The 72,089-nt window shown below is 40.7% G+C and overlaps 1 pseudogene; it reads left to right on the top strand.

Annotated features, from left to right (window-relative positions):
* The first annotated feature begins 48,303 nt into the window (after positions 1 to 48,303).
* Positions 48,304 to 50,179, top strand: LOC147254526 (uncharacterized; annotated as a pseudogene).
* The last annotated feature ends 21,910 nt before the right edge of the window (positions 50,180 to 72,089 follow it).

Below are 72,089 nucleotides of genomic sequence, written 5' to 3'. Positions count from 1 at the left end.
ACCAGTCACATGTTCAGAGAACATTTCTAGCAGGACAAAAAACATCTGTTCTTGATAGGTCAGTGTGGTCCCGTAGTCAGTGTAGTAGCCTGTGATTATACTGGATATTGATATCTGCAATAACAGCAGTACATGCCCAGTTTATTTTAGCATACTTAAGCAAGAGTAAATTTACACACACAAACCCCCCCCCCCCAAAAAAAACCAAACAAACTACAAAACAAAAAACAACAACTCATAAAACTCCCCCCAAAGACAGACAGATATAGCAACTTGCAGTTCATTAGATCCACCCCTGGAAATTATCAATGGACATGTTTTCTTTTTCTTTTTTTTTTGAACAATGCTGTAAATGTGTATTTGATTTAGTCTGGAGATTCTATTCATCTATCCATCCATCCATGCATTCATCCGTCTATCCATTAATCCAATTTTACTCCTTACTTAAAATTACACTGAATGTGTTTCATTTGTTTGGTAAATTTTACATCTGTATGGGAACAAATGTGCTATTTATTCTCTCAAAAGTGTCACAGTTCACTGCGAAAAAAATATATGTGATTGTTTGATGTGGTTATCAAATCCTTCCCCAACTCAATCCAGGCTGCTTCTGCTGTTTGCCCAGTGTTACTGCTAAGATGAAGGTGAGTTTTAAACATGTAAATTCTATCTCATATCATGCTAAAAAAAATACACTTATATGTATAGAAAGTATATATAATACTGCTCTATAGATCTTACATTTCAATAGCATAAGCATACCTTCATCACAATAAAAGAGTACTGATATAAAAATATGCACACGTGGAGAAACAGTTTTCTGATTCTACTCCTTTTATTTCTCCCACTCACCCCCTCCCTTTCTCTCCTGGAGTTAAATGAATATCCCCCCACACAATTGAAAATACAGCATAAATTTTACATGACAGCCCCTTGGTTCATTATCGCCCATGAGTTATTAGCTAATTTGTGGCCGTGAAATTTCTAACCACTATGAGTGAACTGAGGTGTCAAGAGTTCGCTAAATGTGGTGTGCAGAATTTGATGTTTGATGGGCACCCTCTGGATGGGAGTGCTGTGTGTGTGTGTGTGTGTGTGTGTGTGTGTGTGTGTGTGTGTGTGTGTGTGTGTGTGTGTGTGTGTGTTTATAGATGGAGATTTACTTTTACCATCTTTCCTTAGTCAGGATACCCGCGTAGTGGTATGAATCTTTGATGCTCCATTCAGGTGTTACATGAATTCATTCTGATTAAAATATGCATGTGTTTATGAAAATTCCTGGCTGTTACATTGTACATTGAGTGTTTAACACCAATGACAGTCACTTGATAAATTGTGAAGTCTTCTAACAGGTATACTCGTTTAAAAGCATTTTGTATGCCGTATTTAGACTTTTCATTATACAGTGGTGGAAAAAAAAGGTTTTCCAGACACCCTTAAAATTTTAAACAATCTCAAATATTATCATGAATAAATGTTTGTGGAAAAATCTTTTTTTGGTTTCAAAAGGTGAGGCAGTATGAAACAGACACAAACAAATACAAATGATATTTTTTTCTGTTCATTGTTTAGAAGAAAAACTAGCAACACTAAAGTGACAGTTTAAATTTGTCAGTTCTCAACATTGTCAGAATCAGTCAACAAATAACAGAGAATGTGTTCAAAACTGAACAAAAAAATAGATCCATAATAAATAATAAATAAACCATCACATCATCAAATTAATATTTGGTAGTCCTGCATTATAGATCCTGAAACCCCTAATTACTCCTGATGGCTCTGCGATGGACTGGCGACCCGTCCAGGGTGTACCCCCCTCTCTTGCCCAATGTCAGCTGGTGTGGGCTCCAGCCCCCCCCCCCCCGCCTCCCCCAACCCTTAATGGATAAGCGGTACAGAAAATGGATGGATAGTACGACCATTAGCATGCAGTAGAGCTCTCATCATGGCTGGCATGTCCCACATGAGCCTTTCACACTGTTGAGGGGTATCTTGTCCCATTCTTCTTGAAATACTGCTTTTAATTCTTCTAAATTCTTTTGTTGATGCTTTGAAACAGACATTTTGATAATCCACCACTACTTTCAATGGGTTCATGTCAGGGGATTGAGATGGCCACTCTAAAACCTGGATACTGTGCTCCGGCTGCCAAGTTCTACTGGCCCTGTGGCAAGGGCATTATCACGTTGAAACATTCAGTTTTGACCTTGACGGAACAGTGCATGTGCAGAAGGGAGCATGTGGGTTTCGAGAACAGCACAACACTTGGCAGAGTTCAATGTGCCATCACAGAAAGTAAGATGACTGACATCAGCAGCATTCATACATCCCCAAACCATGATACTGCCTCCACCACGCTTGACAGTAGGTACTGTACATGCTGGAGCGAATGCTTCGCCTGGCCTTCTGCGTACCCTCACGTTAGCAGGAGGAAGATGAAGCTGGAAACTGGACTCATCTGACCACAGAATCTTCTTTCAGTTCTAGTTCAGTTTCAGGTCTAGTTATTGTGTGCTTGGACCCAACGACGCTGGGCTATCCTCTGTCTCTCATTGATCAGGGGCTTCTTGACAACCTCGTGGGACCTTAAGCCATGATTTAAAAGTCAGCCACGTACAGTGCAGGTGGAACACTGGACACCAGTTTTGTTTGACCACTGCTGCTAAAGCACCTGTGATGTCATTCGGCATTTTTCCCTGTACATGCAGATAAGAATTGTAGCCATTTCTCGCTGAAAAAAAACCTTGGATGCCCAGATCTTGGTTTGTCTTCCAATCTATTGGTTCATCTGTATTTCTGCAGTGTATCCAACTGCTGATGGACTTATTCTGCACTTCAGCATCTTCCTGGCTGAAAATCTCTATCTGCAGGCATGTTTCATGTGTTATGTTCCTTGTTTTAGCCATTTTATCTCTGCTGGATTTGTATAGACACAAAGCACAGCAACAAAAATTGTGTCTTTTAACAAAAAGAACAACCTTCATTAGAGGATCACTGGTACCAACACTAAAAATTTCTGATGTATTTTTGTAGGACCAATCAATTTAAAAAGTTTAATGGCTTTTTTTGGGATATGTTTAGTATTTTGGCTGTGACAGAACTAAAAGAAATTACACTTGAAGACCTAAGAGCATTTCTTAATGCAATATTTCACAAATGCATTGGGTGTCCAAATTTTTTTTCCCCACCACTATCTATTAACTATAGAAAGATGCAGAATATTGCAGAGAGACAATTTAGAATATTTGTGTTGATGCAGCTTTACTTTTGGTGGATTTCTTCTTTATGAGCAAATTCATGTTCCCAAAAGAATTAACTCCTTTATTTTGGTTACTGGTGTCAGGCCCAAATGTCTGTACACTTAACAACAGTGTTATACCCTTTTCACACTGAAAAATGGAGCCTATCCCAGCATCTACAGGCGAGAGGTGGGGTACACCCTGGACAGGTCGCCAGTCCATCGCAGGGCCAACATACAGAGACGAACAATCATTCACACCTATGGTCAATTTAGAGTATCAATCAGCCTAGTCCCCAATTTGCATGTCTTTGGACAGTGGGAGGAAGCCAGAGTACCCAGAGAGAACCCACGCAGGCACGGGGAGAACATGCAAACTCCACACAGAAAGATCCTGTGCCCGAGCCTGGACTCGAACCCGGAACCTTCTTGCTGTGAGGCCACGGTGCTAACCACTGCACCACCGTGCAGCCCAGTTTCCCTGTTGTGATATATGCAATAATCCTCATCATCTTAAAATTGGTAAAAGACATTCAAGTTGTGTGTTCCTCAAATCTATTCAGTCTTTCAGCCACGTGCTGTCACTGAGGTCACCTAGCATCCACGCAAAAATTGTACAAAATGTTTGACTGACGGGGGGCAATACAAAAAGACCAAGCCTGACTGACCGCATAAAATATGGATATGAATCTTTGCGGGTCATGGATTCAGTCCCAGGTTGACCCGTGAAGGCTTTTTATCCAAAAGAGGGAAGATATTTGTTGCCCTCTTAAAATAATTGCTTAAGTAATTTTTTTTTCAAGTTTTTAGGAAACACAAAAAACTGGAGACCCCTCCAAAAAAGAAAAACCATTAGGAGTGGTTTTAGGCAAAGTCAAGGACTTAGGCAATTATTTTAAGAAGGTGCCGATGTGTGAAAGTGCTGGGTTTATTATTTTTATTTTCTTGGTGTGTGTGTGTGTGTGTGTGTGTGTGTTTGTTTGTGTGTGTGTGTGTGCGTGCATGTGTGGACCTATGAGTTTAGTTGAAGTGGATATGAGTTTAGGTAGAATCCTCCCACTCTTCCAAATGAAAATCAAAAGACAGAGGGGCTTCATGCAGGCCCAGTGTCCCACTGTGGCGATAGCTTAACAGCAGCCCATGTCAGAAGGGTGAGGGCTGCTCAGCTCAGCTGCTGCTCTGGGTTGACCTTGCAACTACAGCTTCCTAAGAAATTGCAATAGGGACTGAAAGGCAAATCCCTTCTTACCCTGCCATCTGCATTAGACCTGCACCTGCATCGCCACACACATATCCTATGCACTCTCATAATTCAACAAGCATATACTACTCTGTTATGGTAAAACAAGGATATGTAAAAGTCCAGTAATCAAGAGGAAAGTAGTTAAAATCATATTTCTCTCATACAAAAGTCCATCCATCCATTTTCTACCGCTTATCCTGTTAAGTGTTGCTGGGGGGCGGGGGGTATACACCCTGAATGGGTCGCCGGGCCAACACATATAGACAGAAAACCATTCACACTCACAGTCAATTTAAAGTATCCAATTAGCCTAGTCTCCTCTTGAATGTCTTTGGACTGTGGGAGGAAGCCAGAGTCCTCAGAGAGAACCCAAGCAGGCACAGGGAGAACATGCAAACACCACACATAAAGATCCGGTGCCCGAGCCGGGACTCGAACTCAGAATCTTTTTGCTGCGAGGGGACAGTGCTAACCACTGCACCACATTGGCACCTCATACTGTAGCATTCATGTCAATTATTTTGATATAATTTATTATGCAATGTTGTTATGGCTATAGAATAATGACATCATTGTACGTAATTCTGTTTGCGATTATGTGCAAATTCATTGAATTCTCAATTTATAGCAGAGGACCTTCTCCATGGGCTGAGAACAGGCTGTTTTGCTATCAGGAAACTAAACCAGGAACTTACAGGGGACATTGGACAGAGGAACCTCAACCTGACCAGAGAAGGTAAAGAGGGTGAAGAGAGGGAGTGATAAAAGAGAAGGTAAAACAAGACTGAAGATTCCATGTGAATACACATGATTAAGGTGTGATCTTATTTCCAATTGATCAAAAACAAAACTGTTTTATCTAATAATACAATATTTACAAGTAATATGTTTTTAACATCCATCCATCCATCCATCCATCCATCCATTTTCTTCTGCTTATTCCTGTTAAGGGTCGTAGGGGAGCTGGAGCTATCCAAGCGGTTACGGGCGAGAGGCGGGTTCACCCTGGACAGGTCACCAGTCCATCACAGGGCCAACACATAGAGACAGACAACCATTCACACTCACAGTCACACCTACGGTCAATTTAGAGTATCAATTAGCCTCGTCTCCATTTGCATGTCTTTGAACTGTGGGAGGAAGCCGGAGTACCAGAGAGAACCCACACAGGCAAAGGGAGAACATGCAAACTCCACACAGAAAGATCCCGTGCACGAGCCAGGACTCAAACCCGGAATGTTCTTGCTGTTAGGTGACAATTCTTAGGACTGCACCACCGTGCCACCCTGGACAGAATCAGGGTCTTGATATTTCCTTCTCATTCACTCATACAAAGTCAGCCATGGTGGACAGCAGCAGTCACTCTGCTAGTCCTAAACAGTTTCTTTTTGTTGAGTGAACTTTCAGAGGGGTGTCTGAGGTGCAAATACCTGCACCCAGTCAGGAAAGTAGTTACTGGTACGTATCTGACTCTAAAATAACATCTGGCTACCATCCACGTGACTCATCTGTGCTGCCCAATGCTATCATTTTATGCTTATCTATACAGCTTATCTAACTAGCAGTCAGTCATCTGGTGGGTTTGTGGACTCCATATTACAAGTAGAGAGGAGAGAGAGAGGGTATCTGCTTGTCTGGCACAAAAACGAGGGCCAAAGATATGCATTTCCCAAAAAGTTGACCTGGTCCTTTAACCTATTTCTGTTTTTTGAGACATAAATTTATAACATGCCATTTTTTCAGCATATCTCCTTATTTAGTTTGTATTTTCAAATTTTCACAACATATATTACACATGTGTGATGATAAAATAAACGCCCATATCCTTCACCAGGAATCAAGTTGAATATTTTTCATATGAACACTGCAACTCTTTGTTCTTATTTTATACGTAAATGGATTTGTCCATAATGATCTCGTTGACGCTGCTTGTGCTATTGCTTATAAGAACATACATTATGAACCAGTTCATTAAGAATGAAATGTCTTATTGTCGTGATCCAATCATAACTAAATGAGTAATCACATTGTCCCAGCTCCTCACTCTTTGGGTCTGACTGGGGCTGACAGTGAGGAGGAACCTGTGGCTGAACAACATCCACTATCATCTCAGTAAACATAAAGAAGTCTCTCTGACAGAGTCAACATTTACAAAGTAATACATTTATTGAATTAGGATCATGGTAGAGCTGTTACTGGTGTGCCTTACATTGCACGATATCTAAATACGAGGTCAGTAAGTGTGTATCTCTAGGAATTATGCAGGTGGATGAACAGCATCATAAAAGTCGCTGGTAAAACACGATTTGAACTGCACCTCTCAAATATCCTCTCAACATGTGTTCACATTTTCTTTCCTCCATGACGTTATAACTTTGACCAGAAATGCTTTTTCCTCTTTTACCCCATAAGTTTGAAAAACACAGTCCGTGCGCTGTGTAACGTAAATGCAGCCCACAAAGGTTTTTGCATGGCGATGAAGCATTATCCTAATTTGCTCCGCTCTTATCTAGTCTGGTAGCATGCGGCTGCCTGAGTGACTTTTTCATTACTATTACTTTGAAGTACTGTAACGTTAGCATGACATCATTCATGGGGCCGTGACTGACACGGTTAAATAGTTTAGCAAGGTAGCAAATATTAAAGCTAGGTTATCCTAATTTTCGTTAGCTTGCCAATATATCATGTCACGCTCAACTGATAATATCAGTTAAGCATGACAGACACAACGAGGCACGTCATGGGAAATGGGAAACTTATTAAGTTATTTTTTATTTCAAAAACTAGTTATTATAAACTTTTCATTGAGGCACACTGCTCAGTTATAGTGTGCATGTGCTGTTGGCTTTTCAGTAGCGTACACTACTTTACTCTTACACCTTCGGGGTTGCCGTGGAGTCCGACATGTTTCTACTGGATACATAAAGACATTTTTTTCAGGAAAAAACACTGTTTTAACAGCATTTTATTACAGAAAATTATGTGTTAAAATTGGTGTCAATTGGCCAACTTTTGGCCGATAACCGATTATGCTCCAATGGTGATAACTGGCTGAATCAGCCGGCTGATTAATCAGTTGGGCCCTAATTTTGAACAAGAACTATTGCTCTCTAGGCGCCAGCCCCCCCGCAACCCTTAACAGGATAAGCAGGAGAAAATGGATGGATAGATGGACAATTGCTCTCTTTTTTGTTATCTTTACAAACTTTGCTAAATGTCATGCTGAAACTAACAAGAAAGAACCTGAATATAAAAAAATATTTTGTGAAAAAAAAATTCTGAATTCTCAGTTTTACAAAGTGATAAGAAAATGTTGCTCCAGACTATTAAAATTGCTTATTTCAAATGGAGCTCAAGATCAGTGATTCTGTGTCACACTCCTTAGGACAGCAGCAGGCTGTGTTCAGACACCTGTCTCACACATTGAAATAAAAGTGAAATTAAACTGTTCCTCATTTTACAGAGATCCTTGAGGGGCACTTTGAGAAGCTCTGTGTTAGAAGGCTGACATATGGTGCCCAGCTGCTAAACAGCCTGATAGCATCTCTGTATGTGCTGTCAACGATACAGTGGCACAACATCTTGTAAATGCTCCTCTCTGCATCCGTTAGTTTCTTGCTCTGACAAATTTTCTCCAGAGAAGTCACATTCTCACTCTGACTCACTTTGCTCTGCTCCGCAATCCCATTTCTTATCAGAGTCTCCCATGTTCAACAGGACCATGGCAGCTTAGCTCCAGCCTTTGAAAACACTGATATTAAATGAGAGATGCTGAGAAGAAAGACGGCAATGTAGCCCAACTCACCCCCCATTTACCCTGTCTGAACTCTCTGTCTAGCAGGTGTGCTTCCCTCAAGTACCCCCCATCCTCTGTCTGTCTCTCTCTGTATGTCTGTCTGTCTCTCTCTCACACACATACACACACAACACGCAAAATACAAACACACACATTAATCCTCCAATCTACATAGGCAGTGGTTACCTCAGGGGGCGGTGGTGGTGGGGGGAAAACTCTCCAGCATGCCTTGTGATCTCACATTGTTTTCTAAAATTGCAGCCCCTGATGATGGGAATTTCATCTCACTACAGCACAAAACGGAGGCAAAAGAAGAGAGATGAGAATGGAGGTAGGAGGTGAGTGGGGAGAATGTAGAGGAGACCAAGAATGAGGTAAGGAAGAAGTAGGAGTGAAGGAAACAAGGAGGCATTGGAGAATGCAGGAGGAGGAGGAGGTTAAGGAAAGAAAAAGCTGAAGAAAGGAAGATGAGCAGCAAGATGGTGAAGGTAGAAGATGAGGGATCCTCTTTTCTTCAGATGTATCTCCCCTTATTGCCTATCCCATCTGTCACCCTTTTTGCCTCTCTCTTTTGCTTAATTTCTCTCCACCCGTTAACCTCCCTCTTACTGCCCTCCCCGTCATTTCCTTCCCATCATACTTACCTACAGCCCTACCTCCTTACCCCCCTCCTGAACTTGTCCCTATCTTAAAATGTGGAGGCGTCGTCCAGCATGCTGACACGGCTCATCTCAGCACCACCACTGCAGAAGGAGGACAATGTTGTTGCTCCACATGTGAGCAAATATTATACTAAAGTGATTGGCTCTCAACAGGCTCTAACCCTGCAATGATGTTGGAAACAGCAGAAGAGGAAGCGTGTGCCTCATCTCCATCCTCCCCTCCCCTAATTTGCATTGCATGCTGAAATGCATGAACCGGGCCCATTAACCAAGGGGCCGTGCTGTGTTTTGGTTGTAAGCGAGGGGAGGGGGGCAGTCATATCTTTTGATTTGCTTGATATGAAAACAGTGGTGGTTTGCAATCAATGGAACCTGTGGTTTATTTGGGGTGAAATGAGATTTTTTATTGGGATGTTTGCATCTCAGTGCAATTTGCCAGCTTTATTGTGGCCGACCCGGGAGCATCCTCGCTTGATTTTACAGTAAATTTGTCATGGGGCAAATACAAGAGTGGAAAGTGAATACGGTTATTTATTTACATGCACACAAACAGGCACACTTTGTTAGCGGCCGCTGATGATTGTTGGAACGAGATACCAGCTGGCAATTGAGCTGGTGTCTGGTGTGAAGGCAGCCTATCAGAATGATTAGGCTGAGGGAGCGAAGCCCTGCAATTGCAATGGGAAATATAATTTTGGATTCAGAAAACACCCCTAAGGTTTGTCACTTCAGTTCAGTGAGTAATATCCGTTGAGGTTTTAAAAAGTAGTGTTGAGAAGTTAAATGTTTTTTTTTTCCCTTCGAAAAAGTGGAACTGAATGACTTCCATCAAATGCATTGTTTCTCGAGACCTGCCATGTTTGTTGAAGAAGCTGCTAGCCCCAAATTTTTACTTTGAGATATGATACAGGCACGATGAATATACTGGAACAATGAAGACACTAGAACAAAGCGGATACTGGGGCATTAAGAATAAGAATGAGCACCAAAAAGGGCAAGAGCTTTCTTCAAGAAAGCCTTTGACTTTGTTTGGCACAAAGGTCTCTGGCAGATTCTCAGAAACTACCACTTTGAAAAAAACATTGCAAAAGTCATCGAAGGACTATACACAGACTCAAGCAGGGCAGTTCTCTTAAACAACCACCTGGGCAAAACCTTTAACACAACCAACAGGCCTCTTCTTCTTTCTGTTCTGTTCAACATCATGCAAAAAAGATAACAAGACTTCCACCCTTCTATATCGGTTTTAAGCAGACCGAATTCCAACCTCCGATTTGCCAGTGACATTGACCATATGGGAAACACTGAAACTGAACTTCAGAACCTCACCACCAAAGTGGAAAAGGCAGCACAATCATATGTAATGGAGATTAGTGCTCAGAAAAGCAAAATCCTGGTCAATAGCTACAGCCACCAAATACCAACCAACATCAGAGTGAATGGGCAAAAACTGGTGGAAGTAAAGGATGCTACACATTTCATATCAAGATCATCATTACAACCTGAGAATACATCATGGTGAGAGAGTAAAGAATATGTTAGGGAGAGACCATGTGAAGTTCCACCTATATTGTGTTCAAGTCCCACACACAGCAATAGTGACCTGAAGTGTTATTACATATTCCAAAACATGATGTAAACAAATGTAAAGCTGGCCATGGCAACACATCTACCTAGGCATAACACCTGTTTAACACAAAATGTACCTTAAATGCTGAAGAGTAAGCTTTTGATAGCCTGTGAGATAACCATCTTGGATCAGCTGCAACAAAAACACCTATACATAGAGGTTTTACTACTGAGGACATTGTTGTTATTCCAGAGAAATTACCAAAAGGGTACCCATGGTACTGATATTGTTTAAAATTTTTATGGTACTTTGGTCCCATTAGTACATTTCCTAAATTAGTTACGTATTCTATTTCTCACCATGTTTTGACGTCATCTGTTGTCCTACTTTGCTAATACAGATGATAGTGGTCATTTGTCACTTAAATATAAATATAGGTCACTTTGGGATACTGGCTTTTATGAAATTTGTGGTAATTTTCTAGAGAAGACAGATTCATCTCGAGCAACCAGTCACCCACATGATATTCCTTAACCTGAATTACATCTTTACACATTAGTGCCAAGTTGTGTATCAAAACATTAAGTAAATATCGAGATTTTCACTAGCAGAGTAAAGACTGTGATGTGACAAGAAAAATAGACATCAGGATTGGTCATACTGAGAGCAATCAGATCTGATTCAAGTCATAGAAATTTAACTTCATGATTCTGTATATTTGCAATATTTGGGCTTTATTGTATTAAATTTGATTGTGTGTTGTGAACATGCCACTAAAAAAACAAAAAACCCCACAGAAAATAAGGTATAATAAGGACTCCCCAGAGGACTCTTATTCTCCCAGACTAGTAGTTCTGAGGAATTGCACCATTAACGACAAGTTTTATGCGACAATTCAGCTGAAACACACAACCACAATGGGAGTGAAGGGATTTAACGGTCTGTAAAGAATCCAAGCTCATTTTGAACCAAATATGTTGGACATGAAGTTGGTAACTGAGCCAAATGAGACACAATACATTGTCAGAACTTGTCTTTGTTGAAGAAATTTGGATTTGCTGCCTTCACCATCTGTTTGGCTATACCGCTTGATTTTGGCAAGATTATTGAGCAGCAGTATATTTTTTTTAATGTTTAAACAAATAGCTTCCACAATTCAAAGATCTCAAATGTAAAGAAGCATATTCACAGGAAGAGACTTACAGTAAGTTGCAAAACATGGTAGTCAAAGAAATTTGTTTGTTAAACTAATTTCAGTTGAGATAACCACTGCAGAATGTAACGGGAGCAAAAAATACTGTTGACCGACAAAGGATGGCAACATTGATATAGGGCCTGGGTTCCTTTCCTCTGCAAGAAATGTCAGAGTTCAATTAATCGTAATAATCAGAACACAGATTGCTTCAATACAGACTCCTGTTTTGGCAGGGCTGATATCACAAACACAAGGGTAGATTTGCCACTGCATAGCAAGCATGTCAAATATGTCAAATCTATGCAGATGCTTTTCTACTCTGGGGGCCAACACACTGGATGCAAGTCTCATCAGATCACATTCAGGAGGTTAGGCCTCATGTGTGACAAAGACATGAGACAGGGATCCAAGGTGCAAAGGTGCCTCGTCGGAGAGAGCTCAGTCTCTGAGTACCTGAGTATCTAGCTGTCTTTGATAAGATCAGTTGGCTACATACAAGACTCTTAAGGTCCAGCTATGACCTGCATGGTGAGGGCCATTTGGCTGCCAGTGATAGCTGACTAAGTACTAAAAACCAAAAACATCTAATCTGGAAAATGATAATCTACTAGCACTACCATTAAATGTATGGACCTTCAGAGAACACCTAGGCACTTAACCTGACTCTTCTCCTCTTTGTCCTGTGGGGTAGAATAAGTCAGAGGGTCCAAGACCCAGCACTTAGTGATTATGTAGCACTAACTGTGTTGTGTGATGTTGGATGTTTGTCAAAAAAAAAAAAAAAAAGGAAGGGGGGGGGGGGCGACAGTTCTTCTGCCACTAGATGGCAGTACCTGTGACCAAATCACATCTGAAGCACTTTTGCGCTTCCTATGGGTTTTTCCTTAAGTTTGAATTCTTGCTTGTGTTGTACGTCGCTTTGGACAAAAGCGTCTGCTAAATGAAATTGTAGAATTGTAGAATGATCATATTACCCCTCTGACTTGTTATTAAGGTATTCCATTCTTATTGTTGTTTTTAATGTCTCATCTTCTTGATGCAATAGTGGGAGAGTTTTCTAAGACACACCTTTTTCTTTGGTTGTGTGATACAATTACAAAAAAATATATATATTTAGATTAATTCTTAAATCTGATCAAATCAGATTTGCATTAATTTTACAACTTTTTTATTTGTAAATAATTAATTGAAAACCCAATTGATATCTAGAGTAAAATCTAAAAAAAAAAAGGATTTATTTTGCATCAGACAATTGAAGGCTATTGGTCACTGGCTCTGGAACCAAGATTGTTAATGGGGTTGATTTAAGTAGTGGATCCTTGACATCCTCTCCAGCTAACTAAAATGTTGAGAACTGTCTTTCTGAAATGGTAAATTCCTTTGAACAAAGCTTGCATCAACTTGTGAGCCACTGTTAGCTGCACCTGTTTAAAATGTCTTCTACCATCTACCTATTTGTTAACACATTCAAAAGCTATCTCTAAAGCTCTTGTTCTCTTACGCATTCTTCGATAAGAATATATATCTATATATAGCTATACTTTTATTTTGAGTTTGCTTTGAAAGCATTTAATTATCACTGTATCACATAGCACCACTTAAAAATAGGCTGCTGGAGGATATACAGAACTGTTATTTTGTTGTGATCACTGTAAACTCAGGCTTTAGATCAGCAGGTTGATGTATTAGCACACCAACCAGGGTTGCACTTGGCTACTTATTCCTCAGCATTGATTAATGATAAATCGACAAAATTGCACAGCCACCAGTATGTGACAAGTGTATGAATGTTTGTGTGATTATAAGCATTTCAGTGTGACCTTGAAGGAAAAGAAATCATTATACTTTCATGTGCATTAGATGACATACATGTCCAATCCATCTTTTGGTTAATTGGTATCTATTTCTGTTACCAATGCCAGCGCCTTGACTTGTTTCCAATTAGATGAGGTATATATCACACAGCCAATCTTTGCTGGTTACCTGCGGAGGAAGAAAGGAGCACAGAGGAGGGGGATAGGTAAAGGTACAGCAAGGAGTGAAACAGACAGAAATAGAGAGAAAGAGAGATGAGGAGGCACTGTAAGAGGGCTAGCTATTTTTCACAGGGTCCATGGTGAAGTTGCCAGGCAGGAGTGTATGTGAGCCCGCTCGATGATAATGTGGCATGACACTTCTGAAATGAGAGTGGGGTTGCCATGGCAAAAAGCAGAGAGGGACAGACTCTCCAGGGGCCAAAATAAAACAAGCTGTAAATGATGTTTGATTAGGACTGAGATCATGGAACTGTTTGGGACAGCCCTTTTGTCAGCTGTTCTCTCTTTGCTGTTTGTCACAGAACACCATCATTATGTATGCATGTGTGTGTCTTTCTGACTTTCTGTGAGTGCGTGCATTGCTTTGGGTTTTATCAGTACATCTGGGTCCATAGAAATACAGGGCCAGACCCGCTTCTTAATCAGATCTGATATTGACCAGTTAGCTTCATTTCTATATTTGTTGTTTATAGTATTTATAATTTAAAACTTTTTTTTAGGACACCAGGGGGCAAATTGATTCATACTTCTTTATAAGTGCTAAACAAGCACCTGTTTTCACATCTAATAGTTGAAACAATGTTGTGATTTTTCATGATGATGACATATGCATGATTTGTTCCATTCAAAGAGGCTAAAGCTATCAGCTGTTCTGTACAAAATGCAGTTTTAAGCATGGCTGTGCTGCAGTGACCAACATGTTTGATAAAACAACTCAAATCTGATTCCTGCCTGCAGCACATTAAAATAAAATATTAGCAGTTTGAAAAAGTTTTAGAATCTAACTCAAACAACAACTGGAATTTTTGCTTTTAATTTTTTCATCTCAAACAGGGTCTGGACTTTCATCTCTTTACCCTGTTGTGGTCAAATACTCAGTTATCCTGTATAATTTTTCACAAAGCCACCTTCCCCCGATGACCTGACATTTACCTTATTTCATTACTTTAGATTTCCATTTCATCTATCTCTTTCAGATGCATGGGTGTTCCTGCTGTTTTTATGATTTTTATCTTCCTTTGTTTTACTGACTCACAATATCTTAGATAGAGAAAGAGAGTGAGAGAGAGAGAGAGAGAGAGAGAGAGAGAGAGATTCTGGTAATGTAATCCTAATCATCTCCCTTCTCCTTGCCAATCACACACCTTGTTCAATAGACCATAATGGGAAGGAGGTATTGACGTCAGCCGCCATTGAGGGAACATTATGTGTTTCTCCTTTTTTACAATCTCTCCACAGCAAGGGTGAAATGTATTCTCTCCCCTATTGTCTTTTAGTGCCTTCTATTCATGCCAGGGAGAACCCTCCATTTTTCCATTTTGTTTCCCTCCTCCATTTCTTTGGGAAAGAAAAGGTAATGTGGAACTTCCTCACTGCAAATGAAAACCACGATGATCTCCACAGCACAATGACTTTCCGTTGGCTGCAGTCCGGAGATTTCAAACAACTGAGGAAAGCATCAGGACGGTCTCGAAGTAACTCCTACTGTATATAGTTGTATATATATGTATACTGTATATACATATGTATATACAGTACATATATATATATATATATATATATACATATATATACTGTATATATATATAGAGAGAGAGAGAGAGAGAGAGAGAGGTGATCTCTTATCAAGCTCTTGTCAAGTTCATTCCAAGTTTTCTCGCTCTCTCTCTCTCTCTCTCTCTCTCTCTCTCTCTCACACACACACACATACACACACACACACACTGATGGTGTAGGTATTGAAGGTGCCAACCTCTTTATCGGAAACTATCAAGGATTCAGTGTCTTACAAACCTCCGGTGTCATGTGACCAGATACAAGACTGTGGTTCATGGCACAGAAGGTGTTTAAATTATTTTTTTTCTTTCTAAAACAGTTCTACTTTCAAACCACTTGAGATTGCCAATGTGCATAATTGTCTCTTGCAGCTTTAACTATTGGTTGGTCCTTAGACACAGTGTCTTCCATGAATGTCTCTGCACATCTTGTTCTCGCCTTCATCCTCTTTTCTTTTGCTATTCCCCTTCAACCCAGGCTGCTAATGAACTGCTTACATTGGCTGAACTAATCAAGGCTGACTGCTCCTTGTCAGTGTCAATTAGACCACCCTCACATCCCATCTTCCTCTCACTCCTGCTCTTCATCTGCCTCACAAAGGAGCTGGCAGGGACCAGACTCTGCTTCTCTGCTAGAAATTGAAAAGTAACCCAAAAGAATGATAGGATAGCGGCACTTGGCAAGAAACTAGGATGGTAATGGGAGCTGCGTGCGCATATGTGTGTGTATGGAAAGGTTCTGTGTGCTCTTGTGTTTTAACTTTCAAGCTCAGACAAAGCTGGAGCTTCTTAAATCTTGCTTCTCAAATCAAAATAGAGCACAGTTTTATCATAGTGCAAATAAATGAATGTATGAGAAACATTTATTCCCTTAAAGTAATCTCACGAAACTCAAATCAAGCAAGTCCTCTAAAGTTCATGTCCAGTCTGATTCAGGTCACATCATGAGACTCAAGTCCCCACCTCTTGTTCTTCCAACTATATAATTTGTAAATTTTTGATGGACTATCTGGACATACTGAACTGAGAGCTGAAGGAAAAAAGATGGCTGCTTTAACCAGCCTGGTCACAACACAGTAATAATGTTTCTGCAGAACAGGTGGCATGGTGGTGCAGTGATTAGCACCATCGCCTCACAGCAAGAAGGTTCCGGGTTAAAGGCCCGGCCCGGGCATTGGATCTTTTTGTGTGGAGTTTGCATGTTCTCCCTGTGCCTGAGTGGGTTCTCTCCAGGTACTTCCTCCCATAGTCCAAAGACATGCAAATGGGGACTACGCTGATTGTTACTCTAAATTGACCATAAGTATGAGTGTGAATGGTTGTCTGTCTATATGTGTTGGCCCTGCCATGGACTGGCACCTGTCTGTGGTGAACCCCATCTCTCGCCCAAAAGCCACTGGGATAGGCTCCAGCCCCCCACGACCCTTCACAGGATAAGCAGAAGAAAATGGATTGATGTTTCTGCAGAACGCAAACTTCCTCTTTCCTAACTGTTTTGTGGGCTTCTTTCTGAGTGGTTGCCGGTTCTGGCTAACCATTTGTGGTGTGAGATAACTGAAAATTCAAATTTTGACAAATGTGGGATTATAAGTGATTTAGCTTGCAGGCCACTATAACTCCACCTGCTTGGGAAAGGATTAATGAGGTTGGAGGTTGCAACTCCACCATGTGATGTCACTAGATCCAACATACCTACTCTGAAGAAGCATTTTCATTGATTTGATAAAACAGAAGATTGTAGGCTGTTTTTTTTTTTTTTTTTTTGCTGAAGCAAATGAGCATAACAAACAGTCAAACAACATTAAAGTGTAATTGTTTTATTTCATAACCTTTTTTATGGCTTGATTTAACCCCCTGAACTTTTTCAAAACTGTGGGGGAAGACAAAAAAGTTTAGGAAGTGAATAATAATGGCTACGTCAATAATCTGGTTCAGTTGTTCAGAGAGTGCCTGCTTTATGTACTGAAGTATGTTGTTGGTCTAGTTGCAAGGGTGTCCTTCAGGCTGCTTAACACCCTCAACAGCCTTGAGTCCTAAGTACAATTAGAGTAACAGGGGGCATGTAAACACACTGACCGCTGACTGCAAATAACTATATTGTGACTGTTGTCAGTTTATGTAATTTGTGTGCGTGTGTGTGTGTGTGTCCTTTTGTATTTATTTGCTGTTTTACCAATCAGTGACACACATCACTGATTACAGCACTGCACTGGTGGGAGATGTAGATCGTAGATGTGAGAGATACGCACATACCGTCCAAACAGTGTCTCTCCTCTTTGTTTTGATTTTACACATCTATCTCTTGTTTATATAAACTTTGACTTGCTCAGTGCTCTTGGTACATTCACAAGGTTTAATGAGTGTGTGTATTTGGTCCTTGAGACATTTTGTCCGAGCAGTCGAACCCAGCAATGACAATCTCATATTTAGTTTCTATCTTTCTTCAGCTATAGTTATTCTGTTAATGAAAAAAATGATTTTTTTTCATTTTAATTTATGTTAATGGTTTCATTTTCATGTTTTCAAAACTATGGAATAAATTTTAGTTCTTTGTTTGATTTGATAATGGAAGTGTTATTGATTGTGTTAATGAGCCTACATAATTTTCTATCACTCATGCCCCTGAATCATACCTGAAGTAGGATGAGAACAAAAAAAGTACTATGAACAATATAAATGTAATTACTCAAACTGTTCGCTAAACTATTACTTATTGACTCAAATATAATTCCTTTTGGTGAAGAATAGAACTTCCTCTTCTCTGTAAACTGCCGTGTGTGAATATGGTAACATGCTGCTTTGATATACAGTATCATGATGGTCAAGTTTATTGCCCACCTTCCTGAAACATGTTTTAATCACTGTTATTAAGGAATACAGGTAAATAAAAAAATGCACTCCTCAGGACAACTTGGAGGCTGAGATCAGTCGTCATAGAAATGCAGTGAAAATGTATCTGAACTGCAAGAAAAGAAAAATAAAAGTTTAATGTTCATTTTAGGTTGAAAATATTGATGACACTTAGGGTTAGGGTTAGAGCATCCATCTAGTAACCATTCAATCCCCTGTTCTCCATTTTTCAGTTTTGAAGGGAACTCCTATCTGCTTCAGATGACTTTAGGTTAGCACCTTGCATGATTGTTACTGTAGGAACATAGGTTCAAAAGCAGCATACAGAGTAAGATTAATTTAGAATAAATGTCATCATTTTCACTGGTATCACTTTCTTGGTCTCACACCTGATACAAAGCTTTTCCTTTTATTTTTCATTACTGATGGCACCTCAGGGATTTAAACCTGGTATCAGCAAAGGATTTACTGCGTGCAATTTCAGAATTGGGTTACTCCACTGCAAAGGATGTTCTCCAACACAAGGAATCTGATTCAGTGTTTTGGTGCATAACAATGAACAGAGCATGAGAGGAATAATATGAAAAGAAGAGAGAAATAAGATGTGAATTAAAAATGGCATCCAGTTTATATTTTGCAAAAACACATTTTCACACTCGCTCAAATGTATAGGGTCAATTTGCTGTCTATACATGTCTTTATTATCATTTGAGCAACAGGTTTTTGGAGTTTCAAAATTTTTGCTGTTCTCCGTCAATATTATTGTTCTTTTTTTGTTTTGTTTGTCAGTCTGGAAACAGGTGTTGGAGAAAAAAGTTTTAAACTTTGAACCTTTAGTTTTGACAGGGTGAATATTTATTTGGAAACTTTTTCCTGCTATTTTCTTCTGGAGCTCAGTTTGCAACACCAGCCTTGTTGAGATTCTCTCCCAATTCTATTTCAAATACTGAAAGTTTGAAAAAAAAACACTTAGAGTGCTGGATGCAGGACTGTTTCTTTCATGTCATATTGAATGGATGTAATTGACAGACTGATCTGCCAATGACTGAAGAGTGCAGAATTCTTTAACAGTATCTACCTTAGTGCCATTGTTTGCATGTTTGCGGTTATTTTGCAGCTGTGTGATGGCCACAATTGTTTCATGTATAAATCACATATTTAAGTTTAATTACAAAATAAAATGGTGCATAAAGTGGGTCACTTTTAGTGACAGAATGAGGTGCCATCAGATTTGCTGTTAACCATGTTTTACCTCTTAGCCTTCATGAGCGAAGTACAATAATTTCCTCCTCGAAACCCTCCACCTGTCTTCTAGACTCCATCCCAACTAAGCTGCTTAAAGACTCTCTACCCCTCGTTAGCACCTCTCTCTTGGACATGATCAATGTGTTGCTGTTAACTGGTTATGTCCCACAGTTGTTTAAAGTAGCAGTAATTAGACCCCTTCCCAAAAAAGCAACCCTGGATCCCAAAGTTTTGGCCAACTACAGACCAATATCAAATCTTCCTTTTCTCTCCAAAATTCTGGAGAAAGCAGTTGCTAAACAACTCTGTGACTTCCTCTACAGCAACAGCTTATTAGAGGATTTCCAGTCAGGTTTCAGGATTCATCATAGCACAGATACAGCATGAGTCAAAGTTACCAATGACCTCCTACTAGCATCAGATGAGGGACTCGTCTCTGTGGTGGTCCTATTAAATCTTAGTGCAGCTTTTGATACCATTGACCACCATATCCTTCTACAGAGACTGGAACATGTCATTGACATTAAAGGAACTGCACTAAATTGGTTTAGGTCATATTTACTAGGTTGATCTCAGTTAGTACTGACTAATGATAACCCCTCTGAAACCACTGCAGTCAGTTATGGTGTTCCACAAGGCTCTGTGCTTGGACCAATCCTCTTCACCCTATACCTGCTTCCTCTAGGTCACATTATTAGGAAACACTCAATTAATTTTCACTGCTATACAGACTAAACTGGAGGCCTGTCTCAAGGAGTTAAAAATTTGTATGAACCATAATTTCCTTTTATTAAACTCAGATAAAACTGAAGTTATTGTGCTGGGCCCAAAACATCTTAGACACACCCTATCTAATGAGGTAGGTATCCTACTACCGTAAGGAACCTACATAGGAGTTCTCTTCAATCAGGATCTGTCCTTTAACTCCCACATTAAGCAAATTTCTAGGACTGCCTTCTTTCATTTATGTAACATTGCTAAGATCAGACACATCTTTTCTCAAAAAGATGCAGAAAAATTGGTCCATGCTTTTGTCACTTCCAGGCTGGATCACTGCAATTCCCTTCTATCAGGCTGCACCAGTAAGTCCCTAAAGACTCTCCAGCTGGTCCAAAATGCTGTTACCCATGTTTTGATAAGAACGAGTACAAGAGACCATGGGCCTCATGTAAAGCTGTTTACGCAAGAAAAACTTGCGTACGCCAGGATCGACACTCACGTTCAGATGTATCAATGCGAACAGTTCATCAATTCTTGTGCTTTTTCACGCCAACTCCGGAGGTGCCATAGAAGTTGGTGGAAAGCCGATTCTTGCGTTGACTGCACTTTGGTCTGTTGGCGACACCCTGTGGTGGTGTTTGGTGACTGACATTATTGGACAACATACATCAGGCACAATAAAGCCATCAACACAAACACCTGTTGGCATAACTGAAGCGGCTATAAAAGAACCTTCATGATTGTGCTGAATGTGCAACTTTCAACAAGGTCAGCACTTGCGTTGTTGGAGGACGTGGCAAACGGTGCAATAAGATGGGTGTGACATTTCAGGGAGTGGGAGGACTTGTTCCACAATTCTGATGAGTGGCTGATTAGCCGGTTATATGCATATGCATTTGTTTTGGAAACAAATGAAAGCGACTCTATTTATTTTTTATTATGTAGAATGCTGATCAATCAGATGTATTTGTGAGAAAGCAATGATAATGGTGAAATATGCAACTTTGCAGGTGATAAACAGCTATAAGTAATAAGGATAAGTAACAGCTGAGCTCATGTTGCTCAATAATCATCTTCATTGTATCTGCTTCCAAAGCTTTTAGAATTACTATCGTATAGAAATAGGAAAATCTGTAGGCTGATGGTGTTGTTTGCTTATATAGGCCAAAGGGGCATCAATTTTAAACTAACCCAACTACATAATTAGGTGGACACTCTATATGCTTCACTATTAATCTTAGCTAGCAAAGAGAATAGATTGCAGTCAGTGTTAGTGGGAGATTCTTTCAACTCAGGAGCTTCAGATGAGGGCCAGACCCATGGGTACAAATAAAAATTGTCTTCCACTAAAATCACATAATAAAGCAATGTAATGAACAGCAACACATTCTCTCACCCAGAGAATTTAATATGACACCCTTTTGTGTGTGTGTGTGTGTGTGTGTGTATACGTGTGTGTGCGTGCATGTGTTTGTCCTTGTGTGCATATATGTGTTTGCTATGTTTGACCAATCAATGACACACATCATCGATTACAACACTGGTGGGAGATTGGGAGATGTAGGTAGTAGGTGTGTGTGTGTGTGTGTGTGTGTGTGTGTGTGTGTGTGTGTGTGTGTGTGTGTGTGTGTGTGTGTGTGTCTAAGTGAGAGAGAGAGCAGTAGAGAGAGAGAAGAAGTGGGTTTTCAAATGATGCTCATGTCAAACTACGATATCTATATCTATATCAGACATACTCAGCTTATGGCATGCATATATAGCAAGAACATGTCTGGCAACAGCAGTTGCTATCATAATGACATTAAAGACACACTGCACACTTACATTTCAAGCCAAAGGTTGTGAAAAGAGTGGCAATTTGATCACATTTGGTTGATCTTGAAAACTGATTTATTCATGCTCTCTGAATGAACCCCTTTTGATTCGAATGACCTAATGACCTCTGCTGTAACTTCCACCCTTAGGCCAAAGTGCAACAAGATATTTTAATCTCACTTAAGACTCTTGAAGAAAAATCTTGTTAGATGCACACACTAATGCTGCTTGAGATTAGAGAGTAGATAAAAATCAAAGATAAGGATCAAGATTCTGTGCTTAAAGTAAATTTGGGAAAAAAGCTTTGGTGTAAGGTCAAGATTTTATTAAGGATTGAATTTGAATTAGGGATTTAGGGAATGAACACACTGAATGTAAAGTCTTCATAGTAAAACAGTGTGTACGTGTGTGTGTGTGTGTGTGTGTGTGTGTGTGTGTGTGTGTGTGTGTGTGTGTGTGGAGGAGTGTGCGTGCTCACAATATCTTCCAGCAGACAAGCAGGACTACCTACTCCACCTGCCCTCCAACTGTCTAGAGAATTACAACTCTGTTCACTCCCAGCCATGTTATTTCAAGTAATTAACCTTAGTTTTTCCAAAAAGAGACAAATCTCCATTAGACCACTGCCTCTTAAACAGAGGCCCAGTCGCCTGCCGCCGTCCATCTCCCTTCGCTCCTAATGGGGTCTCCGCTTAATCAAAATTCAGCCATCAGATCCTGATATTGAATCATCTTTTAATTGGGAGCTACATTCTTGTTAATAGTTTTATAATTCGCAGGCTCTAATAGTCTCACCACTGGGATCCGCTCCAGTTTAGCTTCGCATGAGGCAGCCACAGTGGTGAGGACACACACTTGCACACACACACATAAATATATAGATTTGTGTGTGTATGGAGAATATATAACTCTTTACTCAGCTCTAGCCTCTCATAAGGTAACTTGCTTCTAATTCCACCAAGACAGGGTTACATAGGATTCATAAAATGAGGTCAAATGATCAACTAAGACTCATCCATAACCCAGGAGACTGGAGCTCACCTCTATATTTAGCTGTGAAAAAAAAGGGATTTATACTGTAGCACCACTGATGAGAAAGCTTTCAAGCTACTGTATATCCACTCCTTAGGTATGGACTTTTTGTGCTTCTGTCTTATGCATGTGCTCACAGTATTGTTAGATATCATAATCACATAGAGACAAAGAATGGACTTGGTCAGAATAAAGTTGGACACATGGTAAATATGGAGGTATATGTTTTAAAAACAAATCTTTGTGAGATGATCAAAAGTTGTTGGCATTGTTCCACACTTTCATTTTCCAAAACTTTAAGAAAAAAAGTACCTATGACCTTATAAGTTCAGGGCAGTTTATGACGTTCTACTTAGCGAACCTCTTCACCTGGGGGAAAGTGGAGACCCCGAACTGCCAACTGTGTTCAGCAAGAGGCACTCTGGAACACATTCTGAACTGTTGCCCAAAAGCGCTCGGTCAGGGCCGTTACACCTGGTGCCACAACCAGGTGTTGAAGCCGATTGCAGAAGCCATCAGCGAGAGGATCAGCGGCTCTGGCCAAGCGCGCAACAACACCTGCACAATCGCTTTTGTCAAAGCAGGAGATCAGCCAAAGGCAGGTCATAAAAAGCCACCAGCCGGGATCCTGGCAACAGCCCAGGACTGGCAGCTCTCTGTAGACCTGGAGAAGCAGTTGAGGTTCCCCCAGCACATTGTCCGCTCCGCCCTGAGGCCAGATATCCTTCTGGTTTCAGAGAGCATGAAGAACATCATAATCATGGAGCTGACAGTGTCATGGGAGGACTGCTTGGGGGAGGCCCATGAAAGGAAGAGGACCAAATACGAACTGGTCATGGAACTGGTCAAAACTATACTGGTCATCGACTGTCGTGCGCAGGGCTGGAAGGAAAGGTGCATGCCTATCGAAGTTGGCAGTAGAGGATTTGTGGGGCACTCACTCCACAAAGCCCTAAGTGCCCTGGGCATCACAGGAACAGCAAGGAGCAGAGCCATCAAGAACATCACCGAAGCAGCTTAGAAAGCCTCGAGATGGCTCTGGATTCGGAGAGGAGAACCATGGAGACAAGTGAATGCCACCTGAACACAAGTCACTGTCTGATCAGCCGTGGCTGGGTCTCCTGAGTAGGATGTCTGATGTTTGAAAGACCCGAAACATCTGATGATCTCAGGTAACATCACTGATGATGTGTTCAGGTGCATCAGAAGAACCTGATGTATTCAAGAACTAAGACCTATAAGATTAATTTCTCTGCATGATCAGTGTTTTATTGATCAGTGTTTTATAGAATATCAAGGTAAAAGCAAAAACTTTCACATGTCAACTCCTCAGCTTCTTGTATTCTGAAATACTGTGTGAAAAAACACAGTTCTATTCACTGTTATTGTACACTTGCCTTTCATTCTTATTCAACAGTTATAGCCACTATGGGGGTGGGGGGTGGGGGGGTGGTGGTGGACAAAATATAAAACTGTTTAAGAAACACTGCACAAGCATTATTTGGTGGGTGAACTCTGCAGTTTCACTTCTGATATGTTTTCGGATGGATTTTTCTCCTGCTTGTTTCCTGTAATCCAGTGGGATAGGATAAAATATATTTGGCTCAGTGTTTATAATAAATCATATAAATAAGTACACCCAGTAATTATGATAAGGAATCCAAAGTTCATGCATCAAAGTTGTACAGACAGTCACAACTACTTTCGCATTTTAAATAATTAATGTTAATATATAGCATTTTAATGAAAACAAAAAAAAATCTCACAAATAGGATACAAATTGTGGTGCAGATGTTCTGTTGTGTATCCTGGGTCTGGTGCAAATGACCCATGATTTCATCAAAAAAGAACAAGAAGACATAGTACATGACAAAGACACAGCTAATCCAGAGAAGGAATGTCCACAAGGCTAATTTTATACTCAACACTAATGGGATTGCAAATTTCATGCCCCATAATTAACCCTGTTACATTGATGGTGGGATATCAGTTACATTTGCATCTTCAGGGTATCTCAAGTGCTGCGCATCGATATATGGTTCAGCCATATATTATCCTTGACTTGGTTGCATGGCATCTATAAACAAAGGATTTGATAGGTTAAATGAGTATTTATGCAGGTATAAATCCACAGAAAGAGGTCCTTCTGAAAGTGTGTTTTTTTTTTTCAAGGACATGGTTTTATCCAGTTACCAATCATTCCATTTATTAAATCACACCAAAGCACAAACAGTTATGTGGTTGCTAAGTGCTTTTGGATTCAAAAGGCATATAGTAAACTGCATACTGCATACAAACTGGTATACAATCTGGTAAACACAGATTTACCAGGTACTATGGCTTCTGTTGCAGTTTAACTGCGTTCTAATGTGAAAATCAGAGTGTGCCATGAATGCTCTCATAGTGATTGTGTTAGGGATTCAGGATGAGCTTTATTGATAAAGAATGGTTGAAGAGCAGTAGAAGGCACAAACGCATACACGGTCAAGAGACTGAGAATAGCAAGTAGTTCTGTGTTTACATGGGTATTTTCATAGAGTGTGTTCAGCCTGTGTGGGGCTAGGGGTCGATGGAGCAAGGTGAGAGATGAGAGATGCAGCTGGGTGAAATGGAGAGAGCAGGGCAGGCCTTTGTTGTCCTTTTCTATTCGTCTTCTGTCCTTTCCCCAGTGGGCTGATTTGCTATTGATTAGCACGCTAGATTCAAGCTCCAGAGGTTCACCACCAAGGCTAGGACTCAAGGCTGGGCCTCAACAAGTGAGCAAAGTATGAATGTGTGTCTGTGTGTGTCTCTGTTTATACACACAACTCTAGTCATCTTATATAAATATGTAGTAGAGGGACAACAGTGACTTACTTTATTTGTGCAGTTCGTTCAGTGCTGACTTACATCTGGACACATTTAAATCAAATCAAATCAAATCAGAATCAAATGTCACCATGCAAGCAAAAATTGATTTATTTTCTTTATTTGTTTTTTTTCTGCTTTGAGCATCTTAAAAAGCCCTACATAAGTGCCAAATATCATAAGCATTATATTTAGTGTTGATTGACACTCCAATATAGTGAACAACACAAATATATCAAATTACAAGTTTGTGAGATACATCACAAAATATCATAAACATTGAAAACATTTGGGCAGCACGGTGATACAGTGGTTAGGACTGTTGCCTCACAGCAAGAAGGTTCTGGGTTCAAGCCCCGGCTCGAGCATGGGTTCCTTTATTGTGGAGTTTGCATGTTCTATTGACTACCTGACAGGCAGACCACAGTATGTGCGCCTGCAGAGCTGTGTGTCAGACTGGTCAGTAACATTGGGGCACCTCAGGGAACGGTTCTCTCTTCACCCTTTGCACCATGGACTTTAGGTATTGGTCAGAGTCCTGCCACCTTCAGAAGTTCTCTGATGACTCAGCAATAGTTGGATGTGTCAGCAGGGGTGAGGAGACCGAGTACAGGGCTGTGGTGGAGGACTTCATCTCATGGTGTGAGCTGAACCATCTACAGGTCATTGTGGCAAAGTCTAAGGAACAAGTGGTGGACCTGAGGAGGACAAGTCTCCTGTGACCCCTGTCCATCCAGGGGGTCAACGTGGACACTGTGGAGAACTATAAATATCTTGGAGTTCACACAGACAATAAACTTGACTGGGCTTGGAACACTGAAGCCCTCTATAAGAAAGGAAAGAGCCGCCTCTACCTGAAGAGGCTCCGGTCCTTCAACATCTGCAGGACGATGCTAAGGATGTTCTATGATTCTGTGGTTTCTAGTGTGATTCTGTTTGCTGTGGTGTGCTGGGGGCAGCAGACTGAGGACTGCAGATGCAAACAGACTCAATAAACTCATCCGCAAAGCTGGTGATGTGGTGGGGGTGAAACTGGACTCCTTAGAGACAGTGATGGAGAGAAGGATGCTTCTGAAACTACGGAGCATTCTGGACAACATCACCCACCCCCTCCATCAGCTCCTGGTCCAACACAGGAGCACACGGACCAACAGACTCAGAGCCCCCACCTCAAAAACAGAGCACAATGTGCCGTTTATGTTGTTGAGTGGAGCACTGTTATGATCAGAAATTCCCGTTGGGATGAATAAAGTATTCTGATTCTGATTCTGATTCTCCCTATGCCTGCGCAGGTTCTCTCTGGGTGCTCTGGCTTCCTCCCACAGTCCAAAGGCATGCAAGAGGGGACTACGCTAATTGGATACTTTAACTTGACCGTACATGGGACAACACTCACCCACTCCACCAATACATCACCCCACTACCTTCAGGGCGTAGATACAGAAGTATCAAGTTTAGGATGGCTCGCCTTGGGAGAAGCCTGATCCCTGCAGCTATAGCGGCCCTGAACAGCAAGCCCCACTGATCAGTCTGCTGTTGTTTGTTGATGTCATTGTTGCTGTGTGCGGTTTACTGTTACTGTCTGTGTTAATGCTGTTACTGGTGCTGTCTGTCTCGCGATGTTTAATGTAATGTTTCAGTCGGTGAAGACAAATTTCCCTGCGGGGACCAATAAATCTAATCTAATCTAATCTAGTCTAATCTAATCTAATCTAATGTGACTAAGAGAGTGAATGGTTGTCTGTCTATATGTGTTGGCCCTGCAATGGACTGGCGACCCGTCCAAGGTGTACCCTGCCTCACGCCCGAAGGCAGCTGGGATAGGCTCCAGGCTTCATCCTTGAAATGTTACACTGATACCAGAAATGGTACTACTCCAGTGAAAGTGCCAGCCAGGAACCAGCATTAATTTAGCTTCAGTGAGTTGGCTTGAGTCCACCAAGATGGAAAGTGGGGAGGAAGATCATGGGACAAACAGCATATCTGACCAAGGAGATCTTGAGAGTATCACATGAGGTCAAAGATCATCTGAGAGAGGCTTCTGAAGTCTCGACCTGGCATGATGAGGCTTGGGATGTAAACAAATTTTGCGGTGCCCATATTTTGACATTAGTCACTGCAGTACAGACATCCAAGTACTTGGGTAGGTCCGAATGGGAGGCAGTTTTATCTTGTAAGGTGTTTTGTATCAATTTTGGTAATCATTTTCCGTGTATATTATGTAAACAATGTAGTTTACTTATTTAAACTTGGGTTTAGGTCAGTTCTTGACCTGACACACTGCTGTGGTTCAGGCTCAGTTCTAAATGGGCATTTTTTTGGACTCTAGTTGGATAAGGCAGATCAAAGCTATGCTAAAAAGAATAGAAATCAATATGTCGTCCTCTGGCTCAGATACTGTCTACTTCAGTATATATGTGAGAATACACAACCTAAGAGATCCTTATCAAATTCAGTTAACCTCTACCTTTGTGGCCTTCAGTTATCAATGTATTCTCAGAAACAAATATAGGCATTAGTGTTCAAGGCTGTTCACCTCATCCAGCCCCAATTCATCTGTTTATTTTGTCTTATCTGACTGTTAACTAAAGTGCATCTCTCCTCCTGGAACAACTTTTCTTTCTTGTCTGAGGGTACTGCCCATGCTCCTAAAAATACATGCTCCTACATACTCACGTAAACTTCTAGGTTGGTGTGTTGTGGAGTAATCTCTTACACAGAGGCAGAGGGAGGCAGTGGAGGGTGGAAATTAGGTTTTCAGCTCCCCTCCCACCTCTGTTTCCCCTCCTCATCCTTTGTACCCAGTGGCTCCTTGTTCATTCTGTCTTACCTTCGAAATCTAAACCTGCCACTGTAAAGCAAATTAGATCCTGCTGAAATGATTTTGGATTGTTGTTGACTTTGATGTAAATTTTCAGTGAGATATAGACTGCAAGATGCACCCTAAAGGTTTGCACGAGGCATTGCAGAAAGCAGCCATCCTGAGGTGTTTGCAGAGATGTGCACATAAGAAACAAAGGACACAATAGTCCCCACCTACCTATATCACCCTTCTCCTCCCTGCCAACTCAACCCATGTTCCATTCACTCATTAGAATAGTTCACAGGGAGCTCCCTGCTTCACAGGTAATAATAAGGCCCGTTCCAAAGGCTGCCCTCCGCATGGAGGTTCCTCTTGAATAGCCAACACAAAGTGAGAACATGTGCCGGGCATGAATGGCCTCCTGGGTGTGCCGTATCGCTCGTGGAAATCCAATCTCCCTGCTCGTACTTTAAGTGGACCAAAGGTGATTTCAGTGTATCAAGGTTTTTTTCTCCATCTTCACCATCACCTTGTATTCTCATATTGCAATGATTTCAGTGCCAGTTTCAGTCTTTGAATGTGGATGAACACAGGAACAAGGAGATAACTAAACTGTCATAAGGGACACTGAAAGAAAAACTGTCTTTTCCAGCATTTTGTTTAAAAATGGTCTCGTTCTACATAACCTACATTGAACTATTATTATTTTGCACAATAAATTAATATTATATACTCATTTATGAATTTCATTTTATATCTTCTGCAGGTGGGCAATCATGATGACAGTATATACATAATGATTAGTTCCTTCTACCTCATTAGAGACCTGATGATCTTTGCAATTAGGTGGGGGAAAAGTGGACATTTTGACAGGAGATGCAATATATCAATATATTGCTAAATAGGCTTATGTAGAGAATGTTCATTTCCGTTTCTGTAAACTTATTCACATACAATTAAATTTATTGTTGAAGGCATTTGGACTGCAACTACACTAGGTTGGCTGACAAAGCAACAGACATCCCTAAAGAGGATGACAAAGACAAACAGCTTGCCACAAAGCCAAGTAATAAACATCTGTAAGGAGAATAATTATAATGACTGCCCCATTACAAAAATATACCATATGTGCAGCACCTTCAAGTATCCACTTTTCTTCGGAACACACACACACACACACACACACACACACACACACACACACACACACACACACACACACACACACACACACACACACACAGGTGTCTGCAGGGCCTTTTTATTAGCTATGGATGACAGAGGAGATAAGCACTTTGTCTCCTCCCCTCCTCTCTTTCCATCTCCTGTCTGCTAAGTCTCTTCCAACGATTCATTTCCTTCATCAGGCAGCCATCTCTCACTCTGTCTTTAATAATAATCCTCAGCCTGCTCTGTTGTTCCTACCTCCCTCTGTCTGTGCTCCTCTCTTCTTTTTCTTTGTACTGAATGTGGAGCGCTGACAGGTCTGGCAGAGACAAAGTGCTGATGCCAGGCTTAAAAGTGACCGCCCCTGTCCTGCAGCCACACAACTGGCGAGCCAGAGATCCATCACCTCATAGCATTCCCAGAGAAGTGGGGAGAGGGGAGGAAGGGTGGAGGAGCTGGGGGGTGAGAGCAAGAGGGCAGGTGGTAGGAGAGTCATTGGAAGTGTAACAACCGCATTGCTAATCATAATTGTCCGGAGACAACAGCTGTATTTGGTGGTATCAAACTGTATACTGTAACTGTATGTTTTACCGAGACATGTTTCTAAGCTGTTTTATTTGGGTCCATGAGATAAGCAGAGTTGCTAAAGGTAGCAGTGAGAATACTTTACTCCTAGACACTTTAAGGGACAAGCTGTTGTTGGACGCTTGCACCCATGGTTTTTGTCCACCTTGCTAGCATGTCTGCCTCTTGTGAGTTGAGGTTGGAGTTAAAGTCCAGCATGGGACTGTAGTTGTTTACACAACACATATTACAGCTATAGCTTTTTTTTTGTGTGAAACTCATGCTTTCACTTTATGTTTACAACTGTCTTTCTGTGTTTCCAGCCTACAAAGTTAAAAAACACCAAAATGCATTACCAATTAAAATATTATAGAGAATGGGAAATGTAAATGGAATAGTACACAATAGCAACAATATTGTGACTCACAACATTTCATCATTATTACATAATTAGACAGTGTAAGGTTCCACAGTTCCATAGAATGCAGATGGAAGGCAACAGAATATTACCACATTAACCAGTAAACATTGAAGAAAAGCATTCATCCATCCACTTTCTATTGCTTATCCTTTTAAGGGTTGTGGGGGGGTGGGTGGAGCCTATCCCAGCAGCCTTCAGACGAGAGGTGGAGTTCACCCTGGACAGGTCGCCAGTCCATCGCAGGGCCAACACATATAGACAGACAACCATTCACACTCACAATAAACCTACACTCCTACAACAAGGCTTTATAACTATTCTCTTAAAATGCATACAAATGTGATCTCTATGAAGAAAATTATCTGCATATTAATCTGTACACAGGAAAATATTTCCTTCCTGGAAACCTTGATGTTTTGAGTTTCACAATATCACCCTTTAGCTATCTGGGTCATGGTGTGTAGAAAGGGTCACTAGTCTTGGTTACATCAACAGTTACCTAGTCATGTCCATTAGAACATTAAAAGTTCCCATGTGATTTGTTGTCTCAGCATCTGTTACGGCCTCTTGAGAAATTGATCTTCTCACATGAGATTTAGGTTATTAATTTCCCAACTTTAATAATTGACGAATGACTATGTTTTTTCTAACACAGAGCTGATCCACATCCACATTGCTCCTCCTCGATCTGAGGTACGACTATCGCCCTGACCCTCCTCTCCAGTACCCTGGCATAGACCTTTCCAGGGAGGCTGAGGAGTGAGATCCCCTGATAGTTGGAATACACCCTCTGGTCCCCTCTATTAAACATGGGGACCACCACCCAGGTCTGCCACTCCAAAGGCACCACCTCCGATGTCCACGCAATGTTGCAGAGATGTGTCAACCAAGACAATCCTACAACATCCAGAGCCTTGAGATGCCCAAGGTGTATCTCATCTACCACCAGAGCTCTGCCCTTGTGGTGTTGCTTCACTGGTGGATGGACAGTTTGCCAAAACCTTTTCGGAGCAGACCAGTAGTAATTCTCCATGGCCTCATAAACTCCTCCCACGCCTGAGTTTTTGGGTCGGGACTGCCATGGCTGCATACCGCTTGGCCTGCCGGTACCGGTCGGCTGCCTCTGGAGACCCACAGAACAGCCACACCCTGAAGGCCTCCTTCTTCAGCCTGACGGCACCCCTCACCTCTGGTGTCCACCAGTGTATTTGGGGATTATCACCGCAACCAGCCCCAGCAGGTTTACGGCCACAGCTCACAACAGCCGCCTCAACAATTGCAGAGGGGAACATGGCCCATTTCGACTCAATGACCCCTACTGCCCCTGGATGCGGTCAAAGCTCTGCCAGAAGTGAGAGTTGAAGATCATTCTGACAGGTTCTTCCGACAGGTGTTCCCAGCAAACCCTCACTACTTGTTTGGACCTTCCAGGTCTGCATGGAGTCTTCCCCTGCCATTTGATCCAACTCACCCCCAGATAGTGATCAGCTGACAGCCAAGCTCCTCTCTTCACCTGAGTGTCCAGACGATGCGGTCGCAGGTCAGATGATACGACTATAAAATAGACCATAGACCTAGGATGACCTGGTGCCACATGCATCAAGGGGCATCCTAATGTTCAAACATGGTGTTAAGTATGGACAAACTTTGACTGGTACAGAAGTCAAATAACTGCGCACCACTCAGGTTCAGGTCAGGCCTGCCGTTCCTCCCAATCACGCCCCTCCAGGTCAAACTGTCATTGCCCACGTGAGTGTTGAAGTCCAGGGAAGAAACCCTTTCATCCACCAGGGTAAACCCCAACGTACAGGCAAAGAGACTGAGGGCTATGAAAACACCCACCTTGGCCCTCTGCCTCTCACCTGGAGCAACTCCAGCAAAGGAGAGAGTCCAACCCCTCTCAAGGACTTGGGTTCCAGCCTTGGAGCTATGTGTTGAGGTGAGACCAACTATATCTAGCTGGAAATGCTCAACCTCCTCCACCAGCTCCTCCCCACCAGACAGGTGACATTCCATGTCCCAAAAGCCGGGTTCCATGTGTGCATGTGTGGGGATGAGACAGCTCCTCTGAACCAACAATTCGGCACCAATTCACGGTGCCACTGAACTGGGAGGGTTGTGGTTTGACTATTTTTCCTTCAAATCAATAATTTGTAAAATCACATACAGCTGGATCAAAAAATGTTGAGGATATCAGAAACTGAATTTAAAAACTGGCAATCGGATGCTTGACTGGTGTAAGAAGTTGGTGTACAGGGTCAGAATTAGCTTCAAGCTAAATATACGTGGCTGTCTGTCTGTAGCTTGGAGTCATAAAGAAGTAAAGTGAAGCAGACAGAGGATTTTAGTGAGTTTAAGGCACAGACATGAATCAGTATTTGAAGCGAAGTACACTTTTTGGGTAAAAATTCTCTTTGTGCCGATCCTACGCTGTATTCATTGTTGGTCTTATGTCTTATTTCTTCAAGATTCATAAGGGGGGGGGGGGGGGCTCCTTATAGATCTGTTGTCAGACCGAAGCTTTTCTCACAATGTTTTGTGCAGATATACTCTTTGTACGAGAGAAATCACTTTTATACAGATTGTATAGCACAGCTTCTTTGTAGGAAATCACACAGTTTTGTTAATTATAACTACATTACTGGAAGACCGTTTTACATGTTAAGATTTCCATACATTTTTACATTTAAATCACAGTGCTTTGAAATTCCAAGTTCAGAACCTCATCAAAATCAAAATATATAAAATATTGCATGTCTGCATTAAAATGTTTAAAGATACTTGACCTCAGTTATATATTTGGTTGAGCTGGGCTCATACATTAGTCCCAGAGATATCTTTGTATTCAGATTTTCTAATTGGTCTCCTCAATTTCATCATATGACCCCTTTATTCATCCAGTCAATGTGTATGACAACTAATTTTACGATTCTCTTCAACATGCAATAGTTATTTCTTTTATTACTTTGACCACAGTGCTGGCTACACTGTGGGAGAATTTGCCATTTAAAGTTTGTACAGTTGCTGTACTGTTAGTCAATAAAGAGAGCCTAGTGACATGTGCCCCTGAGATGGTACCAGGTTGAAAAGGGATGTGATATAATGGAAAAATAAATAATGTCTGACCTTCATGTTGTCTTTATTTACTATTTCTCTTGTTGATGATGTCCCATCCTTGGCAAGCCAACCAACACATGAAGATTATGACAAATGTGTTTAAGACTCTCAGACATGAAGGGTGTTCATGTTGGAACATTTTATTGCAATTAAAATCCCACTTCAGTGTATTGACCAAGGAAACACCTCTTTGGCAGAGAAACAGGCTGCTTGTCAACATGTTGTTAGACCTGTCTCTGTTTGCTAGCTGTCTGGAAAGCTGAAACCTGTCTGGGATCTGCTGAGACCTCTCCTTTTAACCCTGGGAACCTCTGACACTAACCTGTGATATATATATATATAAAAAAATGAATCTGTGAGGACTGATGTCTGCCTATGCAGCCTGGATTCTTTTTGTTTTTAACACATTAGATTAAATTTTTAAAATGTGAAAATATGACTTTGTTCCAGGTTTTCTTCAGCAATCAAGCGTGCATTTAAAAGTCACTGAGTTTAATTCAAAATCAGTGATATTACATTTTTACTAAAAGTGGATGAGATTCAGTCTCAATTGTGAAATGCACATATGTTGAGAGGGTTGGCACTTCAGTCCACAAAAGGACCAAAAGGTCCCGTGTCTAAGAGGAAGGAGAGGAGGAGGGGATAGAGGGGGTAGAGGAGAGAGGCAGGATAGGGTGGTGTGTGGGGGTAGACTGAGAGAGTGCTGGCTGGGTTGTCTCCGGGATGGAGGGGGGGCATTAATCATTATTGGCGCACACCTTCGTCCCCAACGCACCCTGACGGCCCTTCCACCCCTGACATAAATCATCATTCCCTCACAATAGATCCCCTCTCTTTGCCATGCCGGGGAAAAATGTGCTCGTTGTATTGATTTTTCCTTTTTCTCCCTCTGCCTTTGCTGTCTCCCCTCCACCTACCTGAACCTCTTACCTTCTCCATCCATTGGCTGACCGCATTGCTGTGTCATTATGAAACATAACTAATCTGAAATTCATAGAATACTAAATAAAGTTTACGGGTTCATTCTACTGTATACTGTACCCTCCTCTTTCTCTCCTGATGCATGTGAAGTATGCCTGGTGAGGGGGAGAGAGTGAACGAAAAAACCTAATGATCTAAAAATTACAAAGCGTGCACACTGCTATTATACTTCTATTGATTTGTTTTTGAAAGCACACCTAGGCTTAGAAGAGTCGCTTGAAGAGATTAGAAATGGCCTGAAAAGGAGGGGGGGGTTCAAAAGAAAGAAATAATATACGTTTTTTTTTTTTAGATCAGAAGAAGGATGCCATTGAAATGTCCCTGGTGTAATGTATGTATGTAAATGTACCAAGTTTTGTTTAACTATAGATATTTTGTTTGTCTATTGCCTGGAGCTATTCAAAAGCATTCCATATATCGCACTAATCGTGGGATAAAAGAACAGATGTTAGAACCATATGTCTTTTTTTTCAAATATTATTTGTAAAACAAATGAAAGTATACAAATCAATGTCACTGCCTGCTACATGTAGGCTAGTATAAGCATGTTGGTAAAATACAAAATAGAAATTGCTGTGCAATATAAGAGATATTCCGAAAATCATCAAAGCTTAAGCCTTCACTTTGTTTCATGTTCATCCAATCAAACTTAAAAATTAACAAATGAAGTTACATAAACTCACTTGGAAGAATGGAATTTCATTGTCAAACATCATGCTTCGGTCGTGAAGCAGTCTTCTTGTGCAACAGTGTTCCTTATCTCTCATGACCTTCAGGCATCAGTCACACAAACCTGTAGCTGCACTGTAAATTCATATCACAACATGGTGAAATATAATACTTTATAATGTAATGCTTACGAATCAAAGGTAAGCTATATAGAACATAATAAAATTTTGAATATATATATATTTATATATATGATATATATATGAAGAAATGATTCAAACAGATTTTTTTTTTTTACAAACAAATCACATGATAAACTCAAGATCAGTCAGTTCTTTTGTTCACAGCATTCATTCTCACACACCAGATGAGTTTTCTTTTCTGGTAATCTATGTTTTCATATAGTCATGCAGTAGAGGGCACTGTTATGCACCTTGTGAAATAGCCTGTTGGTCAAAAACATGCGAAGAAAAACCTTCGGAAGACACTGCAGATGGATTAATGTTGTGGCTCTCCAGAGGGCCTGTGGTGCAGCAGGCCAAATTTCGAGCACCAAGTCCAGCAGAGGATACTGATGGATATACTTGTTGTCCAGGGAAGATTGAGCAGCACCACCAGGTTAGTTATTATTGTTTATTTTTTAATAATATACAATCATAATGACTATGTGGAAATGGGCAACATACTTCCTGAACGGTAACAGGTGTACAACCTCATATTTTGAGTCAGTCATACTTAAAAGATCTCATCCAGCTTTCTGAGAAATGAGTAAAAAAATGATAATGATGCAGCAATGTTATACTGGAGATGACAAATGCTGTAAAGTGCAATGCATACCATGCCAGCCAACTAGTTTCAGCTAAAGTGGTGTAAGTTTGCTTTGGTGTTAGCATCTGATTGGCATCCCTAACATCTGATGACATGTCACACAAATGTTCCATTTAAACCTGGTACTAATATCAATATTAATATTAGTGGCATAGCTTTTTTTTAATTTACATCTGTTGTTGTGCTCCATGGAAAACATAAAATCCCATCGATCCATTTTCTATGCGGCTTATATGTAAAGGGTCAAGGGTGGGAGGGGGCTGGAGCCTATCCCAGCTGACGTTGGTCGAGAGGTGGGGTACACACTGGATGGGTCACCAGTCCATTGCAGGGCCATCAGGAGCAATTGGGGGTTCAGAATCTTGCTCAAGGATACTTTAACATGGTCACCAGGGGGAGCGAGGATCAAACCAGCAACCCTTTGGTTGCTAGACGGCCGCTCTACCTCCAAACCATTCTGCCCCAATCCAATATGATTTCAGATTATATGCTTAGCATGGTTACTCTTACACACACACATACACACACACACACACACACACACACACACACACACACACACACACACACACACACACACACACACACACACTTGCACACCTATCCTTTTTAGGACATTCTACTAAATTCCATTCATGTGAACAGCCTAACCCAAGCCCTGATCCTTATCCTACCTGTGAATTTAATCTAAGCTCAGTTCAGATTTTCACTCTATCTTTAACAAGCCACTAATAAATTCTGTTCTGCTGCATTAAGATTGGTCTTTGCTCCAAGTCACAAACACACACACAGACACACATACACAAAATCCTTCCTCAACCTATATTTTGCCTGCTTCAATCTCAACTAACCATTCACTTCATCTGGCCGTAGATTAGCCCAGCATGGTGATTGAGGAGAGTTGACAGGTGGGAGTGGGAGAGCAGAAAAGAGAGACTGAGTAGATATTGGTGGCAGGAGTGGGATTCTCAACCTGGCCGGGATTAGAGTCTGGAGTTGAAGGGATATTAATGTAAAATGGAGGGGACAAGTGTGCTCCTGTCCAATTACATTGCGCCCTGTCACTGCCAACTAGGGTGCAAACAACAGGAGGAAAGGATTAATTGCCTTGGACTCTGCCCCCGCTACAGACCCAATTACGGCAACATATTGGCTCCTAGTGCTGGTGCAACCACTGCTGTGCAGGGAGATTGTGTGAAATTTTCAGCATGGTTTTCAGAGGTCAGAATAAGGAGGTATGGCTGTGATAAAGAGCCAGATTGTGGGTAGAGAGAGCTGAGGGGTATGTGAGCTCTTGACTTGGTATGACAGTATAGAGTTGTGCTGGAGCCCCACAGGTGGATGTGCTGATCTATAATGCTCCATTTTAGTAACTCTTCGTATCAGAAGGAATTCATGTTTCGCCTTCATTACAGTCACAAAGATTTTTTTTTAAATTTCAAACTAGAGGATAGAAATCAGCTACTCTTCCCAGAATTCACACACAACAAAACACAATATGCACAATGAAAAATGAGCATAACATAGATCAGTGGGTGCTGACCGCAGCAAGCATGCCTTGCCACTTGTGATGCATCTGGGGCAGTGGTCGCCAGCAGCTGTGAATGGTCAGCACTCATTGCCATAACAGCTTAATGTTCAAATGTACAAATGTATGCTTTATAAAACAATCACTGATTAAACGAAGCTTGAAATGTACGTACACAGTAATTGTACAACACAATCGGCAGCATTCTTGTCCTTTTGAATTCTTTGAGCTCAACTTGAATAATCTCATTTATATTCTCAGAGATCGATGCTCAGTGCCCTGACGCTCATATGGAGGCCCCCCAGCACAACCACAGTCTAAACTGCTGCCACTGAACAGTCCCTGCAAAGGCAGGGGCAAAAAAATGAGGAATGTGCTCTCCTTCCTTGTCTATGCAGCAGTTTACACTTTAAAGTTGAATAAATATTCATTAAATATATCATTATAAATGATAAAACACCACATAATGACAGTGACCTTCAATAATGATTGTATAATACAAAAATAAATTAAATAAGTATCCTTCTCTGGGAATTGCAATCTTTTTTGGGTCCTAAATCGCACATTTTATCCCAGCACCTCTAGAAATTCCCAATTATCAGAGGCTAGAAATTTATATGTGCTTTTCAAATAAACAGCCAAATTCAGAGACCTAGTACCAATGTGACGTATACCTGCCCACAGCAACCCGATATTTATTATAAAAAGTGTTATAAATTGATATGAATTGTTTCTTATGAAATTCTCAGTTCTGTTTGAGTCACATCTACCATTTCATTGATAGCAAATAGAAAGAAACACAAAGTACAGAGGGCAGGATGGCGTTAGTGGAAATAGAGAGAATACAACAAGTTGAGTGACTACATAGTTCTGATGTTTAATCAGCGTCTGTTTTCCCCACATTCATTGCAGTCAATGTCAGTCTCCACAAAGGTTCCACATAACTAAGCATTGTAAGGATATATAGGATACACTTTTATTAGAATGATTTCCTTCATAACAGTGTTTGCTATTTATTCACTTATATTACAGTAAGAGAAATAGAAGAACATGGGGAGTTGGTCTGGAAGCAAAAACACGATGAAAATATTGGAAATGGATAAATCTTTCAAATGAAATAAGTGATTTATGGAACACTTACAAAGGCACTGGACATGGCATAGTCTAATTAGGGGCTGAGCATGTTAAATGTTAAAAAAAAAATTACCTCTTTACTGTATGAGACATTTAAAAAAAATGCTCTGTGTGTTGCACCTACTTTTTGGACTCCTACATTTCATTAAAAAATCATAAAAATCAGGTTCTTTGTGAAAATTTAGTTTAGTAAAGAGGAATTGTAAATCCCTAAAACAAAATCCTAAATGATCCTAATGTGATGGGCTGCACGGTGGTGCAGTGGTTAGCACTTTGCCTCACAGCAAGAAGGTTCTGGGTTCGAGTCTCCGCTCGGGCACGGGATCTTTCTGTGTGAAGTCTGCATGTTCTCCCTGTGCCTGCGTGGGTTCTCTCTAGTACTCCGGCTTCTTCCCACCGTCCAAAGACATGCAATTTGGGGACGAGGCTGATTGATACTCTAAATTGACCGTAGGTATGAATGTGAGTGTGAATGGTTGTTAGTCTCTGTATGTTGGCCCTGCGATGGACTGGTGACCTGTCCAGGGTGTACCCCGCCTCTCGCCCGTAGATGCTGGGATAGGCTCCAGCCCCCCCGTGACCCTTACTAGTAAGGAATAAGCGGAAGATGACGATGGATGGATGGATCCTAATGTGGATGCTGCTGATATGTTCCTCATAATCATGTCAACATATTAGAAACAACAATCAATGGTACTCAGCTTTTAACTCTTTCCTGCTATTGACAAGATTGTCTGGCAAATGAATCAGCGTTGGGGTTCACTAGGTGGTCTGTTGTTGCGCAGAGAGGCCGATGGATGCGCTGGTGGTCAAGGGGAGGCTTGCAGGCTTACCAGGCCCATTGCTTATTATTTTATAGTATATAATCAAAACAACCATATGTGAGTGAGAAAAAGTAAAATAAATAATATGTAACATCAGATAGCACTGAAGTTCAGTTTTATGCTTGAATATAAATTATTTTTAAAGATGTGTTTTTCTCACCATTGTGTTTGAAAATTTCCATTTTTCATGGAGCCAACCCTCATTCAAGAATTGACTAAAAGAAATAAAATAAAATGAATAATAAAAGAATGGATGGATTTACAAGGAAACATTTTTCAATGGAAATAGAAGATTTGCTCTCTCCTCTGAGAGAGACCTGCAACTTTGAAAAAAAAAAGGGGGCCAGCAGTAAATTTACTTTCATCCATCCATTCCTTTTCTATACCACTTATCCGTTAAGGTTCGTGGGAGGGGGGCTGGAGCCTATACCAGCTGACATTGGGCACCCTGGATAGGTTGCCAGTCTGTCACAGGGCCATCAGAAGCAATTAAGGGCTCAGTTTCATGCTTAAGGATGCTTTGACATGGTCACGGGGGGGAAGTGAGGATCGAACCAGTGAGCCCTTGGTTGGTAGACAGCCCAGTGTTAAACTTGCTTTCATGAATTGGATTGCTTCAATAGGGCCCTTAACATTACAGCCTAACAATTTGAGTCCTCGTTGATGCTGTAGCGGTAACTCAATATATTATTTTTTATTTTTTTGAGAAATGTTGTGTCTGATGCACACTTCATTCAGTCCACAATAGGTCCAGGTGGGAGGGCTTTTATCATAGGTTCAGTATACATTGTGTAATATCTTTCTGTGAAGTAGGTAGTGAATGAAGAGGCAATCATTTTAATGAACATCTTGAAGATTATTTCTTGAATATGTTTGAAATTGTAAAATATTAGCTTGCTAAATCTGGACGAGAAAGTCATAAGGGGCCTATAAAGTGGTCAAACAAGAGCAGTAGCGCAGCAGGATACAGTCTCTGATGGAAGTCTGGAGATATACACTATAAAAAGTTCTAGTAAGGGAACAGAGGACTGTACCTCAAAATCTTGACAGGTCATTAACACAATAATGGATTACTCTGTGTGGACAGAATCAGCCAAGACCTACAAATACATATCCAGGTATGTATAACCCAGGAAACAGTACTTTACCCTGTAAGAATGGGTAAAACAGTTCTACTGATGGAATGACAGAAATGTGACAGAGCAGAAAGCATCATAATTCTCAGCAAGTGACTGACTGCATTAGATAAGAGTTAGGCCATATAAGATATTGGTTGATTACACTTGAATGATGGTGTTCAGGGCTTCATTCAACAAAAAGAGGCAGGATGTCTTTTTTGTGATGAAATCCAGTATTGAGTCAAAGGAAACCACCCAAGAGTTTCTAATCAGACAGAAATGGGACTGGAAATACTGATGGTCTCCTGTGCATAAGGGAGGCACACTGAAAACACACTAAGCGCATTGGAGCCGGCACCTTGACGGATGCCCACTTCATGAATTTTGAATTAAATTGGCCCTTGATGAATTTGGAACGTGGTACTTCTGTTCTGAAGCAATAGGAATCCAATAAACTGCTGGCACTATACAAATAAAGCCATACATTCCCCCAGACCCTAGGAATGAGCCTCAGGTGAGGAAAAATGACTGCAGCACCAGGAAGCAGCAGCAGAGAGGGATGAGACGGGGGAGGGGGGTGTGTGGGGGGCAAAGGCTAGAAGAAGGGAAGATGGGGAAAAAAAGTCCTGATATGAGCGAGGCTGAGAGAAGTGGCGACAGATAGAGAGGCTCCGATATGAGGAAGAAGAAGCAATGGGTGAGCAGGAGAGTCAGGCGAGATAGAGAGAGTTTTAAATGAAGGTAGAAGGGGGGCTGCCAAGGCCTGGGTTCTAACACATTAGCCCTGTCCTTTTGAGTGGAAGAGAACATATTGGTTGGAGCCAATCCACACATGGGGCCTGGGCTGCCTAGAGCTCATCAGCAAGACATGCCAGGGCCTGAAGTAAATCAGAAGTCCCTCTCCATCCCTCTCCTACGGCCCAATTTCCCTAGAGGAGACCAGTCACAGGCTCTCAAATCAGCTGTTATGCCAGACAGCTGTCTGTAATCTCCAGCTACTCTACAGCCACTTCATCTGTCTCTGAAAGAACAATCCCTCCTCTAAATATTCTGATTATGTAGTCTAAAATGTATGGGGAATTTGCCAAAACATGCATCGTCAAGGATTGTTAGGGTAGAATGCACCTCAGTAGAAATTTTAACATCATAGATGTGTATTATTAGAATGAATTAGAAACATTTGAAACTTGAGGGTTGCACCATTAAAAAATTATTCTACTGTAGTCTTAAACTGTCCTCTGTAGCATTTTGAAAAGGGGATAATTTGGAGCATGAGGAAACTGGTTATAAAAGGGTACCATTATATCACCCTGTGTTGTAGTTAGTCGTAGTTCATGTCATGCTTTTTATTTTACTTTGGTGAAGGTTGTAGGCCATGAATATCTCCTAATCATGGTGCAAATTCCTAACATGAAGTGAGCAAACTCCAGCTGATACAGTGTGAAAATTTTCTGGACTTTAAGAGGGCATGAGAATATATTTTCTGTCTGTGTGTTTCTCTCTCTGGAAATGGGTGCTATTTAAGTTATTTATTCAGCACTTACGCAATTCAATTTTTCAGTTAGATCCTCTATTAATGAAGCTGATCAGCATCCATCATCACATTGTGTAAATTCTACACATATAGCTCACTTCCTGACACTCTTCCAAACCTTGCTCATTTCAACAAACTGTGTATGTAAGTGTACATAAACATTTATTTACGATCAAATTAATTAGTTTTGCTTCATTGTTTAGTGTTGATTTTACATCCTAAATTAAGGGAAAACATATGTACAGCTGGTGAAATGGGTTGTTGTTACTTTAAGAAGATGGCCTACAGTACAGCATTAAAAATGCACTTTTGGATTCTCGGCTTTCCACAAAGCAGTAAATATGGGTCTTGCAAGGGTTTTAATCATGATCACAGTGAACACCACATTCAGTGTGATTTCTGAAGAAAAGTCAGTTTTTGAGGCCAAGAGCTTTGCTCTCCCAGAATCCCCTGAGGCAGACATCATTGTATCAGTTCAAGCCTCAGTAATATGCTGTCCCCACTCATCATAAGACATATAGGTTCTGTGCCAGTCTGCTTGTCTTTCACCTGAGAGGCTGCAGAACAAAGATCTTTGGTTACTTCATTTGTGGAGGTGCCATGGTATTGAGGGCTGAGGGAAAATGATATTATGAGATGTCAGTCTTGTAACTCTGTTAATTAAATATTTTAAGAGCAGTGATGTAATCTCTCACAGAGTGCTTGAGTTCAGTGCAGTGCCTAAAAGTGGTCGATCATGCGCAGTTCTCTTTTAAAATGCTGCAGTTTGGAAGGCAGTGACATTTAATGGTCAGTAGTTAATGAACAGAATGAAGTTGGCTAAACAGTGACTAATTCCCCTTTTTGGGACTCAGGTCATCCTTTAAGTACAGTACAACCCTTTGCACCAGTATTTTCATGACTAAGCAGCCCCCTCCTCCAACACCTCCCTCCACCTGTCTCCCACCAGCATGTGCATACTCTAATATGAATAATGTTTCTCCTCCAAGTCCCCCTGTAATAAATGGAGTGCCATTTCGCACAATGGCAAAGTCAGGCCTGTATTGATTAACTCTCATCATCGACTCACGACGCCTGCTTCCTTGATTTATGATTGTCTGTTATTTTTACATTAGCTGTCAAATTCATCTTGTCTCTCAGCAGCTGGGGTCGGCCGCAGGAAACAGTAAACACTCAGCGCCCTGCCTGCAACCCCCCCACGGGAATGGGCTTTGTTTGCCGTGAAGCATGGCGCCGCACGCAGATGGAGGCGTGTTCAGGCAGATTTCTCAGCAGGTTTAGGGAGCAGAGCCTCATAGGGAGCTGTCATAGGGACAGAACTACGAAAAAACAACTACATGTCTTATTAGATCAGAATCAAGAACACTGAGGCATTACAGCCAGTTTTTTTAAACAAATAAGACAGACATGCTGTTATAACTTCAATCTGAAAGATGTAGATCAATAGAAAAGCCATTTTAAGAGGTTTCAGCATTTTAAACCTTTATTGACCAACAAGGAAAGGAAAAAAAAGTTAAAATCTTTAAATTTCATGGGGACATAAAGTTGGGCAAATATATTACTACATCTGTAAAATATCTTTACATTACTTGAGAAATCCCATTATAATCAGTGTCAAAATTGGGATGTTTGAATTGTGTGTGAATTGTGCCAGCACTATGTGAAGCACTTTGGTGCGGCTCAGACGTTTTGTAAATGTGCTATGTAAATAAATCTGACTTGACTTGACTTGTTTATTTCCCATTTTATGGCAGTAACACATTGCTTTTTATGAAATATGATGACCCCACATAGAAAATTGATTGTGCTCCTTGTAGTTTCTTAAATAAAGATGTCTTTTTTTATCCATCTGCATTTGGTCTTTAGATAGATCTTCCCTTGAATATGACATAAATATATGATTTTTAATTTTTTTTAAATTTTTTACAATTTTCAATACTTACTGAGGGAAGGCTCCAGTCTATTTACTGTGTTCTATGTGAATGTTATTATCAGTCATATAGCAATCAAACAGCAGGTGGAACATCAAGTATTAATAGAATTTAAAATATTTTCAGGAATTTTGAGAGATTTTGGATATTTCTTTACATTTCTACTAAGGCAAACCAAACAAGAGAACCAGACCTTACCCCAATCAAATAGTACTGAACTGTATTTGACTGTGGTTGATTCCTGCTTTTTCAGGACATTTTATTGCTAATCCATTATGTTTTTGCACTCTTCCTGTTACTGTAAGAGCTGTTTTGCGTATACTACGTCATCGTCTTGCAGTTGCCCTTTGGCCAGATTATCATTGTGAATGTGAATCTGATATTTATTATTGTGCTAGGTCACTTTCCATGAGGGTTTCTCACATGCAAAACAACTAAGGCTCCAAAGAAGCTGCCATTTCCTTTCTTGAATAAAGGTCTGTCAAAACAACAACAACAACAAAAATGACAAAAAAGCCCAAACACACATTTAAGTGACTATCTTACATAGATTTTTAAAACTACCTGGTACAAGTGACCCAATTCTAATTTGTTGCTCACTCGTGGCACAGGGCAGAAAAGTACACAGTGCTGAACATGTAAGCAGAAAAAAGGCACATGGAATTGAACATTTAAAGAATCATTTGGAGACCCAATGTGAAAATGAATCACATATTACTCTGATACATGCAATCTGTGACTGTCACCATAGCAAAACAGATTTAAAAATCCCCTCCCATTATGAGACATGTCACTGAATATGCAACAATATTTTATAGAATTTCTGATATAAAACTGATTAATATCTCTGAGCTTTTTTCAGTGAAGTTGCTTAGACATATTAATAGGCACCAACTTTATTTTTTGGCTTGTTTGCCTCTATCCACTTTGCCAGTCTCATGAAATAATGTCCTGTTGCAAAACTGTTGTTAACATTCATGTTGCAGGGTTAAAACCCTGCCCCCTTCGCCCCTCCCATTCCCCCATATACACACAGGTTAAAGTGAATGCGTTAGACATCTAAATAAAAATTATTTTGTGATTTTTAATAACAAAACTAGGTTTTAAGGATCTTAATAAAGAAAAGTGGTAAACACTGGTATACAAGATTCAAGAAATAAAGATTCAACAAAGCTTCATTGAAGTAAATTTTCTGTTGACAAACTCAGTAGTGCATGTTAAAAAAAAACAAAATAGCAAAACATTTTGAATATTTCAGAGCACACAATACACACAATTAAAACTTGCATCAAAACAGCAATGAGGCCTCACAAAGAAATCATGCCTGTACGAGTATTTGTATCAGAGCAGTTTGCTTTTTCTTGACTCCTTCATGTTTACAACATTGTGGTTGATGATGACAGTGGTAGTCAGAAAGATGTCAATGACAAAGACTAACGACACATGAGGAAAGTCTAGAAAAAAAATAATGCAGATGCTGTAGGCTTCATGGTCCCCATATCGCAAAGCCTCTTGCAATATTTGAATACTTATAAATAAAATGATAAATAAAAAGTTATAAAAGTTTGTCTATGGGTCCTGTGACATTGTAGAAGACACACACTGTATTTGTATTTGCCATAATGTTTGTCAAAGATACTAGAGCTCAAATTGTTATGATCACGTAGTTGTACAGGAATGAACACACTGTAACATTATTTCCAGGAAATTTATAAACAAGCTCTGGATCTATATAAATATCATTGAATTAACATACGTATTTGTGCTTTGCTGATGGCAGTCTTTAATTTGATTAAAGCGGACTGTTTAACGACAATATGACTTTGAGAACACAAACCTTCAATTGTGGCTCTGCAATTTGAAATTTTGCAAGATGCACAACATTAAAATCATTTGAATAATGTTGTTTCACAGTTGGATTTTTCTTTTTTGCTTTACTCTGATGGTGAAAGAGCTACTATCAAATGCATGCCACATAGACATTTGCTTGTCTATTTGAAATTGAGATTGGACATCAGGGCCAACCCAGCGATCAGTTTAAACACAATGTCCAGCTCTGTCAATTTAGAGAGCTGCTATTTCGCGGCCCCTCCTCACCACCCCATGTCACCTCTGACTGAACTGGAGCTTGCAAATGTCAAGGTACACAGGTCTAAGTTAGAGTAACCTCCCCTTTCTCTCTGCCGCTTATTTTCCCTCCTTTCAACCTGCCAGTGTTTCACCCTGAGAGAGTGAAGCGATAATAACAGACGGGCTGATGTGAGGGGTGTTTGGGTAAAGCGGTCCTCGGCTCTAATGGTGGGGCTGTCTGCTTTCCCAGACCTGCTGGCTTGGGGTTCATTGAGATTCCATTAGAGGCTGCGGGAGCAGTTTCATTGCAGCCTTCCTTTCGTTTGCCTGACACTCACACGGGGATCACTGTAAATTGGCTCTGTCATAGCAGACAATTTTTGAGATGTGAAGTAAATTAAACATGTAATCACACAGGAAGCGCTGCCGCGGGTTCCCAACACTTGACTTTGTCGGCAAGCGGCCGGAGGCGTCTCACTAGCTCATTTTCATTCCTTGTTACCCTCATATCTTTACCTCCATCTCCTCATTGTTAAATTACACTGCAGAATTTGCTTTCTTGGCACCTGGAAAAGATGATGTGCTGACCTTTAATGATGCCAGGCCTCAGACATCACAGGAGTTTGTATCTGCAGCTAACAGTATGCAACTTAGCTCTGCAGGCCTATTTCCATCACTGTCACTTGGATAATAGAACTGGTGAGGACAGAAACTTTACTATTTTCTCTCTGTAACAAAGTCAACTGACATGTAACTACTGCCTGCAGGGGCCATTTTAGTCATTTGGAGGCCACCAAGGCACAGACCAATCAATGGTATTAAACCATGATACAGATTGAATTTTCAGTTTATTATTGGATGTACGTGGTCATGAGCCATGATCCCTAACAAGAAAAGGGTTCTGACACCAATTAACTTGCCAGTTGATTCACCAAGGTTTGGCTAAGTAATTCAGCTAAAAAAATATAGCAAAGGTAAAGGAAACAGTTTTATTTGGAGGCACCTCTTTTTTCAGTGAACCCTGCTACTAGCTCAGCTTCTTTAAAGAGTTTCTTCAGGTAAAATTTCTGTTAGGTAGTGAAATTCCTTTGTTTTTTTTCCCCCTCAAAACCACTTTGAAAGTGTAAGAGGAGGCATTACACATCTATCCGTATCTCTATAACAGTTATGTCATTCAATTTGGAACAAATGCATCATGCACAGGAACAGGAGAGTCAAAATTCAAAATTCAATTTTGTCACTGTACAGGGCTGTATCACAATTTCCCATTCGCAATCAATATATGCTAATCACAGAAATAAACACAGAAATTATACATTATTATTATACTACTGTCACAACTAGAGACTAATGAGATACAACAACAATGCTGCGGCAAGGGGGCGCCAGGACAACAGGTCAGCAGAGGGATGTCATCATCACCCCACCAACTGAGATTGGGTACCAAGCCTCAATAGATGTGAACAGCCTCAATACAAGAGCTGCTGACCTAAGGAAGATCGTATACCAGCTAGAATCCTGGACCCACCGACGAATACCAAAGCTGAGTTGTCAAGTACCCTCAGAAAATCTACTGGTGGATGTGAATGCTGCGCTGAATACAATACCTATGCCAACCATCATAGATGATGTATAGTACGTCAAAAGTAATACTGAAGATGCTAGGGTACAAACTAGACATGGACATGGAGCATGGAGAAGCAATACTCTCCATGGAAGAGAAGGCAAAAAATTGACTCACTGATCCACATCACCAGAATCTACAGCAATGACATAGGGATGTCATTTGGATTCGACAAATGTGGCTGTATGGTATCAAGGAGGGGCAAGATGACCAGAAACGAAGGGGTCAACCTACCAGAAGGAAATATAGGTGCCATCCAGAGCACCTGCAAGTACCTTGGGATCCCACAGGGTAATGGAAATAACAAGGAGGCAGCAAGGGGGTTAACCTCTGCCAAATACCTCCAGAGAGTAAGACGAGTACTGAGAAGTCAGCTGAATGGTAAGAACAAGGTCTGAGCCATCATTAACATGTTAACATTAGCGGTCATCAGATACCCTGCTGAGATCATAAGCTGGCCAAAGGAGGAGATAGAAGCCACAGACGTCAAGACAAGAGAGCTCTTCACCATAAATGGAGGGTTTCACACTAAGTCCAGCATCCTGAGGCTTTACACTAAGCAGAAAGAGGGAGGATGAGGACTAGTGAGTATCAGAGTCACTGTCCAGGATGAAACATTGAAAATCCAAGAGTACATCAAGAAAATGGCCCCTCAGGACAAGCTGCGCAGTGAATGCCTCAGACAGCTGAAACCTGACGAGATTGAGGAGGGAGCAGATGTGGATGGACAAGCCCCTACATGGCATGTTAAACTGCCAGGTTGAGGAAGTGGCTGAAAGACAGCACAGAGGCACTCATCATGGCAGCACAAGCGCAGACGCTAAGCACAAGAGCTATTGAGGCCAAGGTCTACCACAACAGATCAGACCCAAGGTGCAGGCTGTGTAAGGATGCACCTGAGATAGTCCAACGCATGGTAGCGGGGTGTAAGATGCTAGCCGCAAAAGCTTACATGAGGAGGCTCAATCAAGTGGCGGGGATAGTGTACAGAAACATCTGTATCCAGTATGGACTAGAAGTACTCAAATCCCAGTAGGACATACCACCAAAAGTGGCTGAGAAAAACAGGGCTAAGGTGCTGTGAGACTTAATTTCCAGACTGACAAACAGCTACTGATGAACCAACTGGTAGTAATGGTGGACAAACAGCAGAAGAGGACAGTGGTGATGGATGTGGCAATACAAGCTGACGCCAACATCAGGAAGAAGGAACAAGAGAAGGTTGAGAAGTACCAGGGGTTAAAAGAACAGCTAGAACGGATGTGGAAGGTCGAGGCTGGCATGGTCTCTGTTGCAACAGGAGTACCCAGGGTGGTGAACCCCAAACTGGGAGAGTGGCCCCAGCAGATTTTAGGACCAAGATACTAAGATACTGTGCAGAGCCCTCAAGCTCCCAGGCCTCTGGTAGATCCAATCTAGAGGATGACACAGAACTACCCTACAAGGGTGAGGGGGATATTTTTATGATTTCTTCTATCTATCTATCTATCTATCTATCTATCTATCTATCTATCTATCTATCTATCTATCTATCTATCTATCTATCTATCGATCTATCTATCTATCTATCTATCTATAATAGTAGCACTCGTAATAATAACAATAATTATATAGCAGTAATAAAAATTATAATACTAATAATAATTTGCAATTGTGCTACAATCTGTCAGTATATAATAAACAAATCAAAGCTTCAACACAAAGCAAAAGAGTTTGGTTTCTGTTAATCAAAACCTGCTAAACTTAACTCAATCAAATCAAATTGTTAGATGAAGTTAATCAATGTATTCAGCAGCCAAACATCTGCCTTATATTTGCATATTAAGACATTGTAGTCATGTCACAAACTTATGACTTCAGCCAAAAGTATCACATTTCTTCCCTACACACTTCTGCTCCTGCACTGGCATCTCTTGTTCCTGCCTTGTGATTAAGCCGTTGTATGTTGTCTCTTTCCATTCCCATGCTGCAGCTGACGGCCCAGGGAAGTGCTGTTGGCAGTACACCAGCTGGGTAGCGCATGAGTGGAGGAAACAGCAAGGATCAGGCAGTGCAGGCTGAAAAATTAGGTCCCTGCCTTGTAATTCAGTGGCGAGAACTGATATCATCAGGCTGCAGTCGACTATCCGGCAGGTAATACCACCCACCGACTGTAATTGCTAATGAAGCTACTATTGAGTTTATAATGCACTAAATGATGCAGACTCCCACTCCAGATAAACACGTCCCAAATAAACGATTTGGGTGGTAATTGCACTCTGCCAGTGGCCTGTTAATAGAGTTGGGGCTCTGATGAAAGGGTTAATTCTTTTTCTGAAGCATCCTCTCGCTGGCTCATTGCACTCTCATTTCTACTGAGATGTCAGCATTCCCTTGGTTATCAGTGTACTTAGAAAGAAAACCTAATTAGACAAAAAGGCCTTTTTTTCTCATTCCCTAATTAGGTCCTTAACATAATTAGCAGGTGATGTTAATAACCCTCCTTTAAAAGCTATTAAAAGGCTGTTTGGGAGCAAGTGGTGGAGAGGAGTTGGCCTGTGGGCAGTCAGGCAGTCCCTCTGACGGCCCCTGTGAGGACAGCTGAGCATGCTGGGAGTATGGTTCATCGGTAGTGGAGTGCCACTGCATTAGGACTTTGGCCTCATTGTAGACCCTGTTCATGCAGCTCACTGTATCACTTCAGCTATCAGAAGAGATTAATACATACACACATACAATAAACACACACACCTGGCTGACAGGATGTTGGCACTAATCTCTATCAATTACACCATTGGCTATAATTCTTTCCTTAACGTCTTGTTTAAGCAATTTTGCATTATATAAAGTAGCACATATGTTGAGGGTTTACAAATATTCTGAATACCTTGTTTATAGTATCCCTGTGCTGCTGTAGTCTGTAATCACTGTAATTAATTACAGTGTTATCTCATGATGCATCTAAAAAAAATTTTGTGTCCTCCAGGCATTCAAAATGAAAGAATTTCCATAGCCACAATTCAGTTTGTGCTGCGGTAGGTCAGAGCCATAAACACACATTTACAGTAAATGTCGATGGCCAGTATGACCAGTTAGAAATCATGCATGCTCCATTTTGCTGATCAAACACATCAAGCATGTCTCCAGTCTGTTCCAAGTGTAAGCCAAATGTAAACTTTGCAGTGTGTACAGAGTGTCTTTTACCTTCATTTTGGTACAATGAGGAGTTCTCCCAAGGGTGGAACGGATGTGTAATTTGAGAAGTGTTGCTCATCATGACAAGCCCACAGATATGTCCTCCCAACTCTTTGGTTTTAATATCATCCAACTGATTGTTTTTGGTTTTACAGCTCAATTCATTCTTACAAGTCTCAAGTGTTTCATTTACATCAGCAGGAGGCTGCTGGTTTCAGGGGCAAATTCAGATAAACCCACTGTACACTACCTGCCCAACACCAAACAGCACAAACACTCAGAATCCTACACAAAAACAGCAGCAGACAGTATTTTGCAGCCAAAGAGACATACATCTCTCAGGGCATAGTGAAAGAGTTATACTGAACTGAGGCACTTACATCTGACAAAACATCAGAAAGAAGCTGAATATAAAATATGAACTCAGTCAGTTGGATGTATTCTCTATTTGCCAGCAATAGCCATATTCCAACTGTTTTGAATGATAATATGGCAGTGTTGTATTTTCCGTTTGCTGTAGTACCTCGGTTGAATGTGCACATGCAATCATTGAGCACATGGTATTTATCACACACTGAACTTTCAGTTTAAATACAAAAAGGAGATAAAAGTAAAAAAGAAGAGAGATTCAAATACAGATTGTGGTAAATACATCATACACAAGGGGAAAAAAAAATTTCCAGGGAGAAACAGGTTTCAAGTGTACAACTCCATTAATGTAAAATTCAAACTCAACACCATGTTCAGCATGTATTTGACACAAAATTTAATGGAAAACACTGGTTGCCTGTAAGTTTGCACCCAACATAGACACCACCTGTATAAACTGGAACTTGCAAATACACAAGGTCATTTTGGAGGGAATGAACTGTGTTTTGATGTGTTTTGACTAATGATCTTATAACCTGACATGAAATTTTCTTCATATGATAAAGACATAATGCTATTGATAGTCTTCATCTGGTTTCATGTTTCAGAATTTGTAAAATTATGTTATTCTTTACACATTAATGTAACGCGACATATGTCCAATTTGATATCTATCTATGTATTTGGCACTTTGACATCACTTTTTCAGTGTGACAATACAAGGTTTTCTGGGGTAAAATGGTCCCATGCAAGTCTAAAATTCACACTCTTTACACACTCAGTGACTGTCATTATTTACAAGCCAGAGGACAGAGAGAGCAGGTGCATTTTGTGTATGTATACAGGCTGATGTCACAAACCACCAGGGGGCATTGTGTATTCAATAATGCCCTCAGAAAATTACCATAAAGGCAAAACAGAGTGCATTGTCACTAACTGGCCTCCAGTGAAATATTGTTGACAGGGCTCAGGGAAGTGCTGCGGGTTCCAGTGAGCAGTCTGTGCACTCTGCTGAGGAGGAGGAAGATGAGGAAGAGGCCGCTGCCGACCAGAAGAGCCCAGTCCTCGTCTTTAATTAAGTATCTGAAACATCAATTTAAATGTAAATATCGGTGGTGCAACGCCACTCATGCGTAAATTAGAGGGTTGGCCCAGCCACATTTCTCTCTCTCCCAAGTCCCTCGCTCACTTACACTGACATCTGCTCACAGCTGCTTGGCACTGGGGCTGTCCCCCTGTCACCCACCACACACACACACACGCGCGCGCGCACACACACACACACACACACACACACACACCACTGATTGTCACATTTTATATGCACATGAAATCTTAAGTTGGTGATTATTGAGATACAGCTTGTTGTCTTAGCCACTGATTGTGGGCTTTGCCATCTTTTTCAACAGCAACTTATTCTTAATCTCACCATCCACAGCCTAGAAGAGACTACATACAGAGTGCTTTTGATTAATACACTCTGGAGAATACAGATACTCCACTGAGGCACTGAGGCCACTGCACACAGCCTTATAAAATTATCTCACTGAGCAACCTGGCATTTTTAAAACTACCCTTATGAATATTATGTGAGATTAAAAATAGATCAAATGACTGTAATGCCATGTGTTGTAATGAAGGTATCACTTGTAGTGATCCCATGGTGATTTTAAAACATCCTGCTCAAGTTAGCTCTTGAGATTGTAAGCCTTTTTTGAAACTTTTTAATTCATAGAACTAAATCCCTAATCATGAAGTGGCATGCCATTGTCTACAGTATGGCCGTTTGATAACGCCTTCATTTTTAACCATTTCATTATGTATGAATGTGAATCACACTTTGCATGTCTATCGATCTGTTATATAACATCCTTATTTCTTTACCTATGATCCCATTGATGTAATTTGGATCAATACGTACGTGTTGTTGGGTGAGGGGAACTAAAGAACGGACATTAGAACGAATTGGGCACCTAGCCAGTCCATCTTTGTTGACGGCGAGCCATCCGTGTCTAGGTCTGTCTATCAATTTCATTAATCGTTTTAGCGTAACTTAACTGAGAAAGCGGTTGCTGCTGTTTGTTGCTGATTAAAGTTGGCCTCATATTGTCACCATGCCACCCTTGCGCTGCACTCAGCCTGGCACAGTGCAGATATGCTCTCATACCACACAACACATATACACAATGAATGGGACTGATGGTGCAGAACACGTTCTTGATACATTTACAAAGTGAAATCAATGGTTGTTATCCTCTTTTGTCCAATTTAGTGAGCATTTCCTGTTCTGTACTGAAAAAAAATCCAGTGTTTGTTAGGGATCTCATTGAAAATTTCAAATTTGAATATATATGTGCAAAAAAAAATTGAATACAGTCAGGTCTATAAAAATGCACATCCCAGTGAATCATTTGCACTTTTTCCTCTGTTTTGAAAATCACACATTGATCAGACTTGTTTAAAAGTTATAAATGTTATATTGAGTGAATAAACTGAACTTGGCAATTGTTTTAAATTGTTGCAGATGTTATCTCAGCTCATTAAAATCAATTGTGATAATCAGGTGATTGTATTGCAGAATGCTGGTGCCAGCAACTATACAGTGGTTTGTACAGATAAACAAATTTATTATCAGGTTCTCGATTGTATTTCAATTCAGGGGTGTGTGAAAAATTTCGGTCCCCTGGGGGGTGGCATGACAGAAAAATTGAGAACCACTGGTTTAAATTATGTTCTGCAGTTACATAGACTGTTGAAAAGACTAAAGTCCTCATCAGGCTAACCAACAAACATGAAAATGCAATTAGCAAAAAGAGAAATGCAGCCAAACAACCTTGACGTAACCAGAGTGATGACTTCTTCTTGTTGTTGGAGAAGGTGGCAAGAGTTTCCCAAGGCCCTTTCTCCCAATTTAACAAGGCGTGCCGTCTGGTGGTTGTGAGTCTGACAGAGTGATACCCATAGTGAAGGGCAAGTGGACCTTGCTGTGAGAAGGGTCCTGTTTGAGACCCATGGTTGATGTAAATCAGGAGTGATAGAGAGTTCACAAACAGTGTTACCGGACTTGACCCAAGGTGATCCATAATACCCATGTAGAAATACTCTTGTTAAATTGGAATATTTTGGATTTTGTATGAAAAGACAAAAGAGCAGAGACAAAATGACATTCAGATGAAATTGTGTGCAAAGTACGTATGTGTTGACAAGGACACTCATTAAAAATGAGCTAAAGTAAACACTTTTACTCAAAAATAGTAAGACAAAAACTGGTTTTAGAAGTCAGTTTGAGTTACATGTTAGAAAATATGAACACAAGATTTAGTGGTGTTTTTTGCATTCACACAAATACAGTACAAAATATGTGCGTGCGTGTGTGTGTGCGTGCGTGTGTGTGTGTTTGCTTGCAGGAATGTTCTCTGTGCTACTAACTGCCCCATGGCATGCTTGCTCCCCTTCTGGAGTCATTCAAGTGGCACGGCTGGCCTTTAGCTGTCCCGTCTGCTGGCCCAGACGACACAGCTCATAAAGAACAGCCTCCTCTGATGGAAACGAGACGGGAAGAATGATTAAATGGGTAGGGTGGTCGAAATGGATGTGAGGAGGTAGGGATGATTTAATGGGGAGGTGGTTGTCATCCTGTCTTAGAGCCCCACTGTGGAGTCCCTCCCACCTTGTTACTTGCACCAAAGGCAGAAAGAGAAAGCCCCTTGGTGGTCAGTGGAAAATGTTGGACTGTATCAGCTCACTAACCTCAGTTGGTGCTGATTAAGCAGCTCTTATTTCCGGAGAACATAACACTGACAATGTGTCTAACATCTGTCTTTGTGTATTCTCCCTCAGTCTAGATCATGGTATTAGAAGATGACACCCTTGGGTAATGCCTCAGGAAGGTATTGGCTCATCACTAAAAGACTCAACTAGTGTCTGAAACTGCCAGTTTGCTGATGGATTGTTAACTGCTGCTAAAGGTATTAGGATTGACATGTTCACTCTGCAGAACAATGTAGCTTTTAAGTGGCATCGTCTCCACTCCTTATGGCTCCACATGCATGAGAACGTGCTAATCGGTTAGACAGGGCTAATCTGAAGTGAGAGATTTCAACAGGTTTCAATAGGATTTTTCTCTCTTCAAGCTGTTAAATCCTGACCTTCAGAGCTGGGATGAACGTGAATTAGAGAATGTATTCTGCCACTCAAGCCACAGCATAGAAATGATTGTTCTTTCGAAGCGCAAAACAGGGCATCGTGTCCTGAAAGCTGTGCACATTCTGATATTGAAGCATTTATATTGTCAGTGGACACCAGTGATTTGGAGTCTGCGCTAGTCTGATCAGTGACAGTGACTCATCTGTTCTCTGCTCCATTCATGTATTCCCTCACTTCTCTTTCCTTTCCCTCATCTTTTTTCAAGAAACCATAACTGCAACCAAATGTTGAGAAACGAGCATTAAACTTCTTACCACTGCAATAACAAAAACTCTTACTTAAGCAACTCTTGAAATAGTTCCAATCCTGATTTAGAGCATATATCACTGCTGGTACGTCACATATTTTATTTTCATCCAAAAGTAAAAGATTGTTCGGGGTTCGAGTCCCGGCTCGGGCAAGATCTTTCTGTGTGGAGTTTGCATGTTCTCTCCAGGTACTCCAGCTTCCTCCCACAGTCCAAAGACATCAAGAGGGGACTAGGCTGATTGGATACTCTAAATTGACTGTAGGTATGAATGTGAGTGTGAATGGTTGTCTGTCTATATGTGTTGGCCCTGTAATGGACTGGCGACCTGTCCAGGGTGAACCCTGCCATACACCTGAAAGCTGCTGGGATAGGCTCCAGCCCCCCCATGACCCTTAACAGGATAAGCGGAAGAAAATGGATGAATGGATGGATGGATGGAAGGAAAAGATTGTACTTTGAAGACATAGCAAAGCAAAGTACAGTAGGATCCATTATGCTGGAAGCGGGAGCATTTGTGTGTCGGCTGTGGCACGAGATCCTTATGGACTCTTTTCCACATTTCCTGCAGACCCCTTAAGTCATGGGCAGAGTGCTGGAAGAAAAGCTGTTAGTGTTTTTTCACAGTGAGTTATATCACGTGATGTGTTTAAGATTTACCATGTACACTTTCTTCTTGTAGCATGTTAGCAATCAAAATATAGCCGACCTGATTGTCTGTCTAGAACAGTAACATCACAGAGAGTAAATTTATTACTAATGTTTTGAAGATCAAATCCAGATGGGAATATACTCATTTGATACATCATTTGGACTTGGAAGATTGACTTTCCATTTAGCACCAACTCAACTTTCTTTTTTTGTTCAAGGTGATTTGTTAAATCTACACACATTTTTGGAGACTTGATGTGTGTGGTGCAATCTTCAGGTCAAAAAAAGAACACAGAGAATAGTTTAATTTAGGATGAAGCCAAATGTATTTCCATCCAGCTTTGTTTTGTTTACTGAGTAGGTTAATCAATTCTTAGCATACAGTACAGACATTGCACACTAAAAAGCTTTTTAACATTTTAATACACCAAAACACCAACAAAGCAAATCTAGCCTATCAACAGGTAGATTTTTCAAACACAGGTTAATCCATCTGAAATACTCACAGCCTCTGTTTGTGACATAACCTTACCTCAGCCTGTATTATGAGGTGACAACAAAAGTCTTCATTTAACCCATCCTCTACAGGGTAGTGAGCATTTGTGTGTAGCAACTCCATATCTCTATTGCTCTGGTCAGGAGCTCCAGCAGGAATATTAGCCTAACATAAATGTCTTTAATGGTACAAGAAACCAGAGCCTCCCAAAGAAATGCCTAGCAGACATGAGGAGAACATGCAACACCACACAGAAAGGCAAAAACCACCGAGTCACTCTGCTTTATTCATCCTCAGTGTGGTAGCATGTTAGTATGTATCATTAGCGATGCAGTGTATATCCTGTTCACCAAACATAAGGTGTAGCCATGTTTTTTCTGGTTGAACAACAACAGGATGTTTGTTGAGTGTGCGAGGGGAATAGGTCTGATCCAAATAACTGATGGGACAGACAAACTTACAGACATCCTCTATGGCTACCAGTGTTTGTGCAGGAGACATTTACCTCTATAAAATATCTTGGCAGTACCTCAGCAATACCTCCCTGGAATTTATATCCTCTCAGATCCCCTGCTGCCAGTAGCTGTTGGTACTGTCCTCACCACTGTAACCAGGATGTTATACATTTCAGAACTCAAATGCAACACCTCCCAAGTTAATGCTATGAAAGCTTTGGCCTGCAGCACTTCCAGTTAGTGAGAGTGGGGATTTGTGGCAAGGAACCAGCCGACTGGTAAGCCTGTCCCAGCACTGGTGCCCAATGACAGCCATTGGCAGCCATCGCTTGTGCGAGGCAGGACCACCCTTGCCATAATTCCCCAGTCTCTGCTCTATACACCCACAGCTCAATGATGGCTGGCATGGCTCCCTGTGCCCATTCTTAGTCAACAGGATTAAGCTTGCTTAGTGTGAGCTCTCCGGGATCACCTATGCTCCATATTGTACACTCACAATGCTGGCTCGCCAGTTTGGCTACAACAGCCGTTTTTTTTTTTATTTTCTTTTTTTTCTGCCCTCCCTTCCTCTTCTTTGAATTGGAAGCGAATGAATGTGGTTCCCCTGAGCAAAGAGAAGAGGATTGAGAGGTGGCATATGCCGATCATATCCAAGCCTAAATGGGAGATCTGAGTTAATTTACCATGCTACTAACAAATTGGGATTAATTTCAATACACTAAAAACATTGGTTGGTTGCAGCCTCAGATTTGTACTAATGCTGAACATCAAAAACTAAAAAACTAAATCAAACTCATAACATTGCTAATTTCGTGGCACTAAATGCTCTCATTAGCAACAAATGAGTTTTGATTTGTTGTGTTTGATTGCATAAATATTGTACTGCTTGATTAGATTGTCTCAGTGGTGTATGAAGCTGACTGTAATTTTATAAACAACCACACTGTCACCAAGCCTACAGTCACATTTCTTTCAATGGAGGAATGAGGGATGCACAACTTTGATATTATTTATGCTCTTAAGCAGTTTTATTGAAGTAATCACAGTGTTCCTCAGTATGTTATTTCACTCCATCATAGAACAGTTCTATGATGGAGGGATCCTCCATGTGTAATAGACAACTGAGCATTAATTACATTCAAAACCAGAATGCATCCAATGGGTTTTAATGCAGTGGTGAACACTCAGACTGCTCATCAGTATCATGCATACTAATTAAAGAATTTTCCATCTTTTGTGACTCAGCAGCTCCCACCCTACTTGATGTTATGTTCAATACAGTATGAATTTCTTAATTCATAACAGTAAACAAATGATAGAGGGGCTTGATTGAAATTAGGGCAGTTTTCACTCCTGGGTCGAAAGTCTTATTTATTTATTTTATAGTTAAATGTTTAAATGATTTATAGCAAAACACATTTCCTTTTGAATTTCATTAAAAAGACTAAAAATCAGGTGTGGATCCAATTTGAGTTGGGTTGCTGCACTTATCTCATCATACTGTTAATGCAAGATAAATCATATTGTCAATGTAATTTTCTTGTTCATTTCCAAATTTCTCTAATCACGTATAAATTCTTGAGCTGGATAGTGAACTACTTACAGAAAATCCCAGGATGAGTCTGATTTTACCTCACTTACCCTCTAATTCTGCTTCATAACACAGGCCCCTGGAGAAACATGAATGATTATCTGCCTTAATGGAAGACAGTCGGACTGTGATCCTCACAACTTACCAAAGACCCAGTGGTCCACAGACATTGATGTGGACAAGGAACAGATTTCCTTTGTAAGAAACTGATTTCAGCACAGTGGAAATATACAATGTAACACCTGAATGACAATGAACAACAACAATTCCAGCTGAACCAATTTGAAGTTTGCACATCTGGCTTATTTTGAAAACCCACTAAAATTAGCTGCTGACTGTGAGCGTAAAGACTTCAAAAGCAAAACCTAAAGAGAATTTTGAAATTTTGCCCTTTCCATTACCATTTCCTGTTGTGGTACTTCAAAATACATAAAAATAAATTGGTTTAAATGAAACAAGTATCAAAATAGTTGCTGCACAACTGCAAAGATCCACATTCTAAGATTCTTCTTAATGATGCCTCATGTTACATACTGTGTCAACTTTGGATGTTCTCTCAGGTAGTTGTGTACCTCACCACACAGTAACTTCGAGACATCTTCTAGTATTTTGCCAGCAGAAATAACTGACAATGGGAAACCCTAATGAAATGCAAAGTCAACAGTGAGTGATACATTTTCTCTTCTGGAGTGGGTGGGATTTGTGCTCTGTGTCTAATTTGACAAACAGACTTTGTAATAAATAGAATACTGTATATGCTATATGACACATTGAGAGTGTCATGTATGACTAGTACATTTCCTCCTCCGTTTCTCAGTCTGGTTTCTGTGTGACTAAACAGCAGCATGTTATTTATATGGGAAATTAACTGGTGCCTGCGTTGGGCTGTTATCCTTCTACAGACACATGAGCAAACATGCATGCACAGGCAAGTGGGCGCACATCCACATAGACTTATAGTCAGCGTATGTTTGCTTGCATGCCACACAAGTAGAACCACACAGCACATATTTGCACACTCTGATTGAGAATTGATGGACATTCACCCACATGTCATATAAACACTAAATATGCATATTCCCTCACGACGTATGTTCCTACATTGATCGATGTACATGAGCTCTTTAATTGTAATAATTAACTACTGCACAATTTTGAGACATTATGTGTAATTGTGTGCCATAATAGTGATCACACTGATGTGAACACTCTGAAGTGAGTGGAATATGATTTGTCTCTTCTTGCAAATCCAAAGAACAGAAACATGACCCAGTTGAAGCCTGACAAATATCTTGAAATGAATTCTTTAGACTGCCATACCACATACGTAATCATGATATACCCTCAGACCTTTGGATTGATAATACTCCAATTCATTAAATATTACCCTTGTCAAAGGGGGCTGTGAGGTAGAAGGCCATATCTATTCTGATGAACTACACGCCTGAAGAAAAAAATGAAGATCCCACACGAAACCACATTGATATTCTGGAGTAAATGTCCTCCTCCTCCAAAAGACATTTCGTACTGCTAGTATTTCATAATGTGACACAAACGGCATCAGGGTGCAATTTAATACCAAAATACTGATTCAGGCTTCTGTGGTCAGGCTTGATATAGAAGGTCAAGCTAGGACTCAAGTACTGCTTTATCTTTTCAATATTTAATTTGTAATCCTGACTATTAGAAGCGACAGTTAAGCAGAGTGAGAGGAAAAAAAAATCACATCTGTATTAAAGTATGTTAATTTTTCATCTCAATAATGATCAATAATAATAACAAATCCCGTACATTCAAGGCTATGTCAAACTAATTCATACAATGCAGGTAAATCTCTTTGCATTTCACCTTCCATTGAGTCTTCTGAATTTCTGTAGGTGGTGGCACTGGAAAATCACTTATCGACTATAAGGAAATTGTATAATAAGTGTGTGTATCTATTTATTATTTCTTTTTTATCGAAGGGTGAGTAAGCACAATATCTCCTGTTCAGATGTTCATAAGTTGTTAAGAACAAAATGAAAGGGAGAGTAATAGATGTAAGAAAAAATATTCTGTATGTATATCCGAATATACATGGTGTCTATGTATATTTGTGCTGCTTAACAAATTTATTAGACCACTACCCAATAGGTTGACCTTGATTCCTTATTCCTGTTCAAAATGGTAGAACATCGAGAGCTCAATGAAAATGAAAGAGTCAACATTAAAACACATCATGATGCTGGATTGTCTCTGAGACAAATAGGGAAAGACATTAAGTGATCTCATCGTGTGGTCAAGTATGTTTTCGAGTCAATTGCCAAGACGAGTACTTACAAAATGTGCCAAGGAAGAGACAGGAAACAAAAGTTAACTGAACCAGATGTGGGGTACCTCAAAGATTTTAAGCACTAGAGAGAGAAGGAAGACCACTGCTGATATTCAGGCAGAGATGAATACTTTCAGATCAGATTCAGGGAAAGCCTCCAGAATGATCATAACAAGACAACTGATGGAACAAGACTTAAAGGGAAAGAAGAAGCAATAACTGATGCTTGAAAATGTCCAGAAACACCTCCGATTTGCCAAGGATCACAAATACTGCACTGATGATCACTGGGAGAAGGTAATCTGGATGGATGAGTCCAAGTTTGAACTCATCAGTCTTCATCATTGCTATTTATGTCTGCAGAGAAGCTGGAGAACATTTTGAAGCCAGATGCATTGCACCCACGGTGAAATATATATTTTATATATATTTTATATACATATTACATAATGTAAATTTTCCATATAAACCGTCTTAACAAACCTTTGGGTTACCTGAGGTTTTGTTATCAAATCAGAAATTCCAATGAGTTTACATCACAGTCATCCTCATCATTGTGATGGACAAAATAAAAATAAACAAAAAACAAACTTGGGCAGCAGCTACACATGTCTTGATACATCAATTCTGGTTTTCCCCACCCTTTTTTAAAATTTTGTTTTTGTTTTTAGCCCTAACTCACATCCCGAAGGGCAATTTATCAGATCTCACACAACTTCCCTTAGGACCATAACACCTTAAAAACATATACCAGTATACTTTATCAGAAGTATCCCTTGACACATTTCCATCATCTGAACTGCAAAGTTTGATGATGGCCAGGTGTGTGAGAAAGGAAGCAGGTTTTAAAGTAACAGTAACTCCCTTTTACCTCTGCTCTCTTGATGGCAGTACTCTATGTCTGCATAAAAAAAAACAACAAAAAAAAACAGTAGGTGGGGGTATGCCCCCTCACAGCTGGAATGCAATCTGACTTTCCTGTGATTTCCGTTTTGCTTCATATAGAAAAAATAATAATCAGTGGAAAGCACCTTTAAAGAAAACCTACCAACGCCATAAAATTAGTCATCATAAAGTTTATCTTCTTGTCTGTGCAGAAAATGTATTGTTTAGTTTTTTCCCATTATGATGACCCTTGACCCCCCTTGACTCTGTGCTTTTTGACTTCTTGGTTTCACAATACAGTGGGACCATGTGCAGAATGCTAAGGCCAGTTTCAGGCCACCTGAACTGTATATACCAGGAGTGGTTGGTCCCAAAATAATTATTTAGGTAAGATCAAAGATCAAAAGTTCAACTTTGAAAAGAAAAAAATTCAGTTGGACTGATACAGTTTAGTTTTAAAGAAACTACCATCATGCAAACGTAGGGATTTTCACTGCACTTTGAGAGATACTGCCTTCTTCTCTCTTTTTGGGTTTCAAGCATCTGTTCTTGAAACTCTGTACCTATGATGACATCAGAGTCTGACTCTATAGCTATTTTAGCAATTCAGGCAAAATGATTTTTCTACAGTGGATACATTTTGGTGGTGGTGGAAGTGCCATGGACAAGTTAAAAAAACTCAATAAATATTTAGTTTTGGGTGCTAGCTCTTTATTGACATAGTAACCATAATAATATTACAGCAGTAGAAGTGTATGCACATTATATTACTTCACTCCTCCAACAAAAAAATGTTTGTATTTATCTGCAACTTTTCCGTAGTGCAAGAGTGTGGACCCCCTAGGACAGGATGGCAGCAGGCTAGAGTGGCAGTCTGTTGGCTGCACTCCACCTTCACCACAGTGCGCAGGGCCAAAGGTGGTTTTGTGTGTGTGTGTGAGAGTGTGTGTGTGTGTATAAGTGTGTTTGTGTGCCTGGCCTGTTTTGAGGCCCTCACTCACACTCCGTCATGCCTCTGCTCATCACTGACCCCTGCCCGTCCTTCACGCCAGGGCCAGGAGCACCTCCATAATTGCAGCGGCAGCGGCGGCTTAAAACCGCCAAATCATAAAAAAGCCATGGCGAGCTCCAGTGAATTATGAGGAAATATGGCCTTCCTTTACAGCGGGGGCTGTGAATGAAGCCATAAAATTATGAGCAGTTTTTATGATGGCCCATTGAAGTAGGATGCTTGTATATTGATGGTTCACAGGCTGTATCCCTCTTCCCCCATGCGGTAGAAGAGCTGACAAAGGGGCCCCTGTGTAACTATTTTTCATGCATTTAATATATTAATTATCCGGTAAATGTTCCCCAGGCAGTGCTTGGGATAGCAGAGAATGACAGCTTTTCGATGAAGCTCCTGGGTTGGCCCATCAGGCCGCAGTGTATTATGTGGGAAAGGTCATTGTGGGGTTAATGTAACTTTTTATTTGCTGATTTTTCATACATGGGGAGGGTGGCAAGAGAGGAGGCAAGGCGAGTTTAGAAAAAAAGAAAAAGAAATAGCAAAGGAGCATGACAGAGAAAGATGGACAGAGGCAGAGGGTGTGTGTGTGTTGGGAGCGAAGCAGATAATGCCAGGGTTTTATTATTGTGTTTGGGTTCAGATGGGTTTTTTTTTTGGCTTTTTTTTCTGTCTTGGTCTGATATTGCAGCCTCTCCCAGCTCCTCCAAACATGCACACACTCCAAGTGACACCCAGTATCTTCTGGCTCTGTTACATGAGAGAAAGCGACCATAGTATAAAGGTATTACTTGGATGTAACTCCCTGATTGTCTGCAATCATCCATATCCCCCCTTCAAATCCCATCCCAAATCAATTCTTGATCAATTTCATGCCAGAGAAAGAAATCATTTCTCCAAAATGGAGAACATATTCAGCTTGATCATTTGTGCTCTTCCAGTAGTAATTAAACTGCTGGTTGGAGTAACTGAAAATATTACTGTGCAGCTTCTGCTTCAGCTGCTTTATGCCAACTATTTCCTCTCTTTTCAATGGTGGCAATATCTTTTTCAAACATGGTTTTGAGAAATGCAAAAAAAAACAACAACAACAAAAAAACAGGCATTTTAATCACCATATGTACCCTGACTAATTCCGGTGCTCTGAAGTGCTGTCAAGAAACAATTGAGTGGAGAGTCTGTTGAAGTGATCAATTGTGTACAGTCCCTAGGTGGGGCTCTCATTTACTGCCGCGTTCCTCAAGCTGATTGAGTTAATTAGGCTGCCCCCACATCCTGCTGATTGGATGTAAACATTAATATGCCAGAAAATGACTCCGTCAATGTTTACCGCAATGTTCTGAGCCATACTAAATTGATCGGCTATTGACAAAAGAAAAAAAGTAGAGAGCAAGTGGCTGCTGTGATTTGATTCCATGTAGAGATAGTAAGGTGTTTCAGATGCAAACAAACCCTCCTCTCTTGCCTCTCCTCCCCCTCTCTCCATTTTGTATTTTTCCTAAAGCTGCTTTCCACTTGTTTGGTGTATTCAAGGGTGTTTAATTTGATTTGTTAGGACTTATTCTAGAATTAATCCGATTTTCCTCCAAGTTCAAATTTGTCAGTAACTTTCAAACACTTTTTGCTGTGTTGTTCTGACCCCCCCCCAACACATATACAACACTCTTTTTTTCCCATCCACTCCTTGTGAATTCCCCTCACCTTTCAAAGTTGAAGAGCTGCAGCAGTGAAACACAGAGAGACAACGGCAGCATGCTCTGAGATGGTCTTTTATAAATCAGAGTGTAGTGTGAAGCTCCAGCTCGATATCTCATCATAGACATGGTGGTGTTCAGAAAGTGGCCTGAGCATTGAGCCAAAGATTAACTATTCAGAAGTGTATGTGCTTTGTGCAAGTGTTTGCTTGCTGTTTTCACTGACCAGTGATGTGTCATTGTACACTGGTTTATGAATATAGGCATTTACAAGTTCTGCATGCATTTATGCACGCACACACGAGAGAATCACAAGGTACACATATACTCGTGAAGCTACAACCAAGAGGAGATGGAAGCCTAACATAAGGAATGTGATTGGACCAGGGACACATTTGTGTTGAATTTGGAGGTACTATTGTTTCAGTATTTGAAACAGTTTTTATATTAACAGTGGCTCAAATAACAATGTAAAAGTTTCAAATCATAAAGACCCCCTGCAACCCTTAATGGAGGGGCTGCATGGTTTAAGGGTAGAGTGGCCGTCTAGCAACTGAGGGGTTGCTGGTTTGATCCTCACTTCCGCCAGTGACCATGTAGAAGTATCCTTCAGCAAGATACTGAACCCCTAATTGCTCCTGATGGCCCTGCAATGGACTGGCGACCTGTCCAGGGTGAACCCTGTCAGCTGGGATAGGTTCAGGCACCCCCGTGACACTTAAAGGATAAGCAGCATACAAAATGGACGGACGGATGGATGGATGTTTTCAACGGAATGCTGCAGTTGATCAACTTTGTGCTCCCCTGAGCAAACACAAAACTAGAGGTGTTACAGTTTGTTTTTACTCAGGTGTTGAATTAATGAACGGCTTAATAAAGCAGATGTAGATTATAATGGATGACGTGTTTAAGAGTTTGTACATCAACATTTTCTGCCAGTTTTGTCTTTAGCTCTCTGAAGCCATTAGACAAGATAAATATGTATTCATTGCTGGCTCTTTCTGAATTCTGGACTCAAAGAAGTGACAAACATATTTGTGCCATCAAGACACCTATTTATGTATTCTTAAAAGGCAAGACATACTTTTTTGGATGAAGTTTCACTTCAAGCCCATCCTTATAGCTGGCTTTCCAGTACATCTCAAACCTCTTCACCCCTTTTTGAATACCAAACCAGAGATGTTTTTGATGCACTGTGTAAAACCTCTATCAGTGAATCAATATTTTCATTAGAAATGTGTGTAAAGGGGTTATAGATAACTGCAACATGCTTGGACTTTGGGCTGTTCCACAGCAAAAGTATGGCTGGCTCAGCAACGACACTGCTGTGTCTTTGAAGATTCCTTGCACCATTGTAACATCTTGGCTTGGGGTCCTGTGCTTGATGGGTAGATTGTGCTCAAGGCCGATGGAGAACAGGATCCTGGTGTGATGAAGTGTGGATGGAGTCTGTTCTCTAGGAGTTCCTGGTGTTTGGATGTAAACCATGTTATCTACCTACTAAAACCACATATGCACAGAGCCTAACTGTACATATTTTTGAGAACTAACACTTTATCACACATTATGCTGAATCTCTTCTATCAAATAATAAATCAGAAATAATATAAATTACTGTGTGGAAGTGGGAAAATAAAATACAGCAAATACAATTTTGACATATTTCAAAAGGGTTCAACAAGATTTGTGACTAAAACTACTCTTCAGAAAATCACATTACTACACATCCTAAGTTTTTTTTTTTTTTCTCTTAGTTCAAGATACTGAAACCATAAGTGTTCCGGATGAGTAGGGTAGCACCTTGCATGGCAAACTCCACCATCAGTGTGTTAGTGTGTGTGTGAGTGAGTGAATGAGATGACAATCTAAAGCATTTTCAGTGCCGCTAAGGTAGAAAGGCGCTATATAAAAATGAGTCAATTTTTTAGCATAACACAAACAGAGCTGTAAATGAATAGGATAACAGAGTTGGACCAGTGCTCCAGCTGTGTGGTGCTATGTTGTTGTGGACGAACAGGAACCGCCCCCCCCCCCCCCCCCCCCATCGCCGTGTCTCACCCACTACACATCCTCATTCTGCCCCTATGCGGTGCATTGAGCCCCATTAACCCTCTAAAGGCATCTTGGCAGGCTCCCTGTATGCTTAACACAGTAGTGTTAGCGTAAAAGATGTGTCTGCTCTTCCAGATGAGCTTTGCACAGTTTAATAGAGGTCTTGGAGGGTCCACATTAATATAGTAAGGCCATCGAGAGGAGGGCATGACTTACACCTTCTACCCCTCTTTTTTTCAATCTTTATTCCTTTTTATCAGAGATGAGTCATTTGGCAGTGTGGTGACATATCCATCCTCATGTTAACGGTACAATGTCAACTTTAACCCCACAGCTGGGTTACAACCTCCTCCTCTCATCTCTGTGTGTTGACAGCAATGGTCAAACAGCCACAGGAAGGTTGTGCCTTAAGCATTGCTCCTGATGTGTTTGCGCTTCCAGTTGAGCAAAGCCTTTGACACACAGGCCACAGTGTCAAGTTTTATCACACCAAGAAAGTTATAGACTGCTTAAATAGATGCATTCTCATGCAAATGAAACTCTCTCTGAGTAGTTTGCATACTGCATTTTGAATCTCTTCAACCTTCCTCTTTCCATGTCTTTCCCACCTCTGCTGATTGTTAGTTGTTCTTATTCCTAAAATGAATCCTGAAATTGCTGGTGACCCTGTGTGACATGACAAAACACTTAAGAGTGATATCAAGCTTTAGGAAATTCTTGATCTCTAAAGGATGGACCATTTCTAGTTCCCTCAGGATAAACTTTACATCTTTAGCTGTTATACGACAGGGTGTCACTGGTGAAACTGATGATTTTGACTTTCAAGTGACCAGTTTACAACTTTTTGCCCCAGAAATTCAGATTGTGGTGAAAGCTCATATGTCTTGGGTGTTAAATACAGAAGTGGTCCAATCAAATATGGAGACCTAAAGTTGATTGTTGAGGATCAGATGGGTATCCATTGCTATTACTGCACTGCTTTGCTCATCGCAAATGGTGATCTGTTGCTACTAGGGGTGCAAGTCAACTCACGTAATGATATGAAATACAAAACAGGGCTCACGATACAAAATAAACATTAAAGAAAATAAAAAATCAGAAATGTAAAAATCAAATATTCTTTATTTTCTTCTTTGATACGCAGATATACAAGTTATTGGTGCGTCATTCCAAAATAAAATGCTCTTTGCTTTGAAAAAGCAAAATATTTGTATTTATTCCCTTATATATACTACAATGAAAATACAATACAATGCTTTGTTGTAACAAACAATGAGGACAACTACATTCTTGATGAAAAGTAAAACAAATATTAAATAATCCTCAGAGCTGCAGTATAATCTAGATCTATAATGTCTGACCAAAGTGAGCTTTAATATTTAGCCCTCAACAGGTGCATATTCCTCTATCATGCTAGCAGTGCTCGCCACAGTGTCGGTGTTTTGTACCGACATAGTTTGTGCACAGTTTTTGTTTTATCAACAATCGTCTCACCGTTGCCTTGTCTTTTACATGGGAAGCCAAAATAAATCCACACAACCGATTTGTTTGATGAAGGACTGTCCGCTACTTGTTCGACCTCGTCCTCCTCCATTTTGAAATAACTGTTTCGCTTCTTCTTCTTCTCTGGCATTGCTACAGTGTTCTTCTTATTCTTGTAATATGTGTATAAATAGGCGAGAGGGTCAAAAATCATCCGTGTTAGTGGTGTGCGGTGCCGCTTCACTTTTTTTTTTTTTTACACTGATTTTTATTTTGTGCGTCTTTGAATTTTTTTTCATCATTTTTTTTTATTTCGTGAAATTTCATGACGCAAAATTTCATAACACCCCTAGTTGCTCCTGACGGGGCACTTGTGTGCCCAACAGGGATAGAAAAAGTTGTTTGAATGGATGAATTGAATACAGACAAATAATTTAAAGATGGCTAAACTGCATGAAAATTAGCTGTGTAAAAATTTTACAAAAGTAAGCTTCAAAGTATTAACATCACATACATCAGTACCATATGTGTGGCCAAAATGAACACCTCCCACTTTGCTGGAGGGATATTCCTGATTTCATTTGAAATATTGGAGGCCGAAACAGGCACCACAGTGGTGCAGTGGTTACCACTGTTGCTTCACAGCAAGAAGGTTCTGGGTTCGAGCCCTGGCTTGAGCATGGGGTCTTTCTATGTGGAGTTTGCATGTTCACCCTGTGCCTGTGTGGGTTCCTTCCGGGTACTCTGGCTTCCTCCCACAGTCCAAAGACATGCAAATGGGGACTGGGCTAATTGGATACTCTAAATTGACCTTCAGCGTGGCTGTGAGAGCGAATGGTTGTCTGTCTATATGTGTTGGCTCTGTGAGGGACTGGTGACCTGTCCAAGGTGTACCCCACCTCTCTCCCAAAGGCAGCTGGAATAGGCTCCACCCCCCCCCCCCCCAGCAACCCTAAACGGGATAAGCAGTAGAAAATGAATGGATGGATGGGTGGGTGGAGGCTGGAAATTCCCAGTTTCTCATGAGTGAATATGACTACAGCAATAACACGTGCACAACATACTGTAAGTAGGCCAAGTTGAAAATCTCAGTCAGGCTAAAGCCAATGTCAATTGTTTCACTTTTGTCATTTTACACTACACTTATATTAAGACATTTTCTCTTTTTTTCTCATTTTTCTCCCCAGTTGTCCATAGCCAATTAACCCAACTACGATGTTGCTGCCATTTGTCTTTCCCTGTTGCCCTTCCCCTCTGTAGAGCATCGGATCGCTACATGCTTTCTCCATCACAAGAGGAGTGATCAGTCGCATCTTTTCACTTGACGGCGAGAAAGTAAATAATAAATTATAAAAATACAATATGTCAGAAAGAGGTTGTGAGCATTTAGAGATTTACATGAATGCCGGAAACCTGCAGGACTCTTCTCATGACTACTTTAAGCTCATGTGACATGACCACAGCGTATTGTCTTGTACTTAACTAAATATGTTTGTGTTTGCATTTTTGACTGGAGTGCAGGTGAAGAGTCCAGTCTTCTGTCTTTACTGTGGTACCATGCACCTCTCCACACACGCACAGCTCCATTTTCTCTATATACCGATTGTTATTTTTACTTTCCCGACTCCTTCACAATTCTGGACCCCCTCTCACCTTATCAACTGTCGTCCATGCCCGTCTCCCCTCGTCTTTCAATCTCCACCTCTCTTTCTTCCGTCTTTACCCTTTTTGCTCTCCATCTAGCTCCCTCTGTAGCACGTCCCCCCCACCCCTCCCCGATTCCCTTCCTGCACAGCCGTCACTCTGAATTATTTTCAATGAGCTCCTTTATAGCGGGCGCCAGATCTCAGCTCCAACTCATCACTGAGCACAGGGCTGGGGGGACGCGCTCTGCATTTCGATCAGCTCTGAGCCTCCACTTTGCTATTAACCCCTTTCACACTAAACCCCACCACCATCCTCCTCCTCCTCCTCATCACCCCCTCTTCCTCGTTTTCTACACCTTAGCTCACTCCATTTCTCTTTCCATGTTTGTGCTCTCACCTCGCTACCTCCATTTCTCAACCTGATTTTTCATTTTCATCACAATTTTCTATACAGTCTGTCTTCTTCCTGACAATGTAGTCCACAGACATTGTCTTAATTCAGAGACTTTATCACTCTGATTTTGTTAAAGAAGCAACATTGTAAAAGGGCCATGGTTATCCCAACCAATGTTATGCACTCAAATCAGACTGAAATGATATGAAATTAAAGTTTTAAATTATTCTGTGCTAACACACATTAATTCAGTACCTGGATGAGTATCAGTTGGTCTGACAGCATGTTCTTCACAAAACACATTTGTACATTTTTCAAAATCCTGACTGAGTGCTGAGTTATGATCAGTTCTACCAGAGAGATTATGTTCTCAGTGCCGTTTGTCTGTCTAGCCATCAGCAGAACAATACAACCACCAGGTTGAGTTTATGAAATCTGGCTCAAGATTGGAACATTGTACAAGGAAAAGAAGGAATGCTTATTTACATGAATGGAAGTCGTATAGGTCTGATAGATGTTTTTGAAATATTTATTAAGAGCAGATGTATGAATACATATATGCTACAAAAATAAGGTACACCCTAAAGGAGAGTCAATGGTAATTGAGAAGGCGATATAATGAATATTTTGATGTTAAATAGGGGAAGCAGGGGATAGCAGTGCACATAACTGCACAGCACAAAAAATAAGCTCTTGGAAAAGGTGGCTCTAACTGAGACCACAGTTGATGTTGTACAATGATGAGTAGATGAGAGACCAATGTGCAACCAGAGCAGGTGAGAAAGGATGAACAAACAGGGAAAAAGAAACGTTGACCCACTGCACACTTTACTGCAGGACACACACACACACACACACACACACACACACACACACACACACACCCATCCCTTTCTCGGTGTATACCTACATGTTTTATGACTAAAGCAAGAAAATTATTCGACATGAGAACTTTTTAGTTTTGCAGTTTTATAAAAAAATCAATTGCAAATTATCCGCAAATTCAGTGCTTCATTGTTAGACTATAGCTGTGCAATGAAATTTGTACAATAAAATTTGATATCAGAAATATCAAAAAGTAGGCAGGTGGTGCAGTGGTCAGCACTGTCGCCTCACAGCAAGAAGGTTTCGGGTTTGAGTCGCGGCTCCGGCACAGGATCTTTCTGTGTGGAGTTTGCATGTTCCCCCTGTGCCTGAGTGGGTTCTCTTCAGGTACTCCGGCTTCTTTCCACCGTCCAAAAACATGCAATCGGGGACTAAACTAACCGGATACTCTAAATTGACCGTAGGTATGAACCTGAGAGAGAATGGT

This window comes from Aulostomus chinensis, chromosome 10 (genome assembly GCF_037954235.1).
Source record: "Aulostomus chinensis isolate RoL2024-O1b breed Wild chromosome 10, RoL_Achi_v1.0, whole genome shotgun sequence".
In the NCBI taxonomy this organism is placed as follows: Eukaryota; Metazoa; Chordata; class Actinopteri; order Syngnathiformes; family Aulostomidae; genus Aulostomus; species Aulostomus chinensis.
The sequence above is the reverse complement of the archived record's forward strand: the minus strand, read 5'-3'. Positions and strand labels throughout refer to the sequence as shown.